Raw genomic sequence first — 72,089 nt, forward strand, 5'->3', positions numbered from 1 at the left:
CTGTAGAATGGTATTTTTTACAAATGGCGCAAACTTGAACTGCATCTAATGGACACTCTTTGTGACTGTGTTTCTTTCTGCATCTAGGACAGAAGATTTCCAAATTCTGTTCTGCCTCTTCTTGTTTCTTCTTGGCCTGCATAATATCAAGTTGCGTTGTCAGAGTCCCTAATATGTCAATTTTGAAATTTTCTAATAAATTTCCAATTTCTGTGCGAGTTACTCCTTCTACAGAGATCTTGTTTTCTCTTGGAAACCTGTCATGTTTTGCTGGTTTTAGTCTTGTGCTGCCTCTTGAACTCCTGATACATAAATCAATAATGTTAGCAAAATTTTCCTGATGAATATCTCCTTTTCCCATAATATTTAGTGTTTCAATCCATTGTTCTTTCATTCCTCTAATTAATGTTGTTTTTAATACATTATCAGGTAAGGGTAATGATGTAGAAGGATATCTTTGAAGATTATACCGAAAACGTTCAACATACTCTTCTATTGTTTCATTCAGTCTAGCTACCATCTGAAATATTTCATCTTTTAACTCTCTAAACCTACAATAGTCTTGATATTCTTTTAGAAGAGCATCTTTCATTTGATCCCAGTTATTTATAACACCACCACCCAACCCCATAAACCATCTTAAAGTAGCCCCTTTTAATGTAGAGGGAAATAATTTTAGTTTCTGGGGATCGGTGGTATAGTCATATCCTCTACACAACACATCAAATTCAAACAAGAATGCATCCATATCCTCTGATGTAAGGCCATGAAATGTAGGGATATGCTGGAGAGGAATTGCTTTCATAGGTGCATTAGCTGCAGTATCCACAATGGGATATTGCAATGTAGAGGTTTGGGTGTTTGGCTGGTTCTGGGCCATTTGGTCAAATATGTGCCAATAATCTTCTGGGATGTCTAGGAGGGTATTCCTAGGCTGACGAGAAGGAATGGCTTTAACAGGAATGGCCTTAACAACACTTCCTTTATCTGGGATGATGAGAGTTCCTAATGTCTAGGGGGATTTTGATTCTTGAGGTTCTTCGACTTCGTTATGAATGATTTTTGTAGCACTTCCCTTATCTGGGCTGCTTAATGGCTGAATTATCCCAAGGGGATATCTTGGTTCTTTAGTTTCCCCTATTTCTCCTCCTCCTTCACAGAGGTTGCTAAGGTTCCCTTTTTGCAATGATTTTGGGCTAGAATTCTCAATTTCTTGAAAATCTTGCTCTTTGGTTTGACTATGCACTTCAGCAAAGGCTATAGATGGTGATCCTGTGGCCTGAAGGGAACTAGTAGGTTGTCTACAAGCAACCTTTCTAGGTCCTAGTGAAGGTTGAGATTCTGCTTTTTTAAGGATTTCGTCTGTAAAGGTCGATCAACCAAGGGTCACTGGCCCCTTAGCTTTATCAGACTTGGGTAGTGGTTTAGGATTCTTTTCAGGATTTTTATGCTTAGTCATGCACACAAATCAAATGCTAATTTCTACCCAAAAACAACAACAAATATGTAGGAAAGCGGGCAGGGGATCAAGGCTATTACATGCACCGTATGCAGGTTCTTACCTTCCATTTTTAAAACCCAATTCTCTCCCCTAGCAGGCTCTTACACTACTCTGGAAAAGAAACAAATGGCTACACTCTTCGTTGGCAACGGCGCCAAAATGTCGAGCAGTAAAAAGGGTCTTTTTCACCTCTATTTACCCTACATTAATTGTCAATCCAGAAACGATTTGTTATCTCAAAGAGTGTACTCAGTTTGAGGTGGTCATTTGTCAGCGTAATGCTAGTAGTATAGTGCTCCAAATACAAGAGTAAATGGATGCTTGGAATACAATCTACTTACAAAAAGGAACTTAAAACTCAAATCATTCATTCAAAAAGCTACTACAATTTATTAGTCAAGGGTACAGTAATGGTAACTATTCACTCTGTAAACTGATGCAATTAAAAAGAAATCAAGGAAAAGATCATCAATCTAGGAACTAGACAACATATGCCAATGTCCACTACAGTCTCAGATCATTCTGCACACTAAAGCAATGAGAACTCAAATGATAGGAAATGGAATAGCAACTAATCTTATTAACAGGATTGAACAACAAAACATTAACCTACATAAATGAATTCAATAGTAATTATATCCTACAGGAATTAAGTAACAATCCTTACTTTAAAGATGAATTAAACAGCAAATGGGAGTAGGACAACAACTAACAGAAATGAAATATAGAATAACAACTTAAATCAAATATAAATGTACAACAAACCAAATCAAATATTACACACAACACTCTTAATATTGAAAGGAACAGTAATCTGAGATTAGATACAATGAGTATGAATCATAGTTATAAAGAAACCGCAATTGTGATCATGATGGAACAACAATCCCAATGAACAACAATCACGTTTAAGAGTAAACCATAGATAAATACAGTGATACTAATTTATGAATATACAACACTGTTACTCTGTAATCGAACAACAATGGAAATCTGTAAGGAACAACAATGTTATATCAATTATTAAAGGAACAATGATGCGATACAAGGATAGAATGAATAGCATGGCATTCTTGATGCAGAGAATAACATTACTTAGCCAAGTATAAACGAAATATAACAGAATTGATATGTAAAACAACAAGGCATGTCAGATTACTGAACAGAGTGAATAGAAGAGATCAAACCACACATGAATCAGAAATAATGGTACAGGAGCAAGTGATCCACCAGGGCCGGGCCCTTAGCCTCTAGGGACACACTGCTAAAGATTACTCCAGAATCAAAGATAGAACGACAATCAGATTTATATATTAAAACATCAAAAAAGAGTTATAGTGAATCACTCTTCAAAGAGAGTCAATGATCAAAGTTTTCAATACAAAGGAGAATTTCATAAAAACAACAATAGTGCGTTTCCCCGGGCTAGCAATGCTGCCCCTTCTTACAACAGCCGAGCAGAGATGTCAACGTTACAAAAAATAATTAAGGTAGCAATCCCTCAGGATCAAAGGATCCTGAGGGATTCGCCAAACTATTAATTCTTAGTTATCCTCTTGTTCTCTTGCACTGATTTGGTATCTCCTTTTCCTTTTCCTGGCTGATACGCTCCAATTTGGATCGCCTTGTTTGCATGTGGTTCCTTGTCAAAGGGACAATAGTTAACTTTGTCTTGTCTTTTCCTTTGGGATGGCAATCTTCTGTTTTCTCCTTTTTCTGCATAAGAAAAGGGAAATTATTAGTTATTTCACGTTGCATACAAATCTTCTATATTTTATGATAATTTCTTGTCATCTACCTACTTCATGATGTAAAGAGGTTATGAGTTCTAAAGAAAAGATGACAAAATAAATGATAATAACATACCTTCTCCAGTGCTCAACATATGCATTGAGACTGTCTATAGGATTGGCCAAGAAGAGTTTCAGAAGGGATAACATGGGAGTTGGCAACTGCAAACAATCTAAAGAGGTAGGATCTGTAATTACATCCATCTTTACAAAGTAATTGAACCAGAAATCCTCTAAGTTTGAGTGAATTTAGCAACTTTATAAGGGAATTACATACACAGTTATTTATGTTTTGGTTTTGCACTTGAAAATTGTCTCAACTCTCTCATCTCCTTAAACTTCACCAACCAAGATGACAAGAGGGTTTAATAGGAGGGAGCCCATCAACACTGTGAGAATCCAACAACACCCACAAGTGCTTGAAATCTTCACAAGACATAATTGGATGGGGTTTTTCAAAAAATTCAAAGGGTATGATGATGAGGTGGCTCGATAATTTTCTCTCTCCCTCACTCCACTCACTAGAATCCATGCCACTGTTATGATAAGGGGCCTCTCTATAGAATTCACCCCTGAGCTCATCAGCAGAGTCACCATATTTCCCCTAGGAATACCATGGAGGAAATAAGACAAAGGAGATAGCTAGGTTGCCAAAAGGAAATTCTTTTTAGAAGGTGAGTAACCCACCAAGGTCAAAAATGGAGTAAGGAGGGAAAGTCTACCATATCCATGGAATGAGGTAAGCTACCAACTGATCAAATACATTTCATGTGAGGGCAGGTATAGTGTGGTCTATGGCTATCATTTCAGGATTCTTGAAGAATTGATATTTGGAGCAGAAACACCCCCTCACCAAAGGCTCAGAATACCATACTTCCTGTTGCAATCACTAATAGACTCAAGCATCAAAGTGCAGGATGGAAATTCCCAACAGTTAGCTCACCATGGGTTAATTAGGATCCTTATAGATGATGCCCTCCAAAACCTTAGAATTCCTTTAACATGGTCAGTTTTCAGAGACATGCCAGCAGAGGATGACATCAAAACTCTCAGATACGATGTTATACCTAGTATTAGTGAAGAGGGAGAGATATATACTGAAGTAGAGGAAGAATAAGTAAAGCAAGAAGAGGAAGAAATAGAAGGGGATGATGAATAAACAAAGGAGGATGTTAAGAAGGAAACTAATAAAGATGTTGAAGATCTACAAGAGGAAGAAGACAGGAAGGATATAGGTGAAGAAGGTAATGGAAAAAATGGGACAGAAAACAAGGAGGATTCACCTAGGGTGCCTCCATAAGCCACTGAGAGAGAGGCATCAGCTTCCCTCACTTCTCTTAGCACCCCCATCGAGCAAAAAGGCAAAAGACAGAGGCAGACCCAATTATATTTCAGGACAAGAAAAAGCACAAGAATAAGACAGGGGAAACCCCAAAAATTGACCAAAATTCCTATTGTGATTGAATAATCCCCTACTGAAAAAGAAAATTCCTTCCCCTAAGTCTCCTATCACACATGTGAGAAGGCCTAGTACTAGATCAACCTCCTCCAAGGGAAAGGCAGTCCTACAGGATACACAGCAGAATCTACAGGAAGTAGAATCAATCCTACAGGATACTCTATTGAACCTACAAGAAGCACAAATGTTGGAAAAGGAGGTAGGGGAGCAACAACAAACTAAAGAAGAGGACCTAGAGACAAAAGAACCCAGCAACCAATCTAACCTGGACTCCTACTACCAATTTTTTGAAGGAGGCAGGGTCATATCTCAAACATTTGTTATCCCACTGTTCTTCAAGCTTGAGAAGAAGAGGGCCAAGACTCACTGATGGATGCTGATCACCAAATCAAATGGGGTGGAAGACATTCAGCACATGGAAGAGAAACTCAAGGAGATGGGAAGATAGCTAAGTGGCTTGAGAGACAGAGAAGCCATAATGAGAAATCAACTAGAGACAAAAAATGCATGGTTGATGGGACAACTGCAGGAAAGAGAGAATCGATTGGCATGTATGGCCAGCTTCTCTTTGGAAGCAATCCAATTTAGGATGCCAGTTAAATCCTATGCTCTATACCTCAAAGAACAGTTGTTACAGTTCTAGATCAAGACCCTATCACAGAGTGGCACCATGTCATTTCAGGACTACAAGAAGTTCATTGATCTTTGTGATCAAAGCACACTAGAAGATAGGGCCAACATGTTTGAGTTCTATTTGCACAACATGGCCCTAACATACATGAATGTATGGGACCCTAATGCCAAGCTAGGAGATTTAGAATTAATGGCTTTGGTATCATGGATGAACCATGAGGAGTCAAGGGCTGCATAGATGAAAAGGATATTGGCAAGAGAGAAAATTAAACCTCTTGTGATTAGAGCTGAATAATCAAATCCCATGGCCCTCATCAATACCCATAATTTGATTACAAATGATCCTCATCTAGAACCAAGATATCTTGCTACCCAATAGCAAGCAATTTCAGATTTTGAGGACATGTTTAGGTTGCTAGTAGATGATAGCATACATGCTTGCCTGAGGAGATGGAACACACTGCCATACAACTTAAAGATAAGAGAGTATCACTCTCCTCAAAGGTTGAGAGAGGCACTAAACAAGACACCTATGTATATGCAATCTATGCAAAGGTTGAAAGTTAGCTGGATTGGCCTAAAAATCAGTTCACCACTGCTCTTAGGGATGCTAGAAGGGAGAAAGGAAGAATAAGAAAAGAGGTAGTGGGAGGAGGTAGAAAAGAAAGTAGGCTTCTATGAACAAGAGGAGGAGACCACAACAGAGGCATGGGATGTCAAAGAGGCCACTAGATCCATGAAGGATATGGATATTGATTAAGTTACTCAAAGGATGAGCAACACTTTCAGTAGGGGGTTGATGATGAGCCTCACCACTGGGTAATTATATGGACCTTAATTCACCTCTTATCTTAGTCAAACCAACTTTTCTCATAACTTATTACATGTTTTTTATTATATTTTGTTTATGAGGTGAGTTAGAGTTGGATATTATGCTTAGTGGACTAAAATGCATTGAATGTAGGATTAAAGGAGAAAATCAAGGAATTTTGGCAAAGCTTAAGGTGAAAACTCGAATGGGACAAGGGAGAGGGATTGCAGGAGGTAAATCCTCCTCATTTACTACTCCTCCATTTGAATATTCCTCCATTCATCATATCAGCTCGGAGTGAAAACAACCAAATCATGAGGATTAGAATGCAGTCGAGCAAGTGAGAGACAAAGCACCAGTTTATCTCAAGTTTGGGAGCCGAGCCTCCCTAATTTTAAGTAAGTCATTGGGGACTTTAGTTGTATAAGTAGAGAGGCTTAAGACCCCAATAGAATTTGGACTTTTATTGAAAATATCTAAGCTATTTTTGAGCTGCAATACTTGTGAAAGTTCTATTGATGTAATTTGTTGTTTTGGTAATAAGAATGAGTTTTATTTTGAGCCAGAATTGAGTTAACTTAGAGGGCTAAAGCTCTTGGGTTAGGGCCCAACCCTAGCAGCTAAGGCTCCTCTTTCTTGTACATGTATGTTTAGTGTAGTTTCATAGCTTCATTGTTAATTTGCTTTCTAGATGCATTTCCATTACAAGTAGTGTAGATTAGATTGGTTGTTTATTAATTTGCTTCCATTTGTGCCTTACTTCAAGTAGCAGGTTAGCAAAGATAAAAAGGATCACTATAAGGTTTTCAGCAGGTGTCTTGGCCTCACTTCCTCCCTCTGGGATCATGACTTGAGGAAGGGACCCTTAAGCAACCCCAAAAACAAAGATTTCTAGTTCTTTTATGAGCTTTGGAGTTTGCTATCTTTAAATTAATATTTGGTTAGTTTTGCAAGGTAGATTTCCACTGTCATATTTTTCATATCCATTTATGCAAGTAGATATCATCCATGCTTTCATTCCTTTCAGCAATTTTCCTCATGCATAGTATAGGCAGTTAATTCATTAATTCTGCTCTTCTAGTTTATGAAAATGGTTCTTGTTTTCATAGTTTTTTAGAATATATACATGTTTTATGCAGAGAAGGTGCTTCAGGAGGAGACTAAGACTTCATATCCAGTAGCCACCTTCCACTCCATCCACCTTAGCCATCCCTTGTTTTCACCATCACCTTCACTAGTTTTTCATCATTTTTCATAGAAATCCTTCCAAGCACATTTAGCGAATCCAGCCATATACTATCTTAGAGATTGAATTCTGAGTGATCCTAGACCTTCTCCCTCTCCATTCCACCCACCACACACCTTTCCTAGGCCTCCCATCACCTCCAACACCTCACATTTTTCTCTCAGCTGTATCCTGTAGGTTCACTGTAATTCCTACAGGATCATCCTATAGGTTTCTAGTACATCCTGTAGGTTTTCCTGAAATGGCCTGTTTTAAGGCCAAGTTGATGGAAAACATCTAGGAAGTCACCAAAATCATCCCAAGGGACTTCCACACCATACAACCATCTCATAACCCTTCCATCCAACCTCAAACATCCTTAATTCACCTCTCACATCCACAAAAACAATTAGTTTGCATACTTGATTTTGCATAAAAAGACAAAAAAGAAAAAACAGATTTAGTTTAGACTCATTACTTGCACATTAGTGATGTTTGATGCTTATTACTTCTATGACTTAGATAGTAGCATTTATTTCATGTTGATTTAGCATTTCTACCAAGCATAGTTTCTTAGTGGTTAATTAGGAAATGGTGTGATTTAGCATTACATGTTGACCTTCTCCATTATTGTAGTAGAGTAACTCTCTCTTAGAGTAGATTTACCTTTCTTCCATCAAAGAATCAAGCTTCTTTTGACTTCATAGAATTTTGGCTTGGAACCTCCAGTGGTCTCTCGCCAGCTGAACAATGACAATAGGCAGAACCATCACTTTTACTTGTGTATACAACACTGTCACCTCCAAGTTTGTACGAACCCCGAGTTGATAAAGTAAAGCTGGTAGCCCAGGAGTTGCAGCATCCTTGCTGCAATACTGCCGCTCTTCACAATGGTATTTTGTAAACTTTCAATCAGTGTCCATTAGAAAGTAAATGAATGGCCTCTTCACTTGTGGTTCTGATATGCACTGAACAATTATCATGACATTTTTCTATAACATAAGGTCCTAGCCCTCTTTTCCTCAACTTGCCCTTAAAGTATTTATATCTGGAATCATATAACAAGGCCGAATCACCTTCTTGAAATTTCTTATCCTTGATGTCCTTATCATGCGATATCTTCCTCTGAAGTTGGGTTATCTCAGTGTGTAGGAGGGCCTGCATTCTTAACTCATCTAAACCATTCAACTGAAGCAATCTCTCTTTTTGTGCACTGCTGAGATCTAGATCTAGATGTGCTACCATCCTTAATGTCTTATACTCAAACTCAATGGGAAAAAAGGCCTTTTTCCCATAGACCAAATCATAGGGTGTGAATCCAGTGGTGGTCTTCCAAGTGGTATTATAGGCCCAAGTGGCCTCAACTAGTCTATCTGCCCAATCTTTCCTATTTTTGTTAACCACTTTGGTCAAGATGCCCTCCAATGCTCTGTTGGTAACCTCCACCTGCCCATTAGCTTTTGGGTGATAGCGAGTAGAGGTCCTATGCTTGATCTTGTGTTCGCTGAGAAATTATTTAATCATGTTGGAGGTAAACTGGCTACCTTGATTAGTGACCAACTCTTTAGGGTATCCAAATTTGTAAAATACATGCTCCCTTAAGAACTCAGCTACCCTCTCCTCTATTGCTGCCTTAATTGCCTTGGTTTCAGCCCACTTAGTCAGATAGTCAGTGCACACAATGATGTATTGTTTTTGCTTGGAAGAAGGGTCAATAGGTCTAATGAAGTCCATGCCCCACTTGTCAAATGGCTCAAAAGTCACTTCAGGCTGCAAAGGCATTTCATCCCTTGGAGTAGGCTTCCCCATCCTTTGGAACTGATAACATTGACTAGTATATCTTTTGACATCTTGATGAAGAGTGGGCCAATAACAGCCTGCTTGTAACACTTTGAATGTTGTCCTCTTTGCTACAGAGTGACCTCCATAAGGCCCATCATGACAGGTCAGAAGGATGTCAAAGACTTCCTCCTCCCTAACACACCTTCTCAAGATTTGATTTGGGCCAAGTTTGAAGAGATTACCCCCAATCCAAGTGAAAGGGGCTCTCTTCCTTATAATCTTGCTTTTCTCTTTGGAGGACAAGTTCAGTGGGAATTATGTAGATACCAAATAGTTTTCTATGTTAGAAAACCATGAAGAGAGAATTGAAATGGAGAAAATGTGCTCATCCAATAACTGGTCATCAACCATTCCCTCTTCACTTGTAGGAAAATTTAATCTGGACAAAAATTCTACAACAATAGTGTCCTTACCAGGCTTACCAACAATAGTTAGATCAAACTGCTATAATAGAGGCAACCATCTTATAATACGACCATTCACATCAGGTTTATTCATTAAATATTTGATTGCAACATGGTTAGTATGGACAAATGTTTGATAGCTTGTAATATAATGCCTAAATTTGTTCAATGAATGCACAACATCTAGGAGCTCCTTTTCGATCACAGTGTAGTTCAGTTCAGCCTTTGACAGATTCTTACTGATAAAGTAAATGGCATCGGGCAAATTTTCATCTATTTGACCTAGGGATCCTCCTATGGATTTGTGTAAGGAATCAACATGAATGTGAAAAGGAAGGGCCCAATTTGGGCCTCGAAGAATTGGGGCAGTGGTTAACTTTTTCTTCATGATGTCCAAGGCCTCTTGATAGATTTTTTATGATGTAAACTCAAATTCCTTGGCCACCAACCCAAATAAAGGAGAGACCAACTTGCTGAAGTCCTTTATGAACCTTCGGTAGTATCCAGCCAATCCTAGGAAACATCTGACATCTCTCTGCTTTTGAGGAGGTGGGACCCTTTGGATGATAGCTATTTTGTTGGGGTCCACCTACAGTCCTTGTTGAGATATTGAATTACCCAGCACGGTCCCTGCAGTAATCAAGAATTCACATTTTTTAGGACTGAGAGACAGGTTCATTTCAATTGATTTGTGCAGTACCTTACCTAAGTTAGACAAAGCCTCCTTGAAATCAGCCCCATAAGGTGTGAAATCATCCATGTAGATTTCTACAGCATCATGGAACAACTCAGCCAAGATACTCAGGACTTCTCTATGAAAAGTGGCAGGAGCATTGCATAGGCCAAAAGGAAGGACCCTATATGAAAAAGTGCCCCAAAAACAAGTGAAGGTGGTTTTATCCTAGTCTTCTGGGCTAATCTGGATTTGGTTGTACCTATTGAATCCAACTAGGAAAGAGAAATTTTTTTTCCCTGCCAGGCCATCTAGCACTTGGTCGATGAAAGATAAAGGGAAATGGCCCTTCTTTGTGGCTTTGTTCAACTCTCTGTAATTGACACAAATCCTCCACTTACCATTTTTCTTGGTAACTAATACCAAAGGGGAGAGCCACTCACCGTAGGAGATAGGATAAATGAATCCTGCATCTAGAAAATTTTGCAGTTCTTCTTTGACTATAACTTTAAGAGCTGGATTCATCCTCCTTTGGGGTTGTTGGACTAGCTTGCAACCTTCCTTGATATAAATATGGTGAGTACACACTAAGGGGTGCACTCCCTTCATTTCTTTGTAACTCCAAGCGAAGGCATTCAGATGTTCCTTTAGCATGTTGTACAACTTCTCCTCCTGGAGAACAGAAAGAGATGGATTGATTTTCAAAGTTTTCTCAGGGCCGAATTCTATAGTTTTGACACGGAGAGTGTTGGTATCAGCCAAGTACAGATCAATTGGATGGTTTTTCTAGTTTTCCTTTACTACTTCTATAGACAATGTACTGGGAGTTGGACTTTGGAGCAGGTGTTCAATCAAATCGTCTTCATCCTGTTGTCCTCCTCCCATGGTTGTTTCTAAGGTATATAGTTGGGTTGTATAAACTTCATCTTCTTCCTCCTCTTCCATCCATAAAGTTAAATCATGGTCTAGAGATGGTTGAGCAGGAGGGTATAGGACTAATAGCTTGTACATATGCCCATTCTTGAAGGTCATATTCCCAGCTCTGCAGTTGATGTAAGCATTGACAGTGTCCAACTAGGGCCTCCCAAGGATGAGAGGGTACCTAGTAAGCTTAGCCTTAGGCTGGAGAACTAGGAAATCTGTAGGGTACTCCCAAGAGTCAATGGATACCATCACATCCTCCACAATCCCCTCTGGGGTCACTGTGGAGAAGTTTGCAAGTTGCAGGACTATTGTGGTCTTTCCCAATGAACCTTGGAGGTTGAGCTTGAACATGGTGTCCTTTGTCATCACATTAATGGTAGCCCCAAGATCGATCAAAGTGTGTGGGACAATGGTGCCATTGATGTTCACATCTACTACAGGGATTTCAGGGTCCAAATACTTTAGACATATTACCTACCCCGGGATTAAGTCAAACAATTGTCCAATGACATTAATGGTAGGGGCATCTCCTTTTCGCCTCTCTGAAAGCTTGAAACAGTTCTCATTAATCAAATTTTTGTAAATAGGTACATCCTTGATGGCTTGGAGAAGTGGAATCATGAGACCTAGGTTTTTCAATTCTCCTAGAAGTTTAGTCTCTTCTGGGGTACGCTGGAGTGGTTGAGTTAATCTTTCAGGAAAGGGTTCATTGAATTTAAGAATGCTTTCCTCTCTTTCTTCCTCAACCTACTTTGGTGGAGGTGGAGGTGGGTTATCCGGGATAAATCTCCCAGAAATCAGGTTAATTTCCTGGATCTCCACAACATAAGCTAGATATGATGTCTCTCCACTGTATACTTGTTGTGCCTGTCTATTGTTTGGGTTCAGGTTTGGCTGGGCAAGCATCTAGGCTTGTTTAGGTGGAGCAGAGTGTAACGGCTATGGTTAGGTACGTGGTGAAGGAAATAAAGTTGGGACATTGTTGTATTGGAGCCTCCACCCCTAGGGCGGTGCATTCCACTGAGGTTGTGGCAGAGCATATGGTTGAAATGACTGGCTGGCTGGCTGGGAATGATACTAAGATGTAAAGGACTAAGGAGGAGGTGTAGACCAAGAAGGATGAGTAAGGGGTTCCCAAGAAGGTATGGATGTGGTATGGTTGGGGTTTTAATATGCATGGGATGATCGTTGCGTGCCTTGATGGTATGGCCTAGGCACATGAGGTCTCCTTTGGTTTATGTGGCATAGCTGCTCAGTGACCCCTTCAGCTCCTTGATATACATATTTGAGTCCAAGAAAAGAAGGGAACTTGTCTGTGGAGTGGTTTTCTTCATAGACTGAGCATATTTCAATGGAATTCAATGGACATTCATTCCTAGGGTGCCTCCTAGTGCATCTAGGATAGAAAATGGCCAAGGCTCTGTTATAGACATTTTTGTGCCTTACAGCATGAAGCATGAAATGTTGATAATCTGAGGGATCCAAAGTCCCTAAACATGTTGTTCCTACCCCTAGAGGAACAAGGTCAGCAAACCACAACACTTCAGATCAGTTCTCCACTGAAAAACACTCAAAAACAGGTCAATTTTGGATCAAAGCAACTGCTCCACTGAGCATCTGCGCTGAATGTCAACTGCTCCATGGTGTACCTGCGTTGAATGTCAACTTCATGAAAGGCTACCTGCGTTGAGCGAGTTTGGACATGTGGAGGAATCTTTCCTCAATGTGTCAGTGCCCAGGAAGCTTCCAAAATGACACTTAGATCAAAAGATTCGCCTAAGTGAAGAGTAAGAGGTTCTAAAACTCCGAGTGGAAGGTAGAATCTCCAAGTGGACTCAAGAACTGAAGAACAACTGGGGTTGAAGAGGACAACAGTCACACATCAAGCTGACTTATCTTCACTCCAAAACTCTATATAAGGATCTCATCCCATGGGATCTGAAGGCCGGAATTTTGTGCAAAGAATTGTTGTTGGTTTACAGTTGAGAGTATTGGGTGATTGCTTGAGGGAGGTGAAGAGGAGATTTCTTTCCTTCGGGAAGGTGATGCTGGATTGGGCCTCTTATGGTTGTATCACCACCTGAACCTTACTTTCTTCCATTAATAAAGCATTTGAGGTTCTTCTATTCGCATGTGTTTCAATGATGTATTGTCTTACTTGCGTATTTGATTTATGCTAATCCTTGAATCAATTATGAATGCATGCTTCTTGTAGTTTCCTTTTCTCGTCTTGTTTGCAGGATCTTGTGTAGCTAGGCCCGCGAGAAGAGAAGGAGCTGGGAGCAAGCAGCAAAGAGAGAAGATTGGATCGACCATTTGCGCAAGACATCGGTAAGTGGATCTCTTCCTTTCCTCTTTTGCATGTCATAAAGAAGTAACCTTAGATAGCTTTGCTTTGACTGTTGCTAAGGAACTATCACCCTTAGAGTGGGATAGGGTCATTCCGTGTTGGATACTTTTCCCCACAACAGACTGGCGACTCTGCTGGGGATCGTGTCTTGTTGGTAGCTTGTGTTTCTTGCTATTCATTTCCTAAACAAAGGGAGTACCGAATCGAACTGCGTTCGAATCCTTCGAAGGCAAAGTAGAGGGCAGCTACTCTAGCTCAGTTCTGGGCGTGTTTATGATTTGAAGAGCTGATCCACAAGGACTCTTATTAGCTCTTTGTGATAGTGTTCATCTTCCTTTAATCATCCTCTAGTGTATACCTGGTTGATAGCCTCTGATTTGGCCTAAAACAGTCGATTTTTGAGCAATCTGTGACCCGGAACCAAAGAGAAACGAGAGTTTTCTCTTTAGTGCAGCTGCAGTGAAGGCTACCTGTGCTGCAACGCAGGTCCCGAAGGGGCTACCTGCGCTGAATGTCAAACTGACAGTGTCTTACCTGCGCTGAACTAGTTTTGCATTGTGCAACTGGGGTTCCCTGCCTTCTGTTGCCCGGTTTTCAGTATTGTTTTTGCAGCCTGTTGTCAACCTGTATACCCATCTGAAACTATCTTTCTTCGCCATCATTCTGCCTCAGTTGTGTGAAGAAACCGTGATTGTTCTTATTGTATTTCTTACTTTCATTCACAGTTTCCCGTAGCGAAAGTGAACTAGTCTTGCTGTGGCCTCTTGGATCTAGACCTGTGATAAAGTGTCGTTGTGATTCTAAGAGCTAGTTTATTGCTGTTCATAGCTGCTTGAGCATTTGCTTTCGTTATATGGTTCGGATTTCAATATTTCTTGTGTTGAAACGAGTGAATCTTAAGGTGTTCTTTTGATTATTGGACAAAAGCTTGTTTGCTTTCGCTTGAAATTGAATTTGAAATCATACAACAGCTTTCTTTTTGTAATACATCAACATTAAGGAAGAGGAAAAGAAATACTTGCATTGTGCATGTGCATTTTGACAGTTTGCATGTCGATTTAGGAAAGTGCATCAGTGTGTGCTCTATGATCTGTTTGAAAAGATGATGTCTTTCTTTTCCCTCAGTAGTTAAGATTTTCATAAGTTGAAAGAATTGAAAAAGCTTGCTTATCATTCTTAGACTGCATTTAGGAGTTGTATCATACATCACGTGGTGATCCATAAAGGCAAACTGCTAAGCAAGATCAACCTAAAACGAACTGAATTTACATAACAACGCTTTGAAACATAACGAAACACAGTGGAGGTCTAGGTAGAGACGTGTTCCGGCATCGTTAAACATAGTGACTGTCGATCTCTACGAAGGTGGGTGATTCCTCCTGAGGGACGATAGCACTAATACGGACTTGTGCTCCCGCGTACCGTCGCGTATATTGGGAGACCCCTATAGGAACAAAGCCTTTATCCATAGGAAGCCGTGTCGGCCACCCTACTGATCGTGATGTAGTGAACACAGCATTCACGAAGATCGACCACTCGTACCGTAAAACGTATTCTGTGGTTTCGCGAAAGGTTTGGCACACCCTCTGCCTAGAACTCCAGAGTAGTTTCTTTTGGCCTTTTTCAAACTCTATAACTGAAAAAGTCCATCCGAGCATTTGTCACTTCGGGCTCGTTAATACATCGAAGGAGACTAGAGTCATCTTTAGCTTTTTCTCGACTCTTAAAAAGTGAAAAAGCAAGTTGTGTCTTTAAAAAGCGTCTAAAATTAATTCAATTCGAAAACACATTTTACCCTGTGTATTGTTGGTTGATCAAGTAATCCGCAATCGTGGAAGAAAGTCAATCGATGACCCGTCGTTCGCGGAAGCTTACGAGTCAACCGTCTTTGTCTCCGGAATCGAAAACAACCCGGGCAAAGCGAACTCGTTCAACCGGTTCCAAATCTCCTGTCAAAGTTAGAACAAGTGTTCCAACGACATCTGAGGTTCCGGTTATTCCAAACATTTCTGGAAACCCTGCCCATATTGAAGAAGTTCAATAGCCCCAGAAGGACGGTAACACTAATCCTAGTCTGAGAGAAAATACTTGTGTTACTGAATCAGTTCCATCGGTGATCGGTTCAGAGAGTCTTGCTCCTCAAACAACTGTCGCTGTCGAAACAACCCCTTCTTTGGCACCAGAAATATTTTACTGACCTGACGGTCTTCCTCTTCCACCTGGTCTGATCGCAATAGAGGAAATTGTAGAAGATCCGCAAGCAACTACTCCAACCCATTTTGGAGCAGGGATCACTCTATTTCCTTCTGCATCAGAAGCTAGCCTATCACCCAGGGAGGTTCCTGAAGAATCACTAGGAAATCTACTGGATAGACTCAAAATGTCTGAACAACCGTCAACATCTAGGACTGTGCCAAATGACACAGCGACAGCAGAACCCCCTGCAGTCACTCCGACAATGTTCGCCGGCATACCATCTGTCCCCAGCTCTCAACAGCTGGAGGGAGCCCCTTCGGGGGCCATGACGACAATATGGTCTGTTCCTGTTTGTTCTCCCGGGATAATACCCGGTAACTCCTATGTTGGAACTCAACAAATTGATCCTTTCGGAAATCAGTATGGGCAATCCGGTCCTCAAGGTTTGATAAATCCTTTCAGTTCCGGACCACCACCGTATGGGGGGCAATATGCTTTTTCGTTACCCCCTTCAGGAGGTTACCCATACGGGAGTTCACAACCGTATTCAGGTTATACTGGAATAACTACAAGTGGTTGGATACCTATGCTACCCCAGCAACCAAGAGTTGTGTATTCTATGCAACAACAAATGCCTGTGACGAACATCTCGACGACACCAGCGATTGTAACCGTGTCGCAGGTTCAAACGATGCCTGTTGTATGTCAACCTCAGTTTCCTCAGGTTGTAATGCAACAGCCCTTTGACCCTGCAACTCAACCACAATCGCCAACTGGCGGGGTGGCACAAGCACAAACGGGTACCATTACCCCTCATCTTGGTCCAATGGTTAGTATAGCACAACAACCCATGGCGTCACAACCATGGTTGGTGCAGTATCAACAACCGCAATTCCAGCAAGTGTACCAAGGTACCGAGCAGCAGATTTTTGCGAACAGTGGGCAACTGTACATACAAAACGGTCCAAACCAACCACTTTACAGTGGGGTAGTCCACCAACCGTATCAACCATACCAGCACCAAGTACATTATGCCGGTATGCAAAGACCAACTGCTCAGGCGATCCCATCGTATCCTGGGTACGCTTCGCCTAATCTGAGTCAACAGCTGCCATTCGTAGCAACTCTAGAGTTACCCGATTTACATCGGTTGACGAATGATCCGATTGCTTATGCTCCTTGGTGGCCAGCGATTCCCCACAAACTCCCTTCGGACATTCCTAAATTCAATGGAAATCCAGGTGAAGACCCGTCGAATCACGTCATGACTTTTCATCTGTGGTGTTCGTCGAACACTCTGAACGATGATTCGATAAGACTTCGCCTCTTCCAGAGGACATTGACAGGTTCGGCGGCCAAATGGTATATAGAATTGCCAAGAGCCTCTTTCGACAATTTCAGCTCCTTAGCCACGACTTTCTTAACCCATTTTCAATTACCAATCAGGTATGAAACAGGAACCGAGATACTGACCAACTTCAAACAGACGACAGCTACTCACATATCGGATCATATACATGAGTGGCGTCGCCGTCGTAGGATGGTGAAAACATACGTTCCTGATCAGCTATTAGCTGAATGGTTTATAAAGTCATTACTTCCGGCTATAACGGAAGATGTGGCCAAGGGGGGAGTCGTAACAGAGGAGCAAGTCATCGCTCGTGCTCAATATTTAGACTTAGTATATACTCAGTCTGGCACGCTCTACGACAAAATACCTGAGGCCCCTAGACCTGAATTTTCAATTTCTCCACCTCCTAAATCGAATATTGACTCTCATGCCGGAGATGGCGTGATTGGCACTGCAAGCACGAAATCGAAAAAGGCTTCATCCCAGAAAGCCCGTAAGACTTCATATCAAAATGCCCATGAAGAGATTCTTGCTTCGGAAGTAAATGCCATATCAGCAGATAAAGGCAAAGAAACCAATCAACCAGGAAGCAAGAAGAAGCAAAACAAAGGGAAGAAGAAGCAACAGGACGATCAGTCACCTGAAAAAACTTCTTCAAACCCTCCTGAGATAGGGAAAAAGAAATGGCCTTGTATGATATGTGACGAAGATCACAAGACAACAGATTGTCCATACAAAGCTGAGCTCAAGAGATTCTTTAAAAGTCCAAAGAACCCAGCTGTGTTGACAGATCCATTTCCCAATCCAGGTCAAAATATGTTTGATAGTGGAAATGCTTCCCCGTCACAAGTGCTAATGTTATTGATCTCCAAGCAGCAGAATGATGCTTTGATTTCGACAAGGAACAAAGATTACGGGAATCCGCAACTGTCAAACGAAAAAGGTAAAGATCAACCTAGTAGTTCGACAACGACTTCGACAGAAGTTGTCCCACCCATAATGCCAGAGTTAACAATAAAACCGCCTAAGGGTGTAGTACACAAGTTGACCTTTAATCCTCGCGCCAGAGCGGCGCAGCATTATAACATAGTAGAAGATTTGGCCCAATCGCCATCTGCTATGTCGACTCTAGAGGTACTACAAAATTGTCCATCCCAAAGGCAAGCGTTGTTATCGGCAATAGGGGGGGTTGATCCTAAGGATTCCAATCTTGTGTCCTTTGATCACAAAGGGTATGACCCTCAGTTACCAGCTCAACTAGCTTTCCTTATTCAAGTGAAAGCCCTCAACAAAACTGTTCATCGAACAATTATTGATGAGGGGGCATCTACATGTATTATGTCGATGAGTTGCTGGAAAACATTAGGGTCGCCAACCTTGTCAAGATCTTCGACAACACTAAAAGCATTCGACGGTAGGACATATACCCCTTACGGTATCCTAAGTAACTTGAAGGTTGAACTAGGTGGAAAAACAGTAGAGATTGATGTTGAAGTCATAGATGGAAATCTGGATTACAACATCCTACTGGGAAGACCATGGATTTATGTTATGGCAGCTGTCGTGTCGACTTATTTTAGGAAGATCGCATTCCCGTTTGAAGGAGGGATTACGGTCATCGACCAACAGAACTTCCTCTTTAATGGTTCACAAGTTACGGGAAGCATTCCCATGATCCATGAGAACGACCATTCAATCCAAGATATTGGAGTAGGCCTGCTGAAAGACCCCACGATGATGGGGACTTTCTCGCTACCGAATCCTATGTACATAGGGAATGTACCGTTGGTAGCAACCTGCAACATGATATCTTCCACGAAAGTCACAAAAGACAAAGTCATCATGGATCGTGCAATGGTGTTGCACCCGAGCCCAATCGAAATATTGTAGCAATCAATGTTTCAGGCATGGGAGGCGAGCCCAAATCAACGCTCGTCAAGCGTTTGGGTAGACAGGTCAGGAAAATGTGGTACCCCTTTGGATCCTTGGTCACGAGTGCATGCAAGTGATGAAGGAATCTTGCAGTCAATGATGATTGAGGGGGCACCATGGGATGATAACCACCATCGTTCCCTTCCTCAGGAAGATACTCAAGGCGACCTGTATCACCCTTCAGTATTTGAATTCCTAACAAATACTGTAAATACGGTGGATTCCGAGAGAAACCTATCCAATACAGAAGAGACTATAGCCATAAATATCTCGACCAAAACAGACATTGTAGAGAATATTTATGTCGGCAAAGGTTGTTCCCCTTCAGAACAGGAAATATATAAAGCTCTTTTCCGTGAATTTAGAGATGTCTTTGCTTGGTCATATGATGAAATGCCAGGCATTGACTCGAGTATCGTCGAACATGAAATTAAGATGTATCCTGATGTCAAACCAGTAAGACAACGGCTTCGGTAGGTGCACCCCAAGAAGGCCGCTGCCATTAAGGCAGAAGTTGAGAAACTCCTCCATGCTGGTTTCGTCTATCCAGTTCCTCTGACCGATTGGGTATCGAATGTTGTCCCTGTGATGAAAAAACAGGGAACAATACGAGTGTGCGTCGACTATAGGGATGTGAATCAAGCTTGTCCAAAGGACAACTACCCTACACCCTTCATCGACCAGATAATTGATGAATGCGCCGGATGTGAAATCTTTTCTTTTATGGACAGATTTTCCGGGTATAATCAGATAAATATCCGCCCACAGGACCAGTCAAAGACTGCATTTATTTGTCCGTGGGGCACGTTCGCTTATCGAAAATTACCCTTTGGTTTAAAGAACGCAGGGGCGACGTTTCAGAGAGCAATGAATTATGCTTTCCATGACATCAAGAACATCGTTCAACCTTATCTCGACGATCTTCCAGCTCATTCGCAAAAGCGGACTGATCATCCACAACATTTAAGAGCGATATTTCTGCGTTGCCGACACTACAAAATTAGACTCAATCCACACAAATGTGTGTTTTGCGTTGGTTCTGGTCGTTTACTCGGCTTTATAGTCTCCAAGGATGGGATTCGTCTCGACCCTTGCAAGGTGCAGGCAATCATTAATTTGCCTCCACCTTCGAACTTGCTTCAGATTCAGAAACTCCAAGGGAAAGCAAACTTTCTGAGGAGGTTCATTCCAAATTACGCAGAACTTGCTAAAGGTTATACCCGTCTCTTGAAAAATGATGTACCTTTTGTCTGGGACCAGGTTGCGCAAGCTTCCTTTGATACTTTGAAAGAAGCGCTAGTAAAAGCATCATTAATGTATGCCTCGGACTATCAAAGAGACTTTAACCTGTATCTGGCTGCAGCGGATACGACCATTGCAATGGTTTTAGTTCAAGAAGTCATCGGAATTGAACACCCTATATATTATTTAAGTAAAAACTTAAATGATACAGAAAGTAAATATTCTCATGTTGAAAAGCTAGCACTTGCTGATGTTCAAGCGATACAAAGATTTCGCCATTATGTCCTCTTCAGGAAGACCACCGTATTGTCAGATTGCAACCCCATGACTTATATACTATCACGACAGTTGCTTGGGGGCAAATATTCAAAATGGATAGCTATCCTTCAAGAGTTTGATCTAGAATTTGTGAAATCCAAATCAAAGAAAGCTTTAGTTTTCGCAGAATTATTATGTGATCTCCCATCATCGTCCAATGATGAAACGTCCAAAGAATCGATCGTGGACGAAAGTTTGTTTCTGATATCAGCAAGAGATGAGTGGTATGGAGATATAATAGTTTATCTCCAAACCCAAAAGTTTCGGCCAAAAACCTCTCACTCAGAACAAAAATGCATTCGATACCAAGCAAAAGACTACATGATCGTCGGTGATACGCTTTACCGTCGTGGTGTCGATACAGTTCTGAGAAGGTGTCTCACCCATGAGGAGGCCGAAAAAGCCCTGAATGAATGTCATTCAGGCACCTGTGGGGGGCATCAATCTGGATATGCTACAACACAAAAAATCTTACAAGCAGGATACTTCTGGCCAACCATGTTCAAAGATTGCATAACCGCAGTCAGAAGTTGCCATGCTTGTCAGATTTTTGATAGCAAAACCAGAAGACCCCCCGCTCCTTTACAGCCAATAATAGCTGTAGGGCCTTTCGCCAAATGGGGCATCGATTTCATGCAATGTAACCCCACCTCGACCGGGGGGCATGGGTATAATATAGTCGCAGTTGACTATTTTACCAAATGGGCCGAGGCGATGCCTACATTGGATAATACTGGTGAAACAGCAGCCCTATTCTTTTTCAATCATGTAGTCGCCAGATTCGCCGTACCACAGGCCATAGTAACAGATCATGGATCGCATTTTCGCAATCACATGATGGTTGAATTAACTGCCAAACTAGGATTGTCCCACGACAGCTCTACCCCGTACTATCCGCAAGCTAACGGACAAGTTGAAGCAATCAACAAGGTCCTGAAGCGCATGCTACAAAGGATGGTGGGAATTCACAAAAGAAGATGGCATTTGATCCTGTACTCGGCTTTGTGGGCCTACCGAACATCGGTAAGGAATGCCACTGGGTTCACACCGTTTCAACTGGTGTATGGCCTGGAGGCGATCCTACCAATCCAGTGTGAAATTTCGTCCCTTAAACTCGCAATTGATCTCCTCCCCGGAACTTCGGAAGAAGAGGCTCGTTTCTTGGAATTAATCCAGTTGGATGAAACCCGTCGTGATGCCACTTTGGCTAACGAAGCCCATGAGAAACGAGTCAAGGCGCAGTTCGACAAAAATGTCAAACCTCGCGTCTTCTCAGAAGGTGATTTGGTCTTACTTTATGACCAAGAATCCGACAAATTGGGAGCTGGGAAATTTAAGTCCTTATGGATGGGCCCTTATATTGTTAAGAGAGTATTATCAAAAGGAGCCTACGAGTTGGTAGATTATGACGGGATTCCACTGGCGCAACCCCGCAACGGGTTGTACCTTAAGCGTTACTATGCCTAGTAACCCGTATGCTTTTGTTACATTTTTGTTTTCGCTAAAGCGTTTGTTTCGGTTTAAGTAATCCGCTTTTTACACTTATTGCAGATGTCAAATCCATTGGAACCGTGGGTTGGATATGCTGACGGAGCGAGTCGTAGTTCGAGGAACCTATCCTCTGCAGCATGGGCCATTTTTGACCCAAGCGGCGACTTAGTGAGTTTCAGGGGGGTATGTATTGGTCAATCAACGAATAACATCGCTGAGTATAGCGCGTTGATAGAGCTCCTCTCTGATGCCATCACCCATGGCATACGCCAGCTAGTCATCAGGTTAGACTCACAGCTCGTGGTACTACAACTCAATGGTACCTACTCTGTCCGAAATCTAGCTATTTATCACAAGTTCCTAAGGGTTAAAATCTTGGAAAGACAGTTTGATTTTATCCAATATCAACACATTTCCAGAAACTTAAACACATTAACCGACTCATTAGCAAACTATGTGTTAGATAGACATTTGCAAAATTGATAAAAAGAGAAGCATCATCGATGTTTCATACATGGATCACATAAAAACTGGAATAAACACCGAAAATCAAAAATATATATAACTGTTTAAGGTTTACATATAATGTTCTGTAACCAAGACAAAATCGGTCATATGACCCCAAAACTCAAAAATGGCTGGGGGGCACCCTAGCCTAGTGATGCTCATGATAACATGCCACGGCCTGTGCAATCATGCGCAGAAGACGAGTCCATCATCTAGGAACACCAGCAGTATGTCGCTGCAATCGTAAAGGCAACTCGTCGATCCGTACATCCGGAATCCCAAGGGTAAGACCCTCGACCTGTTCCTGCACAACTGCTAGAGTCTCGGCCAAGTCAAGGTCGTGGAGAATACCTCTCCCATGAGCCTCCCCTACTGGGGCAGCGGCCGGAGCTCTCGGACGAACTGCTGGACGGACAGGACCAACATCTGCATGCACACATGAGTTTGATTAGAGTCTTGATAGAGTAAAGCACAAGGACATTATAAATAAAGAAACAGTAAACAGTGATAAGGTCAAGATTTTACCAAGATCGCCCCACTGCTCGCCATCCAGTAGCACCAAATCCGGATCACCTCGGAAATCCATGCCAATATATGGATACTCGGAAAAGGCCATATCCTGCCGCTCGAACCACCTAAAGAAGGTGTCAGTAAAGGTAATCTGAGATTGACCTGCATGTCTGGACATGTGGTCAACCCACCTCTGCATGCGTGGCTCAGTGGGAGAAGGCAAGTCGAGTGCAATGTACTGAGGTTGCATCAGTGGTATCTTCTCCAAAGCGAAGGCAGTCAGAACTGAACCAAAACCAAAATTCTTCAGCTTCCCGTCCTTTACTTTGGTCAACTGGCTTTTCATCTGAACCAGTACTGCATCACACCAGTTAAAAACTTTCGGCTGAAGACACTCCAGGGCATGCTGCACATAAGACCTGTTGGCAACATGAGGGGATGCACTACCGGCCATCCTACAAATCATGTACAGAATAGACCTGAGAGACCTGTCAGTGATCTCACGGATAGTAACCTTGCCATCTCTGCTCGGCTGGGATCCTTCCCTACAATACTGACGGACATAGTCTCTCACGGAATCACTCCCTCGGGCCGAACCGGACAAGGAAATGGGGGCACCCCGCCTTGACAACCCAGTCAAGAAGTAAATGTCCACTATGGTCAAGGGGATGGACTTGCCCCTAATCTGGAACACTTGGTTAACAGGATCCCAAGCATCAAGCAGATACTGCAGTAAAATTATCTGTGCCCTCATGCTAGAAATGCGGAAGAATTTTAGCAAGCCACAGTTCCGCAGCACGTTCACCGTGACAGGATCATGGAGGGCAATCATGTCCTCCTCTTCATGCTCTCGTTCTTGCCATGTAAGAGTCATTCTGCTCCAATAAACTCTGCAAAACAAACAAGAGGAGGAGTAAGATCCCTGACTTGGTGAGAAAATGGCAAAATTTCCATAAAAAATTATGCAACAAAGAAGCTTTTCTACGCCCAACGCAGGTAGAGAAGGGTCCCACCTGCGTTGAGGGACAAAATGCCCTTAAACAGCTTGAACCCCAACGCAGGTTTCGAATGAGGCACCTGCGCTGATGGCAGAGCGCCCTAATGAAACCCCAGGGGCTCATGGGGGCAAGAAAACAGGCACAAAACTGGAAAATGAAACCATGAAAAGAGAGAGCTAAGGTTTAGCTCCTACCTGGTCCAGACGGCGCTGAGAATCGTCCACAGAATCTCCCGAAATCAGCTGGTGAAAAATCAAAAGGAAGAGGCACCTCCAAAGCTCCAACAAGCCAAATGCAAATGAAATGGTAAGATTAGAGGTAAAAACATCTTTTAATTGATTTTTACGTAGTTCAAAGTGAAATATTAGCATTTTTACCTGATGATATCTATTTCTAACTAAGTTTGTTCCAGCAATTGATGATACAGTACTATCTCTGAAAAAGAAAAGACTAGTCATGGTAAAATATGAATTTGATCTTATAAAACGAGCAGTTTTGGCAAAGTTCATGCTCGTTAAAAAATAAACGCAAAACCGAGCAGTTTTAACGCGGAATTAATGCTCATTAAGAAATAAACATAAGCATGTGAGCAAGCTTCCTCCAGAGTTCAAGCTCATCCAGAAAAAATGAACCGGTAAATAACCATTTGAGACCGTAAATTCATCAGCCATAAAAAGCCTTGGTCGTGTTTGCACCGTCACCTCCACTTTTCATTTGGCCGATCATTCACATCCCCTTGATTGTTTACCTATTTTGAGGAACAGCTGCGAAGAGTGATTTCACCTAGCCATCCTTGTGACACTGCCGTGATTGGAAAATTCCAACCTGTACCTGGAATCTGCTGCTATCCCTGTTTATCACTCGTTCCTCAAAATACGAGTCTTCTTTGAGCTCTTTTCACTGACTCGTAAAAAATGAAAAGTTTGCCGAGTTTTGGCCTTCCATCTCGTTAAAGGGACCGGAAGAGCATCCCTCCTCTAGATTTTAATCTTTTTGGACCTGAGGGATTATTGCACAAAAAGATCGAGCGCTTGTCTAGTTCAGCTCGATAAAGATATCGAACATTCATCCCTTCTGTACTGTTTTATACTTTTTCGGACTTAAGGGATTAGATGACGAAAAAGGACCTTTGGAGTTAACTTTATGTACCCTTTTTAGACTCTCTAAAAATGAAAAGGACCAAGTTGTCTTTGTCGATAGGCTCATTAAAAATACTGAATAGCGACAAACTTGTCTTTAGACGAGAACGAGTTTCCCTATCGCTAGGCTCGTTAAAATATAGTGATGGGCTTGCCCGAAGGGCAGGTTATAGAACAAGCATATGTTATCCTCCTCAAGCTTGACAAAAATAAAGAGGTACTGGTCAGAAATGACTGGGGAAAAATTGGGAGAACCTCAAAGCTTAATGGTAGCAAGTCGCTCTTGAACATGACACTTTTGCCTCCGTAAAAACATCGGGTTGGGTTGTTTTCATTCACCGGTCCCTTCACCATGGTCTCGCCATACCATCCACATTTGGGGTAATGCTACCGATCCATCACATCAGTGTCATTATATGTTCAAGAGATGTCATTAAGAGAGTGTCAACCGGGTCCCATCCACTGCCATACATCATATTTCATCCTTTCATGGCCGCCACCCTGAATCATATTTCACAGATCATTTTCACCATCATCACAATTACTAGCTCCGTTCCGTGTCACTGATGTGGGATTCATTAAGGCCCTCCTTTGACAGATCGCTTCTTGTCGACATCAGCTCATTATCCAAGAAGTTGATCTAGGAAAACCCCCTCAGTACTTTGAAGCTTGCATGCCTCAATGGCACGTTTCTCACTTCCGGCGACAGGTATACATTAATGACCTTCGACCGGGAGACTTTGCGTGGTGTTCGACACCAAATCCTATATTCATGCCACGTGAATTGTGCTGCAGTACCTTGAGGGTCATCATCATTATCGGTGATTCCTCTCGCGCTTGTTAACAGTTTACATCATTGACTGGTAATCAAGCGATGTCTTTCCATGTTCGACTCCAAGAAATTCTCACATGGATCGACCTGTACTTAGAGTGAAGATCGGACAAGTTTGAAGACCCCGGATCTAGTTTCATCCATCCGGGCTGCGACATATATTCAGGAGATAAAGACATAGACATGTGCAACAGATGATCATCCTACTAAAAGGATGATAATTTAAGCAGAGAATTATCAGTCTACTATCAGACGATCGTCTGTTTATGTACAGAAAATGTATTTATAAAGCTGAGCATGGGAAATTCCTGCATCAGCTAGATCATGAAAGCAGTATGAAAAATAATGTATTGTATTGTATTTTGTTACAGGTCACCTCCCGACAATTGAATGAACTTCGGATCCTCCTAATAAAGCATTTCACCTGATAAACGACCTCATACTTTAGGGGGCAACTGTTATAGACATTTTTGTGCCTTACAGCATGAAGCATGAAATGTCAATAATCTGAGGGATCCAAAGTCCCTAAAGATGTTGTTCCTACCCCTAGAGGAACAAGGTTAGCAAACCACAGCACTTCAGATCAGTTCTCCACTGAAAAACACTCAAAAACAGGTCAATTTTGGATCAAAGCAACTGCTCCACTGAGCATCTGCGCTGAATGTCAACTGCTCCATGGTGTACCTGCGCTGAATGTCAACTTCATCAAAGGCTACCTGCACTGAGCGAGTTTGGACATGTGGAGGAATCTTTCCTCAATGTGTCAGTGCCCAGGAAGCTTCCAAAATGACACTTGGATCAAAAGATTCGCCTAAGTGAAGAGTAAGAGGTTCTAAAACTCCGAGTGGAAGGTAGAATCTCCAAGTGGACTTAAGAACTGAAGAATAACTGGGGTTGAAGAGGACAACAGTCACACATCAAGCTGACTTATCTTCACTCCAAAACTCTATATAAGGATCTCATCCCATGGGATCTGAAGGCCGGAATTTTGTGCAAAGAATTACTGTTGGTTTACAGTTGAGAGTATTGGGTGATTGCTTGAGGGAGGTGAAGAGGAGATTTCTTTCCGTCGGGAAGGTGATGCTGGATTGGGCCTCTTATGGTTGTATCACCGCCTGAACCTTACCTTCTTCCATTAATAAAGCATTTGAGGTTCTTCTATTCGCATGTGTTTCAATGATGTATTGTCTTACTTGCGTATTTGATTTATGCTAATCCTTGAATCAATTATGAATTCATGCTTCTCGTAGTTTCCTTTTCTCGTCTTGTTTGCAGGATCTTGTGTAGCTGGGCCCTCGAGAAGACAAGGAGCTGGGAGCAAGCAGCAAAGAGAGAAGATTGGATCGACCATTTGCGCAAGACATCGGTAAGTGGATCTCTTCCTTTCCTCTTTTGCATGTCATAAAGAAGTAACCTTAGATAGCTTTGCTTTGACTGTTGTTAAGGAACTATCACCCTTAGAGTGGGATAGGGTCATTCCGTGTTGGATACTTTTCCCCACAACAGGCTCTCTCCACTTCTTCCTACTTTCTCCTAATGTGCATAGTGTCCATATGTAAGGCAAGGGTTTACAACATCTCACTCTTGAAATCTTCCAGCATGTTTCCAATTTCACCCTTGATGGATGAATTAGAAGAGGATGTACTAACCATAGGTTGACTTCCCCTACCCTTTTTCCTAGTTGCCCTAGAACGGTTTCTAAAGACAGTCTTGATATCCTCATAGGGTAACTGGTATATATCTCCTCCTGCTAATAAGTGTAGGGTATCCAGAATGTCTTCGGTTACTCTTCTAAGTAGGACCAGCTTTAGTGACTTAGGGTCAATTGTGCACCTAGCCCTTTTGTAACTAAGCTGGAATCTTTCTTCATAATCCTCTAGGGATTCATCATTACATATGGTCATCCTAAAAATTTCTTCTTTAGTATCCTTAGACCTACATTAGTCTCGGTACTTGTTGTTGCAGGCTTGCTGCATCTGAACCCAAGTTGTGATGCTATCCTTAAGTAAACCCATGAACCAGCACAAAGCTACATCCTTGAGGGTAGATGGAAATAGTTTCAACTTTTTCTCATCATTTGTATAGTCATAGGTTTGGCATATAACACAAAACTCAAATAGGAAAGTGTGGGGATCTTCTTTGGTTAGACCATGGAAATGAGGAAGGCCAGAGGGTCTTATATTATTCATCTTATTATCCCCATTGGTTTCCCTAATGGGGAAGGCACCCTAAACTCTCTCTTTATTCCCTCTTTCATTTCTGTCTTCAGCCATTGGCTCGGTAGGAATGGGTTCTTCTTCTTCCCCTGTAGGTTCTTCAAATATGTTTGGTTGCTCACCTAAGGGTTCCTCCAGTTCACAGCCACTGAAGAAGAGGGAAGGTTGGTTGTTGGATGCAGTGGTGGTATTTGGAAAAAATTTCCCTAAGTTGTCCCTATTCCTACAAGGCATGAAAGGAAATTTTTTTGATTTGGTTTTGTGATTTTTTCAAACTTTGAAAGTGCTTTTGTAGAACTGAAATTGGAGATTGAATGAAAACTACTGACTAGATGAAAAACTAATTGTTGAATTGAAATCTAACTTGCATAATTGAAATTGCAGAGTGAATGAGAACTACTGACTAAATGAAAAGATTAACTAGTTGCTTGAAATCTAACTTACATAATGGAAAGGCAAGCAAAGAATGCAGAATGAAAAGGAAGCAACTAAATTACTTTTACAGAAATGAAACTAGTGGCAGAATAGTAGAAACAAGAAATAGAAGAAAGAAAGCAGTAATCACATATTACTTAGACACCTCCCCGACAACAGCGCCAAAAAGTGATGAGCACCAATATTGCAACAATAATGTTGCAACTCTTGGGATACCAACTTTATTTTATCAACCCGGGGTTCATACAAACTTGGAGGTGACAGTGTTGTATACACAAGTAAAAGTGATGGTTCTACCTTTTGTCACTCTTCAGCTGGTGAGAGACAACTAGGGTTTGCAAGACATACTTCTATGGACTCAGAAGAAGCTTGGTTCCTTGATGAAACGAATAGAAATCTACCCTAAGAGAGAGTTGATCTACTGTAATAATGAATGAGACTCAAATTCAATTCTAGGGCACACCGTTTCCTAATTAACTGCTAAGAGCTATGTTTTGCGATGATGCTAAATTAACATGAACAAAATGCTACTATCCTCAGAATGGAAGTTAAAAACATCAAACACAATTTTTATGCATGTAAAGGACTATAAGAAATATGTTTTGTCTTTTTTATGCTTTTCATGAAAAATCAAGTGTGCAAACTAATCTCTTTTGGTGATGTGGCAGGTGGTTTAGCGATGTTGATGGATGGTTGGAAGGTTCGGGAAATGGTTGGATGGTTTGGGGGACCCTTTGGTGACCTTGGGAGGCTTCCTAGAGGTTTTCCCTCAATTCGGCCCCAAAATAGGCAACTACAGGAAAACCTAGAGGATGTACTAAAAACCTATGTGATTCCCTGTATTTCTACAATATGCAACCGTGAGAAAAATGATGGGTGTTAGAGGTTATGGAAAGCTTAGGGAGGGTGGTTGATGGGTGGAATGGAGTGAGAAGAGGCCTAAGATCACTAAAAACCCAAAGCCAAGTTTATGAGATGGTTGGATTCACTCAAAATGCTTGAGGAAATTTCTATGTAAAATGATGAAATTGGTGAAGGTTTTGATGAAAACAAGGAATGCTTATGGGTGGATGAAGTTGGAAGGTGGTTGTTGGCTATGAGATTTTTTTCTACTTCTGAAGTACCTCCTCTGCATCAAACATGTGTAATTTCCAAAAAGTCATGTAAACAAGAAGAATTCTCATGAACTAGAAAAGAAGAATTTAATGAACTAACTATATACCTTATGCATGAAGAAATTGTTGAATAACATGGAATCATGGATGAGATCTACTGCAAGAATGAATATAGAAGAAATGGCAATGAAATCCTACTTTGTAAAACTGATCAAATTCTAGTTTAAGTAGCGCAACCTCTAAATATCATGAGAGAAATGGAAATCTGTCTTTTTGGGCTGCATAAGGGTCTTTTCCTCAAATCATGATGCCAGAAGGAAGAAGTGAGGCAAAGACACCCACTGACAGCATTTTGATGCTTCTTTTATCCCTTCTAACCTGGTACTAAAGTAAGGCGCAAATGGAAGAAAACTAATAAACAATTAATCAAATCTACACTACTTGCAATGAAAGACTTCTAAAGACAGTTTAACCATGAATATATGAAACTAAGCTAAGCATAAAGATACAAGAAGAGGAGCCTTTGTTGCTAGGGTTGGGCCCTAACCCAAGAGATTCAAACCTCTGAGTTAACTTAGTACTGAATCAAGAAAAAACTCATTCTTATTAGCAAAATAGGAAATTACATCAAAGAGTCTTCCATAAGTCTTTAGCTCGAAAATAGCTAGAGTTTTACAACAAAAATTTGAATACTAATGAGGCTCTAGGCCTCTATACTTATACAACTGAAGTATCCAATGACTTCCTTAAATTTAGGGAGGCCCAGCTCCCAAACTTGATATGAACTACTCTTTGTCTATCACTTGCTCAGTTGCCTTCTAATCTCCATGGCTTGGCGGCTTGCACTCCAAGCTAGTGGGATTAATGAAGGAATATTCAAATGGGGAAGGAGTAAATGAGGAGGATTTACCTCCTACAATCTCTCTCCCTTGTCCCATTTGAGTTTCAAACCTTAGTCTTTGCCAAAATTTCTTGATTTTCTCTTCTAAACCTGCATTCATTGCATATTAGTCCACTAGGCATAATATCTCACTTTAACTCATCTCTCTAAACAAAATATAATCAAAACATGTAATAAGTTGTGAGAAAAGTTGGTTTGAATAAGCTAGGAGGTGAATTAAGGCCCATATAACTACCCAATAATGAGGCTCATCAGCGAAAATTATGGCAGAATCAAACCTTCACGCTCTAGATATCAACCTTGTAGCAGCATTGTCCGACAATAAAGAAGAAGTGGATCTCATTTAGGTATCTAAAATCTTTCTATCATCCCCTCGATATTCTGATATTATTTATGTGCTTCAACATATAAATCCCCCTCCATGCACGTCTAAGGCTAATAGGAGGTCATTGAAGTTGAAATCTTCCAAATATTGTATCATGGACAACACACTTTATTGGAAAGATCCTGGAGGTGTGTTGCTGAACTGTTTGACTGAAGATTAGTCTAAAGAGGTAATAAATGACTTCCACAAAGGAGATTTTTGGGACCACCTGTACTAGAATACCACGGCCAACAAAGTACTGAGAGTAAGTTACCATTGGCCTACACTTTTTGCAGATATCTATAAGGCAGTGATGAGTTGTCACGAGTGTTAAGTTTTCCAAGGTAAAAGAAAGCTTCTTCCTTTGCCTCTACAACCTATATCAGTTAATGCACCTTTTCAGCTGCGGGGCCTAGATTTCATAGGTGATATCAATCCATCAACCTCTGCACAACACAAGTGGATATTGACAGCTACATACTAATTTACTAAGTGGATCAAAGTGATCCCAACCAGGCAAGGAACAAATTCAGTAATCATTCAATTTTTAGAAAATAATATCTTGTCCCTTTTTGGTTGTCCTAATAAGATTGTCATAGACAACATGGAAGCATTCAAGTCCAAAAATATGACTAAGTTTTGTGACAAATAAAACATTAAGTTGGTACATTATAAAACATACTATCCACAAGGAAATGGTTTGGTAGAGTACTCCAGTAAATCCTTAATCAACATCGTCAAGAAACTGTTGGAGGCCAACAAAAAGAATTGGCACAAAAAGTTGATCAATGCATTGCAGGAATACTGGGTGAGTAGTAAGAAATCTCTTGGGATTTCTCCTTTTCAGATTGTGTATGGAGTAGATATTATTTTCCCTTCATCATTAGTAGTACCGGTCATGAAATTGTTACAAGAAGAAGGAAGTGAAGAGAATGATATTCAGTGCTAGATCAATCAAATGATTCACTTAGAGCAAACACGGGATGAGGTATTTCAGAACACCTCTAAGCTTCATGAGAGGATAAAGAGAATCTATGACCAGAAAACAAAGGAAGATGACTTCAAAATTGGAGATGTGGTGCTTTGTTGGGATGCCAGAAATGAAGACAAGGGTAAGCATGGTAAATTTGAAAACCTATGGAAAGGCCCTTATCAGATTTCAGCTTTCTGAGGAAAAAATGATTTCTTGTTGGATGAGATGAATGGAGAACCATGCTTAGGAGGACCAATCAATGGTAGGCTCCTTAAGCACTATCTTTTCTGAATTGTCCTGGTTTCATTGTACATACAGTTTAATTTTCTGCAAGTGTGAAGTAGAGAATCACTGGAGTTCGGAGCCCGAAGTGAAGGCCATGGAGCTTCACTGATTTTCTACCATTTTCAGTATTCAGTTGTCAGTTAAAAAAGTCAGTTTTGAGTCATTTTGAGTTTTTTGAGTTGTCAGCATTTACTCATGCATTTCAGTTTAAGTTTTTGACTGTATTGGCCCATATGGTTAGGCACTTGGTCTACGGTGTTCTTGACACCTCCAAGGAGCTGCCATCCCCAAATAAGGCCAATGTTAGAGTTAGTATTTGCATACTGCCATAAGTGATCAAAACTCCTCTTTTATATCATATTAGTGTCCCATGTTGAAATTTTTATCATTCCACCTAGGTCCTCATGCAAAAATTTACTCACTGATGGTAGCCCAAGTTAAAAACCCATTCCCTCTCAAAAATCAATATTTGTTGGCCCACCTTCATGTGTCTTGCTGAGCATACATTGAATATAAAGGCTCATTTCATCATGTTTTGTGCCAGTCAAGTCCACCTGGAGTCTGGTCATTCAAAGTCCCATTAGGTTATTAGGTTTCATTTTCCAAGGTCCAATAAAACACCATTTCACTGCATAAGGCCAAAAAAGTATGAGAGTGAACAAAATAATATCCCTTTTTCAGTTAAATAAGGATTTACAAGCATGTAACCATGGTTTCTAAAGTTCTAATTCTAAATTTAGCAATTTCATTCTAGTTTGTAATTTTAATCCAAAAACAGAGATGTGATCCTATTTTTTTAATATATTTATGTAATTTTATGTCATTATATGTAATACGTGACCTTTCTCAAGCTGTCAACTCAGTTCCAAAATGCTAATGGACCAAAAGTCAAAGGTCAAAGTATGCCAACGTATATCAAGTGATCAAGTTGTACAAGAAAAGGTTAAATGTAAATATATAGTTTCCAAGAGTAAATTGAATGACAAAAGGAAGAAAGTGGGAGCCAAGGCCCAAAACACCAATTTCATGAAGTATAAAAGCCATGAAGATATCAAAAGCAAATCTATTTGCACTCTCAAAAGTTGAGCTCACACTCCCTTGGCTCAAAAAGTCAGTTTTGGAGGTTCAGAGGAGAAAAATTTCTTGGCATTGCACTTAGGAAGAAGGCGCTGTGTTTAGAAGCTAGGCGCTACGCTTAGAGATTTGGGTGCTATGTTTTTTAACACTGGCGCTACACCTCTAGGTTAGGCACTGTGATTTTTCTCAGTGTACTACGCTTTTGCCCAGTAAGCCTCCAAAGCACCAAAACAACCTCCAAATCATCTCAAAGCTCAACCAGACTGGGTTTTCATTCTCTACCAAGTAACCCTATTTTCCACTCATTTCCTCTTCCAAACAACACTTCTTCTTAGTGTTTGATTCCTAAGAAAAATTGTTTCCTAGGCAAGGGACAAAACCCTAAATCCATTCCTATCTTAAAAATCGTTTCCCACAAACCCTACAACACCTTCCCACATCACTGTTGAAACCATCCCTACCCTTACACTATATTTCCTTAGTCCCTAAACACTTTTCCTACAAAACCCTAAGACCTAGGTTTCTAAAAATCCATAGGCAGCCTCTACCATAAACCTGTAAATTAATTTTCATTTCCAACTCCCTTCACATTTTCACCCCCCATCACCTCCCATAGTTCCATAACCCACCACTGCATCTCTCCAAATTTCTGTAGTCCTATCCCCATTCCCTAGACCTATTCCCACTTCCCATTCTCACCTACCTTATCACTTGGGTATCTTGAACAAACACTATGGAGGAAGACAGAGATTATATGGAAGAAGAGGACACACAAGAAGAAGAAGAAGAAGATAGAGAACAAAGGAGGACACACAAGAAGAAGATGAAGAAGACAGAGAATAGAGGAGGCCACACAAAGGAGGTATAATCCTAAGGCTGGATCCCACTAGCATAAATGAAGTTATGGCTTCACCAATGGTAGCCTCATGTTTTCAATATGTGGGTTGCCTTGACTTTTGAAAATTGATTGAAAGAGTTTAGCATCACCCAGTTTTGAGCAGACTTTTTGCATCACACCTTAAATACAATCAAGTAACCATAGCAGGAGTGACCTTCACATTTTCTACTTCTATCATTGTTGCTGCCACATGGATTCCAAACATGGGTGAGAGGTGGTTTAAATCAAAGGATTTTGAGGATCAGTATTATGAACGATTTATCAAACCACTATACAAGACTGAAAGGAGGAGGTTGTTCCCTTTCACCTACCTTCTTAATCGGTATGCCCCCATGATGAAAATCATCATGGGGTACTTCTCTTGTGAAGGTAGGTTCTCTAGGATCTATACCTACCATATCAGACTTCTTATGCACTTCACAAGGGTCAAATTCCTCAATATCCCATACTATCTATTTAGAAGCATAGATAAAATGGCCTCCATTGTGCAAAAAAGAGATTATGACCAGCAAATGAACAACCTTTTCCATCACTCATTGATCAAGATCATTGTCCTTCATCACCTTGATCAGTTGCATATTTCATGGGACAATTTCATTGCCAATGACATTTTCACTGCTCCACCAGCTCCACATGCTGAAAGTATGCCTTCTTCATCTCATCCCACTGATCATCATGCTAAAGCCATACCCCCTTCATCTCAGCCCACTACTTCTATTCCTCCATCTGATCAGCCACCCTCATTATCACCACCATCATCACCATTTCATGATCATGCAGGGTCACCTAGCAGAGTTGAGGTCATCAGGCCTAAGAGGACAGATGTGAGCACATTGGCACATACTTATCAGAGAGGCCACAAGTAGGTGTTTGCCCCACATATTGTGGGAGGGGCCTTGCCTTCTTCATCAACAAAGCAAGTACAAAAGGGCAAGGAGAATATGACAAAGGTAGAGATCCAGCAGGGGGAGGAGGACCTCCATGAGACAGAGCAAGATTTTGACTTAGTTTACCTAAGTGAGCATGATGATAGTGAAAGCACAAGAATTGTCATCAAAGAAAAAGATGCACTCATAGGGGAGCTCCAGGTCAACTTGCAGAGGGAAAAATACATCATTTCATACTATGAGCAGGAAAACAAGTAGTTTGAGACCAAACAAGAGCTCATGGAGATTCAGCTCATCAAGGCAAAGAGGGAGGCTGAAAAGGCTAAGGATTTACTTGATGAAGCATATGGAGAATATGGTGAATAGCTGGAGGAATAGGTGCCAAGAAGAAGGCCAAGGACTAGAGGCCTAAAAAGAGCATTGGAGCTAGAAAAATAGAAAGAGGTTAAACTAGTTAATCAGCTCACCCTAAATGAATAGTTTTCTGAAACGATCAATGAGAACTGGGAGAATTGGCTCGAGAGGGTAAATAGACATCTTGAAAATCTCCTAGATAAGGCCAAAAGGGATAATGAAATTTATAAGAAGATGGAAAAACAATATGCCTACAGAGAAAGGATTTCCAGGGCAAAACTCAAAGCTGCAAATGAGAAAATTGAAACCCTAACCACAAAAATGGAGGAAGATAAACTTGAAATCCTTGCTGAGGAATCACTCATGACTTGACACACATCATCAGTATTCCTCAGGCCAAATTTTGGAAAATTTTAAGCAATTTTGGGAAATTTTGAAGTTTTGTGCGTTTTTAGCAATTTGTGCACCAGTTTCTTAGGGACCTCCTGTTGGGCAGCGAATCCCCCCCATAACGGGTTTTTGGGGCTTGTAGCCTGAATTTTGGTCAAATGTAAGGTAAAGACCTTGCAAAATGCAGGCGTGGAGTGTGAGAGTCTAGGGCTATACACCCTCAAATATTGTAATTTAATATAGAATGTGTAGGCCTACCCATGGTCCACGGACAATGGGAATGTATAAATAGAGCGAGGCTCTAAGTGTAGAAGGCCATTTTTGAGTCTTGATCTTAAGTAGTATGGGTTTTGAATAAGGAATTTACACTGAGTCTGTAAAATCTGAGTCGTGGGTTGTAGGAATAGGAAGAGGCTCTGCAGCTATATGCGCAGAGGCCTGGTAGAGTCTACAGCTGTGTGCACAGACCCCTGTAGCTGAGTGCACAGGGCGAAGCTGGGATTGTATCTGAACAGATGTTTAATATTGGTAGTTTTAGGATTTGTTTGGCTAAATCACTTTTGAACCTGGGTCAGGCCCCAACAAGCCAACAAATGGTTCCATTGCCGGGACTGGGATCTGCCTAAGGGATGTCTGATGTCAGAACACTGAAATCCTACAAAGAAGGAAATTGAGGAGTGGTTGGATCAGAAGCTTCATGAGTTCATGACAGAGGAGAACAAAACTCTACAGATATCCGAGAAGAGGTGGTTGGGTCACTACGTGTATACAGAAATCCACGAGATATTCTTCGCGTCCTTCTCTTCTGAACTGTATGAGTGGATCGCGAGGTTAGTTGACATCCAGGGAAGGTACAAGCTCAATCAACTGATAGTGTGGACTCCAGTGTTAGTGCGTAGACTAGAGGCATCAGAAAATAAGATCGTGTGGGCTATGGAGCATTGGCTCAACTAGATAATAGGGGGATTTATCACTGAGTTTTCAGTAGACACAACTGTGAGCTATAGCGAAGGAGAACGATGTTTTCTCAAGGGACCACGAGGTAGGTACATTAAATCCCTGAATACTTGTATTAAGATGCTACTATGTGAAAAATGGGTGATGCGAATAAATTAATGTTTGGAACGACGCGGAGCGGAAATATCTACAAAGGTACCGAGGGATTAGGGAACAGTCCCTTAATTTCACCTTCGTGAGAGAGTGAGGAAGAGCTCTCTTGGGTCTCTCTGAGGAGTGCGATTAGTTTGATAAGGTAGCATATTCCGCAGCTACCACCTCCACCTACGCCACCACCCACTTCACCTCCTTCACCTCCATCTTCACCCACCCCACCTCCACCATGTTAAAGACATTTTTGGGCACTATAACCCCAATCAAACATGTCCATAAACCAAGGGCTCCTAAGTCCCTAAAATTGTTGTTCCATACCCTAAAAGAACAAGGTCATCTGATTACATCATCTCCCAGAAGTTCTCCATGAAAAACTGCTCAGAACTGGTCAAAACTGGACCATCTCACCTGCTCCATGGTCAAAGTGCGATGCATCCCACCTAATGCACACGGGAGGTGCGATGCATACTGAAAATCCCTTCTATGGGGTGCGATGGGTGAGAGTGGACAAATGGCAGAGACAATTTGTGAGGTGGATGACCATGGAATCTTCCAGAAACTTCTTCTGTGACACTTGCCTCTTTGAATTTGCCCAGGGATGAGTAAGAGATCATCAATGTCCAAGTGGAATTAAGAACTATCAGAGAGAGGACACTAATCAAAATCCCAGAAGCTGACTCACCCCCCTACAATCATCTATATATGGATCCCTCATCCCAGAGATCCAGAGGCTGGAATTTTGTATCTTGTAAGGAAGTGTTGTTGGTTTCTTATTGGAATATCATAGTGTTGGGTGATCTAAGCTTTTCATGAGGTGAAAGAAGGGCTTTCATGCTGGAGGGTGACGCTGGGTCAGAACAATTGGGTGTAATCCTCTTTTCTTATTCTTGATATTAGTAAAGCTATTCAAGTTTTCCTCCACATTCTTGTATGTTTGATGATATATGCATTTGTGTGGTCAACATACATCTGGTCCTATGTTGTTTATGATTGTAGATCTCTATTCTTTGATAGTATTATGCTGCTTTGATTCCACAGGTGCTCCTTGAAGCTGGGTAGATGAAGGAGAAGCAGCAAGGATCTGTCAGAAGGGAGAGGAACTGAGCAAGGAACCAAACGCGAGACTGAGGTTGGTGTCCTTCATTCCACTCTTATCTACTTCTCATAAAGGAAAACGAAAGTAGTTTTAGTTTGTTTGTTTTTAAGATAGCTACCAGTCTTAGTGGGACTACCAGCTTGGAGTGGACACTAGATTTCCCGATAACAAAATGGCGACTCCGCTGGGGAGCGAATAGATTGTTTGTTTGTCTATATTTGTTTGTTTTATAAACTTACAGACGGAGCCTGAAGTCAATCCAGCTAGCCTTCGAACTGCATTTGCTATGCAAGTGCAAAGTAGATCAATGTTGCTTCAGTCTATCTCCGAGTTTTGTTTATAAACTGAAAAATCGATTTGAAAACTTTCTAATTGCCCTAGTGGTGGCTCTAGTAACCTCATTAGATCAGCCCCTGTGATTTCTATTTACTGTACATCATTTGATTGGCCTAAATCCCTGAACTGAGCTGCAAACTGTGACCAAGAGCCAAGTAAAGTCTTGTCCTGGTACCATTCCACCCTCTCTTCAAAGAAACCAGTATGCATCGCACCTCCCATGTGCAGTAGGTTAGATGCATCCCTGTTTCCCTGTGTTACAGGTGTGATGATCAGAAAAGGCTAATTTTGCCTCCAAGTTTTGGTTTTTCTTCACTCTTTTCAGCTCTATTCAGGAGTTTTGCTGTCTGTGATCAATATACCACTGTCGAAACCCCCTTCCTTTCTGTCATTCCGCCTCCATTGTGCAAAGAAATATGAATGATTTTTATGTATTTTCCGCCATTTTCAGTTCTCTTTTACAAAGTAGTAGCATAGTCAAACTGTCATCTTTTGATTTGAAAGTGTCGCAAGTGTCGTTTTCAGTCAAAGAAAGAATTCTATTGTTCCTGATGGTAGATTATACAGTTACTGTTGTATTTGATTTGAATTAGTAGTTTTTTCAAGTGTCAAAAGCAGTTTTCAATTCAAAAAAGTAAAGTGTCATCATTATCTTCCTTTCATTTTTGAAGAGAAATTTTTAGTATTGTCGCTTTGAAAAGATAATTCAGATTTTTACTTAGCATTCTTCTTGTCATTTACACATTAAGAAAGTTGAAAACAAATACATGCATGTGAATTTGCATTTAGACTGCTTTTTGGTTTGATTTAGGACAGTGCATCTAGTGTGTGCTCTCTGCTCTATGTTGAAAGAATATCGTCTCTCTTTCTTTAGTAGCTAGGATTTTCATTGCAAAAAGAAGATTAAACGATTGTTTATCATCTTAGATTGCATTTTAGGAATTGTACATCTACATCACGCGGTGAACCTGAAAGGAAAATTTCTTAAGAAAGATCAACTGTAAAATAAATTTAATGAACCTAAAAATGCTTTGGAACCTAACGCACAACATCTAGAAGTCTAGGCTAGAGACGTATTCCAGCGTCGTAAAGCCTGGTAACTGTCGCTTTCACTGTTGGTTGGGTGATTCCTCCTCTTTGAGATGACAAGTGCCAGTACGGACTTGTGCTCCCACGTACCGTTGAGTATATATTGGGAGACCACAATAGGCTATATCCTTTATCCATAAGAAGCCGTGTCTGCCGCCCTATCGATCGCAATGCACTGAACACAACATTTGGGAAGATTGATTGTTGTACCGTAAAACGTATTATGCAGTTTTTCTATTGGTTTGGTAATCCCTCTGTCTAGATTTCCAAAGTAGTCTCTTTCATTCCTTTCAAACTCCTTAAAGGAAAAGGTCCATCTGAGCACTTGTCACTTCAGGCTCATTAAAAATCGAAGGAAACTAGAGTCATCTTTTGTTTTTTCTTGACTCTTAAAAATTGAAAAAACAAGTTGTGTCAAAGCATCTAAAATTCATTTAATTCAAAAACATTTTACCATTTATTTTTAGTTGATCGAGTAATCCGCAATCGTGGAAGAAAGTCAATCGAAACCCCGTCATTCGTGGAGACTTACGAGTCGACCATCTTTGTCCCCAGAATCAAAACTATTCCGGACAAAGAAAACTCGTTTAACCGGCTCAAAGTCCCCTGGTCGGGTTGGAACAAGTGTTCCAACACCCTAGGAGACTCCGGTTACTCCAAACATTTCTAGTACCCCTGCCTTTATAGAAGAATCTCCGTAGCCACAAGAGGACAGTAGAACTGATCCTAGTGTGAAGGTAAACACTTATATACCTAAACCGGCTCCATCCATAGCTAATTCGGAAGGTGTTGTTCCCCAAACATCAGTCGTTGTAGAATCTATACCTTCTTCGGCACCAGAAATATTTTACGGACCTGATGGTCTACCTCTTCCACCCGGTTTGATTGCTATATAAGAGATTGTAGAGGATCCACCATCTAGTACTCCATCGCAATTTGGAGTAGGGGTCACTCTATATCCTTCTTCATCAAAAATTAGTCTACCATTATCGGAAGTTCTTGTAGAATTGCTAGGAAATCTTTTGGATAGACTAGATATGTCTGAACAACTGTCGACATCTAGGACTGTGTCATCTGACACAGTAGCGACAGAACTTCCTGCTGCTACTCCAACAATGTTCGTCGGCGTACCATCTGTCGCAACTAGCTCTCAATCACTGGATGGGATCCATCTAGGGGTTGTTTCGACGGTATGGTCTGTTCCCGTTTGTTCGTCCGGAATAATATCTGGAATCTCTTATGTTGAGTCTCAGCAAATTGATCCTTCGCAATGTCAATTTGGGTAGTCTGGTCCTCAAAGGAAAATAATTCCCTTAAGTACCGGATTACCGCCATATGGGGGGCAATATGCCCTTTCATTGTCTCCTCTGGGAGGTCAAACATACGAGAGTTCACAACATAATTTAGGATATGCTGGAATTACATCTAGTAGTTGGATACCAATACTGCCTCAACAACCAAGAGTTGTATACTCAATGCAAAAAAGTATGCCTATGTCAAATATCCCCACTACACCGGCTATTGTGACGGTGTCGCAAGTACAAGCGTTACCTGTTGTATGCCAACCTCAAGTCTCTCAGGTCGCAATCCAACAGCCCCTTGTCCCTGCGACGCCACCACAATCATCGGTTAGTGGCTCCTTAACTGGAGTGACCCAGGCTCAAACGGGTACCATTACCCCTCATCTCGGTCAAATAGCTAGTATTGGGCAATAACACATGGTCTCACAACCATGGCTGGTGCAATATCAACAACCACAATTCCAACAAGTTTACCAAGGATCTGAACACCAAGTCTTTGCAAGTAATGGGTAGCCGTACATTCAAAACGGACAATATCAACCATTTCATAATGGTTATGCCCATCAACCTTATCAGAGTTATTAGCATCAAATGCACTATGCTGGTATGCAAAGACCCACTGCTAAGGCAATCCCGTCATATCCTGGGTATGCTCCACCAAACCTGAATCAACAGTTTCCATTCGTGGAAACTTTAGAGTTGCCAGATCTAAATCGGCTAACAAACGATCGAATCGCTTACATCCCTTAGTGGCCAGCGATTCCTCATAAACTTCCATTAGATATTCCTAATTTTAATGGAAATACGGGTGAAGACCCGTCGATTCATGTGATGACCTTTCACCTGTGGTGTTCATCTAACACTCTAAATGATGATTCGATCAAGCTTCGCCTTTTTTAGTGAACGTTAACTGGTCCGGCAGCAAAATGGCACATCGAATTGCCTAGAACTTCGTTTGATAACTTCAGCACCCTAGCCACAACCTTTTTAACCCATTTTCAGTTACCTATAAGGTATGAAATGGGAACAGAGCTTCTTACCAATTTCAAGAAAACGACGGCCACTCACATATCCGATCATATTCATGAGTGGCGATGTCATCGTAGAATGGTAAAAACATATGTTCCTGATCAGCTATTGGCTGAATGGTTTATTAAGTCGTTGTTACCTTCTATTACGGAAGATGTGGCAAAGGGAGGATTTGTCACTGAAAAGCAAGTAATTGCTCATGCGCAATATCTAGACTTGATCTATACTCAGTCTGGAACACTCTATGATAAAATCCCTGATGCTCCTAGACCGGAGTTTTCCATTCCTCCATCTCCTAAATCAAACAAAGACTCTCATGCCGGGGACGGCGTGATAGGAACGACCAGCACAAAAACCGTAAAGGCTAAGTCGAAGAAAGGCCGTATGGTTTTAGGTCAAAATGCAAATGAAGAACTTCTCACCTCAGAAGTAAATGTCGTATCGACTGACAAAGGAAAATAAACCAACCAACCAGGAGGCAAGAAGAGAAAGAAAGGGAAGAATAAAAAATAGGAGGAGTCGTCCCCTGAAAAATATTCTGCAAACCCTTCTGGAGAAAGGAAACCAAATCGTCCATGCCTAATATGTGATGAGGATCATTGGACAAGAGAGTGTCCGTATAAAGCTGAGCTTAGAAAATTATTCAAGAATTCAAAAACCTCGGCAGTATTAACTGATCCATTTCGAAATCCAGGAACAAATCTGGTTGCTAGTGACAATGCTTCCCCATCCCAAGTGCTAATGTTGTCGGTTTCAAAACAACAAAACGATGCTTTGATATCGACAAGGAATAAAGATTACAGGAATCCACAGCTGTCGAACAACAAGGCCAATGATCAACCCAGTAATTCGACAACAACTTCGACCGAAGTTGTGCCACCCATCATTCTTGAACTAATGATAAAGCCGCCAAAGGGAGTAGTACACAAATTGACATTTGATCCTTGTGCCAGAGCAGCACAACATTATAATATAGTGGAGGATATGGCCCAATCACCATCCGCTATGTCGACACTTGAGGTACTGCAAAATTGCCCCTCCCAAAAGCAGGCTTTATTATCAACAATAGGTGGGATTGACCCAATGGATTCCAATCTTGTGTCCTTTAATCACAAAGGATATGACCCTCAGTTACCATCTGAACTAGCTTTCCTCATTCAAGTGAAAGCCCTCAACAAAACTGTTCATCGAACAATTATTGATGAGGGGGAATCTACATGTATTATGTCGATGAGTTGTTGGAAAAATTTAGGATCTCCACCGTTGTCGCGATCTTCGAAAACATTAAAAGCATTTGATGGATGAACATACACCCCTTATGAGATTTTAAGTAACTTGCAAGTCGAACTGGGGGGAAAAACAGTAGAAATAGATGTTGAATTAATTGATGGAAACCTCGATTACAACATCCTCCTGGGGAGGTCCTCGATATATGCTATGGCAGCCGTTGTGTCAACCTATTTCAGGAAGATTTCATTTCCCTTTCAAGGAGGAATTACAATCGTCGACCAATAGACAATTCTCCACAACAGTTCGCAAGTTATGGGAAGCATTCCGATGATCCATGGAAGCCCTCACTCGCTTCAAAATATCGGAGTAGGCCTTCTAAAAGACCCTATATTAATGGGGACTTTTGCCCTACCACCTCCAATAAATCTGGCGGAAGTGGCAACAGTGGGAACCTGCAATATGATATCTTCTATTCAAAAGATCTCTAAAAATGATATTAAAACGGATCATCTACAGGTATTGCCTCCAAACCCAATAGAAATCTTGTATCAATCAATGTTTTCGGCATGAGAGGCAAACCCAAATCAACACACATCAAGTGTTTGGATAGATAGGTCTAAGGAATATGGCACCCCTTAAGAGCCTTGGTCGCAAGTACATTATATAGACGAAGGAATTGTTCAGTCAATGATGATTGACGGGGCACCATGGGAAGATTACCACCATCGTTCCCATCTTCTGGATTACAAAGAAGATAATCCTAGTGACCTTCATCATCCCTTAGTTTTTGATTTTCTATCAAATACTGTAAACACAGTGGATTCCAAGTGAAACTTGTCCAATATTGAAGAGCCTATCGCCATAAATATCTCGACCAAAATAGATGTTGTAGAGAATATTCATGTCGGCAAATCTTGTTCTCCTTCAGAACTGGAAATATATAACACTCTTTTTCGCGAATTCATAGATGTCTTTGCTTGGTCGTACGATGAAATGCCAGGCATTGACTCGAGCATAGTTGAACACGAAATTAAGATGTATCCAGATGTCAAACCAGTATGACAACGGCTACGGCATGTGCACCCCAAGAAGGCTATTGCCATCAAGGCAGAAGTTGAAAAACTTCTCCATGCTGGTTTTATTTACCCGGTTCCTCTAACCGATTGGGTATCGAATATTGTTCCTGTAATGAAAAACAAGGAACAATTAGAGTGTGCATCGATTATAGGGATGTAAATCAATCTTGTCTGAAAGACAACTACCCTACACCCTTCATTGACTAGATAATTGATGAATGCGCCGGATGTGAAATCTTCTCATTTATGGATGGATTTTCTGGGTATAATCAAATAAATATCCGCCCACAGGACCAGTCAAAGACTACATTTATTTGTCCGTGGGGCACATTTGCATATCGCAAGCTACCCTTTGGTTTAAAGAACGCAGGGGCAACATTTCAGAGGGCAATGAATTATGCCTTCCATGACATCAAAAACATCGTTCAACCATATCTCGACGATCTTCCAGCTCATTCGTGAAAGCGGACCGATCATCTGCAACATTTGAGAGTGATATTTCTACGTTGCCGACACTACAAGATACGACTCAATCCACACAAATGTGTATTCTGTGTCAGTTTTGGTCGTTTACTTGGCTTTGTGGTTTCAAAGGACGGGATTCGTCTCGACCCATGTAAGCTTCAGGCAATCATTAATTTTCCTCCACCTTCAAATTTTCTTCAGATTCAGAAACTCCAAGGGAAAGAAAAATTTCTGAGGAGGTTCATTCCAAATTACGCCAAACTTGCTAAAGGTTATACTCGTCTATTGAAAAAAGAAGTACCCTTCATCTGGGATCAGGTCGCACAAGCTTCCTTTGATGCTTTAAAAGAATCCATAATAAAATCATTAATGTACGCTCCTGATTATCAAAAAGACTTTAACCTGTATCTAGCTGCAGCAAATACAACCATCACAATGGTTTTAGTTCAAGAAGACAATAGAATTGAACATCCTATATATTATTTAAGTAGAAACTTAAATGATATAGAAAGCAAGTACTCCTACGTTGAAAAGCTAGCTCTCATAGCTGTTCAAGTGATACAGAGATTTCGACACTATATCCTCTTTCGAAAAACTACCATTTTGTCAGATTGCAACCCCATGACTTATATATTGTCACGACAGTTGCTGGGGGGAAAATATTCAAAATGGATAGCAATTCTACAAGAGTTTGATCTGGAATTTATAAAATCCAAATCAAAGAAATCCCTGGTTTTCGTGGAGTTACTATGTGATCTCCCATCGTCATCCAACGATGTAACATCGGAAGAAGAAATCATGGACGAATCTTTGTTTTTGATATCTTCAAGCAATCTATGGTATGGAGACATAATAATCTATCTCCATACCCAAACATATATGTCTAATACCTCCCACTCGGAACAACGACGCATTTGATACCAAGCAAAAGACTACATGATCGTCAGTGATACACTTTACCGTCATGGTGTCGATACAGTTCTGAGGAGGTGCCTCACCCACGGGGAGGCCAAAAAAGTCTTGAATGATTGCCATTCAGGCGCGTGTGGGGGGCATCAATCTGGTTATGCTACGACGCAAAAGATTTTATGAGTAGGATACTTCTGGCCAACAATGTTAAAGATTGCATAAACGCAGTCAGAAGTTGCCATGCATGTCAAATCTTTGATAGAAGAAACCAGAATACCACCCGCACCTCGGCAACCAGTAGTTGTTGTTGGGCCATTTGCTAAATGGGGCATAGATTTCATGACCTGTAACCCCACCTCGGTCGGGGGGCATGGGTATATCATAGTCGCAGTAGACTATTTTACCAAATGGGCCAAGGCGATGCCTACATTAAACAACAGCGGCGAAACGGCTGCCCTCTTCTTTTTCAATCATGTAGTCTCCAGATTCGGCGTTCCATAGGCCATAGTCATAGATCATGGATCACATTTTCACAATCACATGATGGTTGAGTTAGCTGCCAGGTTAGGGCTATCCCACGACAGCTTTACTCTGTATTATCCGCAGGCTAACGGGCAAGTTGAGGCAATCAACAAGGTCCTGAAGCGGATGCTGCAAAGGATGATTGGAGTCCACAAAAGGAGTTGGCACCTGATCCTGTACTTAGCCTTGTGGGCATACCGGACATCGGTGAGGAATGCAACTGGGTTTACACCCTTTCAATTGGTGTATGGCCTAGAAGCAATCTTACCGGTTCAGTGTGAAATCTTGTCCCTCAAACTCACAGTTGACCTTCTCCTCGGAACTTCAGAAGAAGAGGCTCATTTCTTGAAACCTGTCGTGATGCCACTTTGGCTAACGAAGCCCATAATAGATGATTCAAGGCGCAGTTCGACAAGAATGTCAAACCCCGTGTCTTCTTAGAAGGTGACCTGGTCTTACTTTACGACCAGGAATCCGACAAATTGGGAGCAGGTAAGTTCAAATCCTTATGGATGGGCCCCTATATTGTTAAACATGTATTAGCAAAAGCAGCCAATGAGTTAGTAGATTATGATGGGATTCCACTGGCGCAACCTCGCAATGGGTTGTACCTTAAGCATTACTATGCTTGACTCAAGATAGTAACCCCTATGCTTTTGTTACATTTTTGTTTTCGCTAAGGGTAATTGTTTTGGTTAAGTGATCTACTTTTACATTTGTTGCAAATGTCGGACCTATTGGAATCATTTGTTCGATATGCCGACAGAGCAAGTCGTAGTTCATGGAACCTATCTTCTACAGCTTGGGCCATCTACGATCCAAGCGGCGGGTTAGTAAGTTTCAGAGGGGTATGTATTGGTCGGTCAACAAACAATATTGCTGAATACAGTGTGTTGATAGAGCTCCTCTCTGATGCCATTACGCATGGCATACGCCGACTAGTCATCAAGCTAGACTCACAACTCGTCATCCTACAACTCACTAGTATCTACTCCGTACAGAATCCAGCTATCTATCGCATGTTCCTAAGGGTCAAGATTTTGTAAAGGTAGTTTGATTCTATTCAATATCAACATATTTCCAGAAACTTAAACACACTAACAGACTCATTGGAAAACTATGTGTTAGATATACATTTGCAACATTTATAAAAAAATCATTTCATCAAATATTTGCATCAATATCACGTAATTCAACCAAAATAAAGCTCAGAAAATCAAGTATATATATATAACTGTTTATGGTTCATACATAATGTTCTGTAACTAGGAAAAAATCGATCAAATGACCCAAAAGTCAAAATACTAGGGGGCACCCTAGTCTAATGATGCTGGTGATAACAAGTCACCGCCTGTTCAATCATGTGTAAAAGCCTAGTCCATCGACTCGGCACGCCAATAGTATGTCGCTGCAACCTCAAGGGCAGCTCGTCGGTCCTCACATCCAAAATACCGAGAGTGAGACCGTCGACCTGATCCTGCAATGCTGAAAGAGTCTCAGCCACATCAAGGTCGCGAAGGATAGCCCTCCCCACAGCCTCTCCTGCTGGAGTGGTAGCTGGTACTCTCAGATGTACTACTAGCCGAACTGGTCCAATATTTGCATGAGCACATGAGTTTTGATTAGTCCTGATAGAAGAAAGCACAAGAACATTATAAAAAGAAACAATGAACAGGGATATGGTCAGAGAATTTACCGATAACACCCAACTGCTCACTAGTCGGCAACAAAAAATCCGGGTCACCCCGGAAATCCATACCTGCAATGAGCAAATGTTCCCCTAGAGTTTAAGCTCATTAAAAAATTAACCAATTTCTGGTAAATAACCATTATGAATGCATTATCATCAGCTTTTGAGCCCTGGTCGTGTTCTCATCATCACCTGCACTCTGTTTTAGCTGATCATTCACCTCCATTTAATTGTTTACCCCCTTTTGAGGAACAGCTGCGAAGAGTGATCCTGTTAGCCATCCTTGTGACACTACCATGACTGGAAAATTCCAAATCATATCTGGAATCAGCTGCTACCGGAAATTATCACTCATTCCTCAAAAGTGAGTCTCGTTTAAGCTCTTTTCACCTGACTTGTAAAATATGAAAAGATTGCCGAGCAATTGGCCTCTCCAGCTCGTTAAAGCAACCAAAAGTGCTATCCCTCCTCTAGATTTTAATCTTTTTAGACATGACGGATTATTACACAAAAAGATTGAGCGCTTGTCTTGTTTGGCTCATTAAAATTACCGAAAATTCATCCCTTTTGTATTATTTTATACTTTTTTGGACTTAAGGGATTATATGACAAAAAAGGATTATTGGAGTTCCCTTTATGTCCCTTTCAGACTCTCTAAAATTGAAAAGGACTGAGTTATCTTTGTCGTTAAACTCGTTAAAACCGAATAGCAACAAACTTGTCCATACAGACAAGAACGAGTTTCACTGTCGCTAGGCTTGTTAAAATATAGCGACGGGTTTACCCGAAGGGAAAATTATAGAAAAAGCATATGTTATCCTCCTCAAGCTTGAAAAAAATAAAGAGGTACTGGTCAGCAATGACTGGGGAAAATTGGGAAGAAAACTTGAAGAAACTTTATTGGTAGCAAGTCGCTTTTGAACATGACACTTTCGCTCCGCATCCAAGTCGGGTTGGGTTGTTCCGTTCACTGGTCATATCACCATTGGTCCATCACACCATCCATATTTGGGGTTAACACTACCAATCCATGTCAGTGTCACCGGTATGTTCAAGAAAAGTCGCTCAGAGAATTCACCTGTGTCTCATCCGCTGCAATACATTCATGCTCCATACTTTCATGACCGCTACCCTGAACCCTGTATCATCAGATCGTTTTCACCTCCAAAATCATTTACTCCATTCCATGTCGTAGATGTTGGATTCATTAAGGCCCTCCTACAGCGGGTGGATTCTTGTCAAAATCAGCTCATTATCCAAGAAGTCGACTTAGGAACAACCCTTTCAGTACTTTGAAGCTTGCATGCCTCAATGGCAAGTTTCTCACTTCCGACGATAGGTTTACATCAATGGCCTTCGACCGAAAGATTTTGTGTGGTGTTCAATGCCAAGTCCCTTATTCACACCACACGAATTGTACTGTAGTACCTTGAGGGTCATCATCATTATCGGTGATTCCTCTCGTGCATGTTAACAGCTTACATCATTGGCTGGTAATCAGGTGATGTCTTTCCATGTTCGACTCCAGAACATCTTTCACATGGATCGACTTGTACTCTGAGTGAAGATTGAATGAGTTTGAAGACCCCGGATCTAGTTTCATCCATCTAGGCTATGATATATTCAGGAAAATAAAGACATCAAATGTACATTGTCACTGCACAGGTAATTATCCGAATCAAAGGATGATGATTCTATTAGAATCATTAGTCTCCCGCACAGACGGTTATCTATCTTATGTACATGAAAATGAATTTATAAAGCTGAGCATGGGAATGCCTGCCTCAGCTAGATCATGAAAAATATTATGAAGATGATGTATTGTATTGTATCTTATTATAGGTTGCCTTCCAGCTCAAAAAAAATTTGGATCCTCATGATAAAGCATTTCACCCGACATCAAAAGATTAACAACCTCATGCTTTAGGGGGCAACTGTTATAGACATTTTTGGGCATTGCAACACCAATCAAACATGTCCATAAACCAAGGGCTCCTAAGTACCTAAAATTTTTGTTCCATACCCTAAAAGAACAAGGCCAGCTGATTACATCGTCTCCCAGAAGTTCTCCATGAAAAACTGCTCAAAACTGGTCAAAACTGGATCATCTCACCTGCTCCATGGTCAAAGTGTGATGCATCCCATCTAATGCACATGGGAGGTGTGATTCATACTGAAAATCCCTTCTATGGGGTGCGATGGGCGAGAGTGGACAAATGGCAGAGACAGTTTGCGAGGTGGATGACCATGGAATCTTCCATAAACTTCTCTTGTGACACTTGCCTCTTTGAATTTGCCCAGGGATGAGTAAGAGATCATCAATCTCCAAGTGGAATCAAGAAATACCAGAGAGACGACACTAATAAAAATCCCAGAAGCTGACTCACTCCCCTACAATCATTTATATATGGATCCCTCATCCCAGAGATCCAGAGGCTGGAATTTTGTATCTTGTAAGGAAGTGTTGTTGGTTTCTTATAGGAATATCATAGTGTTGGGTGATATAAGCTTTTCATGAGGTGAAATAAGGGCTTTCATGCTGGAGGGTGATGCTGGGTCAGAACAATTGGTTGTAATCCTCTTTGCTTATTCTTGATATTAATAAAGCTATTCAAGTTTTCCTCCACATTCTTGTATGTTTGATGATATATGCATTTGTGTGGTCAATATACATCTGGTCCTATGTTGTTTATGATTGTAGATCTCTGTTCTTCGATAGTATTACGCTGCTTTGATTCCACAGGTGCTCTCTGAAGTTGGGTAGATGAAGGAGAAGCAGCAAGGATCTATTAGAAGGGAGAGGAACTGAGCAAGGAACCAAGCGCGAGACTGAGGTTGGTGTCCTTCATTCCACTCTTATCTACTTCTCATAAAGGAAAACAAAAGTAGTTTTAGTTTGTTTGTTTCTAAGATAGCTACCAGTCTTAGTGGGACTAGCAGCTCCGAGTGGACACTAGATTTCCTGATAACACACCACCCCCACAATTCAGCATGACAAGCGTGATCAAGCTACCCATATTCACCGGCGTAGGGAATGAGGATCCAGACTAGTTCTAGTTCGTGGTAAGAGTAGTGTGGGAAGCACAAGGGGTTAGGGACAACAACATTAAGAAGGCCACATTGGTGAGCGCACTGCAGGATCACACCCTAACATGGTATATCAAGCACTCTAATGATCACTCAAATGCAAGAATCACAGAGATCCAGAATGTGTTGAACAAAGAATTTAGCCAGCCAAAATCGGAGACACAGTCAATCATCGGATTTAAAGAAATTGCGATGCCTCTAGGTGAGACCCCTTGGGATCTGGATCAAAGGAAAAAAAGCACGATATGCAAGGCTAATATGACGCTAACAGATGCGCAGCACTATGCGTGGTTTGTGGCATCTTTGACACCTCACCTAAGGATGGCGTTGTCACAGTAGAAGCTTTCAACCCAGGCCGAAGCATTGGAAATGGCGATGAGGTTGCATGAAACAAAGATATAGGATCCAAGATTGGGAGTCCAACAAATCCACGTGCAACTATAGAATCTATGCTTGGAGATGTAGAGTTTGAAGCAGGATAGGGCGTCATGGCTAGAGGCATGCAAAGAAGTGTGGTGCATAAAATGTAAAGGCCAGGGCCATGACAAATACCATTGTCCAGTATTCACGAACTACTTGGCAGGAGGGGGACCCATGCCATTGAGACCAGAGGCATAGGTAGGGCCAAGTACGACACCTATGCTATGGTGCACGATCTATTAGATAGGAGGAAATGACACAACGGATAACTGTCATTTGTTGCAGAAATATACACAAACTCCCCAACAACTTTTTTGTAATTTTTGTAGATAAGTGGGCCACAATGAGCGTACTTGTCATAGCTACGAGTTAATGATGCATCGGACCCCACCCTATCGGATGCAAATAGAAATGCGAGCCCTCAACCCAACAGCGGGAATGGCGTGCGATGGATTTCAAGGGCGAGGTCAAGGACGAGGAGGGATGGTACCAAGAAGGGGTCGCAGATAGTTATTTTGTTACAATTGCGGAGGACCATGGCACTATGCTCGTGATTGTACCAACCCAACAAGAATATCTTGTTCATACTGTTCTCAGTTTGATCATGAAATGGTAGATTGTCCTACGTCGATCGCACAGATGCATGAGAAAGGGGTACTACAGTCCACTCTGACTCAGAATATCCAAATGATGAGGTCTGAACTGCACGAAGAAGACCCCAACGTGAACATGATGCTCAAAAGTGGCACGACCATAGGGGAAGATAAGGGGAAGCAGCCCAAGGAAGATACATGGGTTCGCAAGGTGCCTATAAAGGAACCTAAGTTTGACTTAAAGGAGACGTTTATGGAAGCTAAGAAGAGCTTCGCAGAGACTTCTACTTCAGGTAGTAAGGATCAACCAGACCCAGGAATGGATCCTTCTATGCTTACTACCTTTTTAGAGACATGCATAAAACTGTTGTGCAATAATAAGGTAGTTAAAGGACTACAAGAGTTGATAACTAGGTGCGTAGGGTCAGGTGAACCGCGCATAGTCCAGAAACTAGGAAAGTATACATTGCACACTGGGAGGGAAATGAGATTAACGGCACAGATTGGCGAATATGAAATGGATCAGGTAATCCTAGACCTGGGCTCGGATGCAAATGTGTTACCAAAGTAGACATGGGAATGCATGGGTAGGCCTGCATTACAGTGGTCCCCTATTCAATTACAAATGACGAACCAACAGAAATTTTTTCCCATGGGGAGATCGCAAGGGGTAACAATGGATATCGAAGGTGCGAGCACGCAGATGGACTTTGAAGTGATAGAGATTGTTGATGACAATAATCCTTATCTTACATTGCTACGAATAGAATGGGCCACCAATATGAATGGAGTCATCAATCTGAAGAAGTGGAAGATGATATTTGAGAAAAAGTCCCTACGCGTAGTAATTCTGCTAGATCTAGCCGAAGGAGTGCACGACGATGAGCTGGATTATATCTACAAGATAACTACGAGAGATCAGGATTGGGTGAATCCAACTATGGATGGAAGGATCTCGTGGGAACGCGCAGGTTCCTGCACCTTGGATTCAGATGAAGAAGACGAACGCTGGCACAATCGATTGAACGAAGTGACAACGCTGAATTGCAACATGATGACTAGATCACTGTGTTGCGTAACAGCCCAGGCCTGAGATCTACTGACATATGATGGATTGACAGCGGTGGATGAATTCTTGAGCAAGTTTGAGAGCACAGTGCCAGAGCATCAACGGTTCAATGCGTTGAAGTGGGCACTGTGTGCAACACCTGCGCGTTGGTGGGGAACACATCAAGGAAATTTTGAAAACTGGCGCAGCTATAGGAGGACGATGTGGCTACGATTTGGGAAACTAGAACTATGGATAGCAGATAAATATGATGGACATGATGACCCGTGCACTCACCTTGCAAAATGGACCAAGGCCTATGGGGAAGAACCTCAGCCTGAATGGGTACACTTATTTGACCATACCCTGGATGTCATACCCATGAATTGGTATACCGAGATGGAACTCCGACATGGTATAGGAGAATGGGATGTCTTGCGCGAGGGATTTTTGTTAACATTCACATTTGAAGACCGATGGTTGGATACTGTTGATGATGCGTTGCAAGCCGTAAAAGCCGACATCTTCAAAATACCACAAGAACCACGGGAAGTAGTTCAACTAGCATGGGCAACCCAGTTAAGTCATGCCGTAGAATTTTATAGCATCCAAGTAGAGGAGGATGATGACGACCCCTAAAATATTAATATTCCAGAAATGGAAGGGTGTCGTGAAGTTTGAGGACCATCAATTGAGGACCATCAATTGAGGACAAAGTAGGTAAACATTGGTACAGACACGGAGCCAAAGTACGCAATGCTTGGGGACTATTGGGACGGTGCTATGGTAGATAAGGTTGCTGAGTTAGTCCGCGAATATCAAGATTTGTTCCCGACAAAAATCATGGACTTAAAGGGGATCATTGGCGACTTAGGGATGATGAAGATCACTCTGAAACCAGACGCGAAGCTAGTTAAGCAGTGACCTTACCGTTTGAACCCAAATCATAAGGAAAAGGTCCACAAAGAATTGGACAAAATGATTACAGCCGGAATTATTCAACCAGTGGAAGAATCTGACTGTGTGAGTCCTATGGTAGTACAGGAGAAAAAATAGAAGGGTGAAACAAGAATCTGTGTGGACCTCAGAAAGCTTAACGATGCCTCTGTTCATGATCCATTCCCGACATCTTTTACAGATGAAGTATTGGAGAATGTTGGTGGACAAGAACCTTACTCATTCATGGATGGCTTCTCAGGGTGCCATCAGATCAAGATCGCGCTGGAAGATAGGAGCAAGACAACCTTCACAACCAAATGGGGCTGTTTTCGATACACCATTATGCCCTTTGGACTCAAGAATGCACCAGCGATATTTTCACGCGTAGTGGTGGCCGCATTCAAGGAATACATCCACAAGTTTTTGGAGGTCTATCTGGAAGATTGGACTGTATTTGGGTTAGTTAAAAACCATATAGCGAGCTTACAGTTGATGTTGGATACTTGCCGACGACACCAGATTGCATTGAATCTTAAAAATTCCACCTTCCTCGTCCCCTTTGGAAATATGCTCGGCCATGTGGTCTGCAAACAAGGTCTGATGGTGGACCCTGTGAAGATTGTCATTATTCTCAATCTGGAAGCACCGTGAAGTGTCAAACAACTACGTGCCACGTTGGGGCACACTGGTTACTATAGAAAGTTTATTAAGAGCTATGCACAAATAACAACACCAATGGAATAGTTATTGAAAAAGGACGCTACATATTGTTGGAATGATGATTGTAAGAAAAGTTTGGATGCTCTAAAGGAAAAAATGGCATCCGAACCCATCTTGGTCTTCCCAGAATGGGACATCGAATTTCATGTACATGTTGATGCATCGTGTATTGCGTTGGGCATTGTACTTACACAGGAAGGCACAGAAGGCGCAGATCACCCGATCATGTTTGCGAGTAGGCAGCTGTCCAAAGCTGAAAAGAACTATTCTACTACTGAGCACGAATGATTGGCAATGGTATACACGCTCCATAAATACCACCACTATTTACTTGGTGGGCACTTCAAGATGTATATCGATCATTCCGCGTTGAAATACCTGGTGAGCAAGCCTGTGTTGGGGGGTGCATATGTAGATGGTTGTTACTGTTTCGAGAATATGACTTCAAGGTCATTGCAAATTCGAGACACCTAAATGCAAGACCATATCACCTATCACGAATTGAGACTGACGAGGAGCCAACAAATTTGGAGGAAGTGCTACCTGATGCACAACTATTTGCAGTTCACGTCGTGGATGGCCATTTCGAAGATATAATCCATTTCTTAACCACAAGGGTTGCGCCACAGGAATATTTAGTCTAGCAGAAGAAGGAATTGATGGTATGCGTGGCAAACTTTTCTGTCATTGCGGGGCACCTCTACAAAATGGGAACTGATGAGATATTACGAAGATATGTACCTGAATTTGAACGAGGACAGATCCTCATAGAAGCACATGGGGGGGCTGCAGGAGGACACTATGCAGGATGGGTGACAACACAGAAGATTCTTTGCATTGGGCTATGGTGGCCAACCCTACATTAAGATTCGAAAGCATATTGTTGGGCCTGTGACATCTATCAAGGTCTGGGAAACCATCACGAAGGGATGAGATACCACTCAATCCACAGATGATGCTACAGCCATTCGAAAAATGGGAAATAGACTTTGTGGGGCCAATCAAACCTCATGGGAAGATGGGTGTGTGCTACATCATCACCACGACAGAGTACCTGACCCGATGGGCAGAAGCACAGCCAGTTAAGGACTACACAGTGGCCACAACTGTGAAATTTTTATTCGACAATGTGTTGACACTATTTAGATACTCGGAAATTTTAATGAGTGATTGCGGAACGCACTTCCTAAATGAAACTATTAGTGCACTCACCAAGGAGTTATAGGTGTATCATCAACAAAGTATGTTGTACCATCCACAAGCAAATGGGATAGTAGAAGCATTCAATAAGATTCTGGGGACTGCAAATATGTAATGCGTAGTGAAATGACTGGGATTTCACATACCTATTGTATTATGGGCATACAGAACCACATGCAAGAAATTGATGGGTCAGACACCTTTTGGGTTAGTCTATGGCACCGAAGCAGTCATGCCTATGGAATACATCATACCCAGTTTGCGGATAGCAGCGATGACAGGCATGTCAAACTGCTAAGCCTTGGAAGAGAGGCTCGCACAATTGGAAGAACTTGAGGAAGAATAGTTTCTAGTGGGATTCCATCCGCAAGTACAGAAACAGCATGAGAAAGCTAGGCATGATCACCATATCAAGTTGTGCACATTCAAAGTAAATGATTTAGTGTTGTTGTATGACAGCAAGTTCGAAAAATTTCCTGGAAAATTCAGAATGCATTGGTTGGAACCATATGTGGTAAAGGAGGTCACAGATGGAGGTGTGGTCCAGCTAGTCAAACTTAATGACGAGCCCTTCCCAGGAAGAGTAAATGGTAGTCACCTGAAGCCCTACATGGGTGAGCTGGCTGTCTGACTAACCGACCAAAGCACAGCCTTCACAACCCGACAAGCTGGACAGAGGTGTGGGACTATAAACACAGGTACTAGAAGCTGACATCCAAGTAGAGAATCCAGTCAGACGCAGATGATTCTAAAGTGGAAAGGGAGCAGATCTAGACAATGACAGCATGGGTAGTTGTGGACCTTCTTGACACACAGGTATAGTTGGATGGACTTCGCACAAGGATCACCACAGTAGTCAAGGGACTTAGGATGAGTCATGATGATTGTGTTGGCGGCATGTTGGGCAATGGATCCCCCCATAATGGGTTTTTGAGGCTTGTAGCCCGAATTTTGGTCAAATGTAAGGAAAGACCGTGCAAAATGTGGGCACAGAGCACGAGAGTCTAGGGTTGTCCACCCTAAAATATTGTAATTTAATATAGAATGTGTCGGCCTGCCCATGGTCCGTGGACCATGGGAATGCATAGATAGAGTGAGGCTCTAAGTGTAGAAGGCAGTTTTTGAGTCTTGATCTTAAGTAGTATGGGTTTTGAATAAGGAATTTGCACCGAGTCTGTAAATCCAAGTCGTGGTTTGTAGGAATAAGAAGAGGCTCTGCAGCTGTGTGCACAGAGGCTTGGTATAGTCTGTAGTTGTGTGCACAGACCCTTGTAGCTGAGTGCACAGGGTAGAGCTAGGATTGTATATGAACAGAGGTTTAGTAAAATATAAGTTGAATCTGAAATATTGTGCATCTTCTCGTAGATCTGTAATTAAGTTAAGATCTATAATAATAAAATAGTAAGGTTAAAGGATCTAGACAGTGCCTATTCACGCTCTTTATATAGCTACGCGAAGGTGAGATAGTTGCGCGGAGCAGCGTAGGGGTGCAGGATCAGTTCGCGAACTTCCCAGACTTCATCAAGACATCCCTAGGGTGCGGAAACCTAGTTCCAGCACCCTTGCATACTACCTTGGGTGAGACCTCAGTCCGTGCACCACGGACTGTTGCCGAAAGGGTCGGTAGTTTCGTGATTTGTTTGGGTAAATCACTTCTGAACTTGGGTCAGGCCCCAACAAGCCAATACCTCCAAATGAAAAATGGCCACCACCATTGGATTCAGATGGCCAATTACAATTAGTAAAACCACTTTGATAAGTTTTTTTGGGTTAACTAGGCAATCAAAAGGTCAATAAACACCCAAAAAGTCATGTTTCTACCCTGTTTTAGACGTTGGTGCTACGCTTTTGTCTAGTCTTGGGAGAATCAACTTTTGGACGATTAGCGCTTCACCATTTTCGAAACTAAGGGTATATATTTAAACTATATAGAACAAGCTTTCCAATGAGCTATCCTGGGCTCACTTTTGACACTGAAAAACCCCTCAAAAGTGGAGCTAAAGTTGGTGCTGCACTTAGGACAATGGCACTGCACTTTTGACACAAATTTTCTGAGTTTCTCAGTTTTGTAAATTTTCTCATTTTTTACAGTTTCTTCTTGAAAAATCATGTTTTACCAATGTAATTGATGGATGTAAATGTAATATTGATGTTTTTACTGTTACCTAGGGTAAATACATTAGGTGAAAGCTCCTTTTATGATGTAATGAATCAGTTTCCTAAAGTGAAGGATGAGTCACTTTGACCACCCTACACTCTAGCTATCAGTTTAGTTTTTGGTGGAACTGCTCCTCCTCTCATGGATTCGACCCTTGAGGTTGGGAGGAGTTTATTTTGAGGTCTATATATTCCCTTTCTTCACTCTTTTCAAGGGTTGGACTCCATTGGATATTGTATTAGTGTTTCAGACTTTGGCATGGAATATATTGGATGACTTGTAGCCATTTTGGTGGGATTCCTATGGCATTGTATTTTGATATTGTTTCTTCTTTAGTTACATTTTTGTGAATGTTTTGTATCTTCCATGATCCACTTCATTTCCAAATATGTTTTATTTTAAAGGTGTGATAAGAAGAATACATCTCCTATGCTCTGTTTTGGGAAAATCATCATAATTTGTTTAATTTCTCTAGTTTAAAAGGAATTCATGATATTCATGCTCTTCTTAGCACCTCACTAGTCTAAACCATCTCATCAATATACTACCAAGTGTTAAAGTAACTTGCCTACCTTGCCCCATCAGATGTCTACAATTTTGATTCTCTTTTTCCCTTACCTAGTTCACTCTCTGACCTAATTCACTCATCTAGTGACTACCCCAACCAAATCAAATCAAACAAACCCTAATATATCCAGCCCTCCTGGTTGTGATCCTTTGGAGAGAGCCCTCTCTGACTTGGTAGGGCTAGCTACCAAGTCAAAATGTTGGTCTGTGGTTACCTCAGGTGGACTCCTTCTCAGCCTTGGAGATCTGGAGGAGTGATAACATGCCTAACTCAGGACATGATTTTAGTTGTTTTATATATATGTGGTGTCAGGTTTCTCATACCACCTGAACCTCTGATCCTCTCTCTCATTTTTCCAAAGAAAAGGACAATTAAATATAAATTATTTCAGCCATCACTGCAACCTGTAATCCCACACTTTAGGGGCAATATGTTGTACATGAAAATGACCTCCTCACCAGCTCGAAGGAGAAAGACATGATGAATGAAGGACTGACCAAGTTCACAGGCCCGATTGTCAAGCTAACATTGTCAAGGCACTAACAACCTACTTTATAAACCTTCTGTTATCGAGAAAAATTGTGTCTATATAGAGCTGCTAGTCCCACTGAGGCTGGTAGCTACCTTAGAAACAAACACACTAAAAACTACTTTCATTTTCCTTTATGAGAAATAGATAAGAGAAGAATAAGGAGACCAACCTCTGTCTTGCGCTTGGTTCCTTTCTCGATTCCTCTCTCTTCTGGTAGGTCTTTGCCACTTGCTTCCTTGTCTACCCAGCTTCAAAGAGTACCTGTAGAGTCAAAGCAGCATAACACTATCCAAGAACATAGATCTATTATCATAAACAATATAGGATCAGATGTACATTAACCACACAAATGCATAAATCATCAATCATACAAGAATGTGGAGGAAAACTTGAATAGCTTTATTGATAATCAATAAAGAGCAAAGAGGATTATAACCAATTGTTCTGACCCAGCATCATCCTCTCAGCAAGAAAGCCCTTCTTCACCTCATGAAAAGCTTAGATCACCCAACACTATGATATTGCACCAAGAAACCAACAACACTTCCTTACAAGATACAAAATTCCAACGTCTGGATCTCTGGGATGAGGGATCCATATATATATGTCTGAAAGGGAGGTGAGTCAGCTTTTGAGATTTGATTAGTGTCTTCTCTCTGATAGTTCTTGATTCCACTTGGAGATTGATGATCTCTTACTCATCCCTGGTCGAATTCAGAGAGGCAAGTGTCACAAGAGAGGTTTCTGGAAGATTCCATGCTCCTCCACCTTGCGGATTGACCCTGCCATTTGTCCCTTCTCGCCCATCGCACCCCATAGAAGGGTTTTTTGACATGCATTGCACCTACTGTGTGTACTCAGGTGGGATGCAACGCACTTTGCCTATGGAGCAGGTGAAATGGTCCAGTTTTGACCAGTTCTGAGTAGTTTTTCATGGAGAACTTCTAGGAGATGCTGTAATCAGTTGACCTTGTTCTTTTAGGGGTTGGAACAACACCTTTAGGGACTTATGAGCCCTTGGTTTATGGACATTTATGCTTGGGGTTGTAGTGCCCAAAAATGTCTATAATAGTTGCCCCCTAAAGCATGAGGTCGTTCATCTTTTGATGTCGGGTGAAATGCTTTATCATGAGTATCCTAAGTTATTTCAAGCTGGAAGGTGACTTGTAATAAGATACAATACAATACATTATCTTCATATTATTTTCATGATCTAGCTGATGCGGGCATTCCCATGCTCAGCTTTATAAATTCATTTTCATGTACATAGGACAGACAATCGTCTGAGTGTAGACTGATGATTCTGGTAGAGCCATCATCCCTTATGTTGGATGATTATCTGTGCAGCAATGATGTACATTTGATGTCTTTATTTTCCTGAATATATATTGCAGCCTGGATGGATGAAACTAGATCCGGGGTCTTCAATCTCGTTCAATCTTCACTCAAAGTACAAGTCGATCGATGTGAGAGATGTTATGGAGTTGAACATGGAAAGACATCGCCTGATTACTAGCCAATGATGTAAGTTGTTAACAGGCGCGAGAGAAATCACCGATAATGATGATGACCCTCAAGGTACTACAGTACAATTCACGTGGTGTGAATAAGGGACTTGGCGTCAAACACCACGCAAAATCTTTCGGTCGAAGGCCATTGATGAAAAATGTCGCCGGAAGTGAGAAACTTGCCATTGAGGCATGCAAGCTTCAAAGTACTGAAAGGGTTGTTCCTAGATCGACTTCTTGGATAATGAGCTGATGTCGACAAGAAGCGATCCGTCATAGGAGGGCCTTATTGAATCCCACATCAATGACACGGAACAGAGCAAATGATTTTAATAGAGGTGAAAACGATCTGGTGATATACCGTTCAAGGTGGCGGTCATGAAAAAATGGAGCGAAAATGTATTATAGTGGGTGAGACACAGGTGAATTTTTTGAGCAACTTCTCTTGAACATATCGGTGACACTGACATGATGGATTGGTAGCATTAACCCCAAATGTGGATGGTGTGATGGAACCATGGTGATGTGACCAATGAATGGAACAACCCAACCCGACTTGGATGCGGAGTGAAAGTGTCATGTTCAAGAGAGACTTGCTACCAACAAAGTTTCTTCAAGTTTTCTTCCCAATTTTTCCCCAGTCATTGCTGACCAGTACCGCTTTATTTCTGTCAAGCTTGAGGAGGATAACATATGCTTGTTCTATAATTTTCCCTTCGGGAAAACCCATCGCTATGTTTTAATGAGCCTAGCGATAGTGAAACTCGTTCTTGTCTGTTATGGACAAGTTTGTCGCTATTAGGTTTTAACGAGTTTAACGACAAAGATAACTCGGTCCTTTTCAATTTTAGAGAGTCTGAAAAGGGACATAAAGGAAACTCCAAAAATCCTTTTTCGTCATCTAATCCCTTAAGTCTGAAAAAGTATAAAATAATACAAAAGGGATGAATTTTCGGTAATTTTAACGAGCCGAACAAAACAAGTGCTCGATCTTTTTGTGTAATAATCCCTCAGGTCCAAAAAGATTAAAATCTAAAGGAGGGATAACACTTACGGTCACTTTAACGAGCTGGAGAGGCCAATGGCTCGGAAATCTTTTCATATTTTACGAGTCAGTTGAAAAGAGCTTAAAGGAAACTCATTTTTTGAGGAACGAGTGATAGATTCAGGTAGCAGCTGATTCCAGGTAAGGTTTGGAATTTTCCAATAACGACAGTGTCACAAGGATGGCTAACAAGATCACTCTTCGCAGCTGTTCCTCAAAAGGGGTAAACAATCAAGTGGAGGTGAATGATCGGCCAATACAGAGTGGAGGTGATGATGAGAACACGACCAAGGCTTCAAAGGCTGAAGTAATATATTCAGGATGGTTATTTACCGGAAATTGGTTCATTTTTTAATGAGCTTAAATGCTGGGGGAAACACTTGCTCATTTCTTATGTTTATTTTTTAATGAGCTTGAATTCCACGTTAAAACTGCTCGATCGAGTCATATAATAAGAATGTCTCATCTAAAAAGGGCATTTTTTCAAAGCTTTTCCCCACATTCTTTCTTTATGCAATTTAGGAAACGACCAATCTTACGAGTTTAAAGGGTTAGAGGTCCTATAAATTTAAAAAATAAATGGTCGCTCTTCGCTTCCATGCCAAAAGGTTTGCATGCCCCCAGGTATAGTGAAATAGAGTTTCGAGGTTACCCCTCAATTTGCAGACAAAACGTTTGTTTTATTGAGAAAGGCCTACCTTTTTCAGGTTACCAAAGATTGTTCTATTTGTACCATGAACAAAACACTTCTTCGGTGATTTCTATCGAAATAGACAAAGGTGAGTGGCGCAGACGCCTCCACTCACATAACTTTGATGAGGGAATCTTATTCTAACCTAATCCCATTTTCCTAAACGGACGGGTGTGTTAGACTAGTCATATATCCTTCGCAGAAACCTACCCTATACTTGAAGTTTTCCTACCGAGGCAGACCAGGGTGCATGCCCCCTGGGTTTCAGTCATGCCCTCCAAATCACTCGTGCTCATCAGGAGGACGGACTGGGGATTGATGAGACATTCCTTGCGTGAAAAGACCATTCAAGGTTGGTATATGACTATTTGCTATGTGTGAACCGGGGAATGAAAGCTGGTCTACGAGCTTGACCACTCTTACTTCGTGCGTAAAATACATTACTCTAAAGAGTGAGTAGACGACGGCTCCCATGCAATAAATATAGTCTCGTCCAAGGAGTAGATTATAATCTAGGGGTCCTTGGACTACCATAACATTCATGTGAATAGTTTTCCTTCTCAATGTTATCGGCACATCGGGAAGTATCCCTAATGGTCGACTGGTTCCTTTGTCAAAGCCTGTTAGATTTCTCATCTCAGGCAAAAGCGATGGCAAACCAAGCGCTTTCCAAGCAGTTGAGGAAAGGATACTCACAGAAGCCCCTTCATCTATGATGATACTGGCCATGACCATTCTATATATTTGAGCAATGATTCAGAACGGTACACTAGCCGGTAATCGGGGTCTGCCTAGTAGATTCCAGTCAAAGGAAGCAACCAGGTGCTTGGAGGTGGGACCGAATAGATGGCCAGATATGACTCTGACAAACTTCCTTCCTGCGGTAAAGGAACGGGTAGACTGCCCCCATGTTCATCAAAGTCTGTGCTTACGAAGAGAATTTGAACAGTGTTGTTCTTGTTCTCTTCGGTGACTGTATCATCAGAAGATGGACCTTCTGAAGGCAAGACCGGGTCAACTGCCACCTCAACCTTTTGACTTTCTTCGGTATGGATTCAGACGGTTTATCTTCAATGATAGATGCTTCAGCTAACCACAAGGGTGTGTCAGCCAGATTTTCAACTAGTGACGGACTCGACAAGAGTTTCTTGTATCTAGGAGGAAGCCGTAATGGTGAAACCGGATGGTCGTCCAAAACTCTTTTAGCTTCGTCTAAGAAGGGACAATGGTGGACGGCATGATCACCTTCACACAATTTACAAGGAAATTTATATTCTCCTTTTTGTCTAGGGGCTTCACTTTCACTAGTTGACGGTGTATGCTCAACATGATCGTCAGAGGTTGATGACACCGTATTGTGCAAAAGAGGAGACCAGTCCCTTAAGATCTGAGGGATGCAAGGACAATCTCGATGATAGTGGTCTCCTTTGCAAATGACACATGGTGATTTAGGCCTGGTCGGTGCAGTGTGTGGATTTTCGCTAGACGATGCTTGGTTGCCCCTTTTCGCCTTTGGCTCCTTCTTCTTCTTCTCTTTCTTCTTCTTCTCCTTCTTCTTCTGAGTTACTTGATTTTGGGCTTTACCAGCTTCATCAAGTGAAGAGGAAGGAGGAGAGGAAGAATTGGACGAAGTAGAGGGTTGGGGGGTAACTCTAATATCATTTAGTTGCTGACTTGATTGTTCAGGAATCACGGTGTTCTGAACGACAGAAGTTGAGAAGAGCCATACGGGCAAGCCGATTGTCAATCCTGGAAGAGACAATGTGGCCATATGGGGTGCACCAACATCTCCCCAAGGGGAGAAGGGACTAGGATTTCCTCCAAGGGGAACTCCTTGGTTGGTGGACTCCATTTTTCTCAACTTAATATCAACGTAGGAAAGGTGATGATTATTCCATTTAAAATAAATTTTAGACGCTTTGACACAACTTTTTTTTAAATTTTTAAGAGTCGAGAAAAAACAAAAGATGACTCTAGTCGCCTTCGATTTTTAATGAGCCTGAAGTGACAAGTGCTCAGATGGACCTTTTCCGTTAAGGAGTCTGAAAAGGAACAAAAGGGACTGCTCTGGAAATCTAGACAGAGGGATTACCAAACCAATCGCAAAACTACAGAATACTTTTTACGGTACGGCAGTCAATCTTCTCGAATGCTGTGTTCAGTGCATTGCAATCGATAGGGCGGCAGACATGGCTTCCTATGGATAAAGGATAAATCTTATTATGGTCTCCCAAAATATACTCGACAGTACATGGGAGCACAAGTCGGTACTGGCACTTATCATCTCAAAGTGGAGGAATCACCCAACCAACAGTGAAACAACAGTTACCAGGCTTTACGACGCCAGAATACGTCTCTAGCCTAGACTTCTAGATGTTGTGCGTTAGTTGCAAAGCGTTTTTAGATTCATTAAATTTATTTTATGGTTGATCTTGCTTAAGAAATTTTCCTTTTAGGTTCACCGCGTGATGTAGATGTACAATTCCTAAAATGCAATCTAAGATGATAAACAGTCGTTTAATATTCTTTTTGCAATGAAAATCCTACCTATTAAGGAAAGAGAGATGGCGTTCTTTCAACAAAGAACAGAGAGCACACACTATATGCACTGTCCTAAATCAAACGAACAAATAATCTAAATGCAAATGCACATGCATGTATTTGTTTTCAGCCTTCTTAATGTGTGAATGATAGAAAGAAAGCTAAGTGCAAATCTGAATTATTTTCCAAAGCGACAATTACTAACAAGTTTCTTTTCAAAACAAAATGAGGACAATGACGACACTTTGTTATTTGAAATTGAAAACTTGCTTTCGACACTTGAAAAACTACTAACTCAAATCAAATACAAAAGTAACAATGTAATCAACTATCAAGAACAATCAAATTCTCTTCTGTGACTGAAAACGACACTTGTGACACTTTCAAATCAAGAAACGACAATACAATTACGCTACTTGTTTGTAAAGGAGAACTGAAAATGACTCAAAAATACATAAAAACATTTACAGTTCTTTGCACAATGGAGGTGGAATAATAGCAAGGAAAGGGGTTTCAACAGAGGTGTACTGACTACAGGCATCAAAACTCCTAAATAGAGCTAAAAAGAGTGAACACAGAAACCAAAATTTAGGAACAAGGCCTTGTCTGATCAGCGCACCTGTAACACAGTGAAACTGAAATGCAATGCACCTACTACACTCAGGAAATGCGATGCATTTGAAGTTCACAGAACAGACAGTGCGCTGGACCAGGGACGAGACTTTGATTGGATTCCGGGTCACAGTTTACAGTTCAGTTCAGGTATTTAGGCCGAGCAAGTGATAATCAGTAAATTAATCACAGGGGTAGATATAAGGAGGTTACTAGAGCCACCACGAGGGCAATTCGAGAGCTTGTAAATGAATCATTTAATTCATAAACAAAACCCAGAGATATACTGAAGTAGCGTTGATCTACTTTGCACTTACATAGCAAATGCAGTTCGAGGCTAGCTGGCTTGACTTCAGGCTCTGTCTATAAGTTTATAAAGTAAAAAAATGTAGATGAACAAACAATCTATTCGCTCCCCAGTGGAGTCACCATTATGTTATTGGGAAAACTAGTGTCTATACAGAGCTGCTAGTCCCACTAAGGCTGGTAGCTACCTTGGAAACAAACACACTAAAAACTACTTTCATTTTCCTTTATGAGAAATAGATAAGAGAAGAATAAGGAGTCCAACCTCTGTCTTGCGCTCGGTTCCTTGCTCAATTCCTCTCTCTTCTAGTAGGTCTTTGCCACTTGCTTCCTTGTCTACCCAGCTTCAAAGAGTACCTATAGAGTCAAAGCAGCATAACACTATCCAAGAACATAGATCTATTATCATAAACAATATAGGATCAGATGTACATTGACCACATAAATGCATAAATCATCAATCATACAAGAATGTGGAGGAAAGCTTGAATAGCTTTATTGATAATCAAGAAAGAGCAAAGAGGATTACAACCAATTGTTCTGACCCAGCATCATCCTCTCAGCAAGGAAGCCCTTCTTCACCTCATGAAAAGCTTAGATCACCCAACACTATGATATTGCACCAAGAAACCAACAACACTTCCTTAAAAGATACAAAATTCCAGCCTCTGGATCTCTAGGATGAGGGATCCATATATAGATGTCTGCAAGGGAGGTGAGTCAGCTTTTGAGATTTGATTAGTGTCTTCTCTCTGATAGTTCTTGATTCCACTTGGAGATTGATGATATCTTACTCATCCCTAGTCGAATTCAGAGAGGCAAGTGTCACAAGAGAGGTTTCTGGAAGATTCCATGCTCCTCCACCTTGCGGATTGACCCTGCCATTTGTCCCTTCTCACCCATCGCACCCCATAGAAGGGTTTTTTGACATGCATCGCACCTACTGTGTGTATTCAGGTGGGATGTAATGCACTTTGCCTATGGAGCAGGTGAAATGGTCCAGTTTTGACCAGTTCTGAGTAGTTTTTCATGGAGAACTTCTGGGAGATGTTGTAATCAGTTGACCTTGTTCTTTTAGGGGTTGGAACAAAACCTTTAGGGACTTAGGAGCCCTTGGTTTATGGAAATTTATGCTTGGGTTTGTTGTGCCCAAAAATGTCTATAAAAACTTCCTAGCAAGGATAAGGCCGCATTAGTGCCATGGTTAACTCTGTCTATTACCTCAGGAAGAGATTTAGTGAACCTAAATGAGTTTCTATGGGCCAAGGGAACAAGTTGACTGAGAAATATGCTGAGATTCTCTCCTATGTCAGCTCACAAAAGAAGGGAAACATCAGAACTCGACCTGTTTGGAGGAATTACTAATTCCTAATGGAGTCTACAAATGGGAAAGAGCACAAAGACATGGAAACATCACTGCTTTTGCCTAATTGAACTCATGAAGGACTTGGAAACCCTATCCTCACATGCTATATATGCAAGGATAGGGCCATTGTGAAAGGGTCAAACCATTTGAAAGGATTTCCTATTTGGCTATTGAGCATAGTCTCATACTAAGGCATTAGAAGAGGTTAAGAAGGGAGAGAGAGAGAGAGAGAGGAGTTGGAGGGGTAAGGGAAGGCTGATACAACTGATGGTTGTAATCACTCTTTTCTACATCAATATAGAACTGCAATTGTGTTTTCCACTTCGTGATGTTGGTAGTATAACTTGTTTATATGCTTATGAAATGTCATTATTACGAGTGGCTTAGATACATGCAACTAGATATCTTTATATGTTCATGCATTGTTTATCAAGGTTTTATGTTGTGATATTATGCATGTCTTATCTATGTGCAGGTTTTGATCTGGAGCTAGCTCAGAGGTCTTCTACCTAGCTACATTGCACTTTCTAGCAACACCACACTTAGACTCGAGGTAATAAGTCCTTATTCTTTCTTTGATATTCATTTGTTAAGCATAGATATGCATGCATCTTTGTGATAGTTGCAGCTAATATGATTGTCTGCCAAGGATCCCAGGAAGATCCTTGAGGGTTTCTACATCACCAAACACCCATGTATTAATCCCTATAGGATGGTGCTCCATATATAATGATGTTGTCCCTTCCTAGATTGACCATTGGTCTGCTAGTTTGGTTATTTTCAACCTTTGTGGTTCCGAGTGTCCAAACGTCTTTTCAACCAAATTATCCTCCACCTGAACAACATTAACATCATGATGACCCTAAATTTGACCCCTCACCTTCTTTGCCTATTTCTTCACCCTGTTATTCCCCTTCACCTTATTATATATGAAAATGACCTCCTCATCAACTCAGAGGACAAAGACATGATGACTGAAGGACTAACCAAGTTCAGAGGCCTAGTTGTTAAGCTAACGATGTCTAGACACTAGCAACCTACTTTATAAATCTTCTCAGCAAGCTTAGGGGTGTGTTAGTGCCTATGGTAACTCTAGTTGCTACCTCGAGAACAACGTTAGTGAACCTACATCAAGTTCTATGGGTAAAAGGAGTTAATTGACTAAGAAAATGTCCCTATATTCTCTCCTATGTCAGCTCATAAAAGTAGGGAAACATCAGAACTTGACTTGTTTGAGGGAATTACTAATTCCTGATGGAGTATGCAAATGGGAAAGAGAACTAAAGCAAGAAACATCACTAATTTTCCCTAATGGAAATCATGAAGGACTTGGCAACCCTAAACCTACATACTATATATGCAAGGCTTGGGCCATTGTGAAAGGGGTCAAAAATTTTGAAAGGATTTCCTATTTGATTGTCAAATAGAGTCTTAGACTAAGGCATAGGAAGAGGTTAAGAAGGGAGGTAGAGAGAGGAGAAGGAGGGGTAAGGGAAGGATGATGCAACTGATGGTTGTAATCACTCTTTCTACATTAATATAGAACTACAGTTGTTTTGTCCACTCCGTGATGTTGGTAGTATAAACTTGTTTATATGTTTATCTAATATCTTCTAGCATGAGTGTCTTAGTTATATGCAACTAGATATCTTTTATATGTTCATGCATTTGTCTATCAAGGTTTTATGCTGTGATATTACACTTATCTTTGCTTTGTTTAGGTTTTGATCAGGAGCCAGCTCAGGGGTCTTCCGCCTAGCTGCATTGCGCTCTCCAACAACACCACACTAAGACTCGAGGTAATAATTCCTTCTAACTTTGATATTCATTTGTTAAACATAGATATTCATGTATCTTTGTGGCAGATGCAGCTAATTTTATTGTATGTCGAGGATCCCCGGAAGATCCTTAAGGGTTTTCTACATCACTAAACACCTGTGCATTAATCCCTATAGCAGAATTGATGACTCCACTGGGGACTACACTTAGTTCCCAGTTTTTCCCAGAAATTTCCTAGATCTATCTTTCTTCCAGGTCCTCATGTACTTCTTCATTTCCTTTCCAACCACTCAAGACCATACAACACCCTTCTTTGAGTGCTTAGCCCTAGATTTGATTCCAATAGCCTATTGTTTTGAATGTTTTTCCTCACTAATGTAGGTTACTATTGAAAATAGTGCTTTATAAAGCACTGTGCCCTCACAAACAGAGAGTTAGTGATGAAACTAACTCTTTGTAGCCTCTAGTACAAAGTGTTAGTCAGGCATTTCTTGATAAACAACTTACCCTGTGAACTCATGGGTGGGGAAATCTGCTTACAAACTGATCAGAGATCTGCAGCTACACTTGTTTGACTGATCTGTGTCCTGAACAATTTTTTTTTAAAGAAAATATATTTAGTTCTTAAGGTTTTTGTTTTCATTAAAAGAAAAAATACAAAATTTTTACTTTTTTCTACTTAGCTAGTTAAGTTTTGCATTATTTGGTTTCAATAATTGTTAGTGAGCATTGAAGTTCTATTGGTTATGCTAGTGTTGTAATGAATAGGATGCATGGAATGAATATTGATATATGAATGACTCTCCCTTTGTAGAAGCATCTTATTCATCGAAAGTGAAAAGTTACAAGCATTGTTTTTGCATGGTTTGAGTTAGAGTCCCATATAATTTCATACATCAACACCCCTACCGAAGACTCTAACGAAGTATATTTGAAATCTACCTAATAAAATCAATCAACAAGTCCTTTTAGAGTAAATACACTTTAGTTTAGGCTATGATCTTGGGATAAGCAGTGTGAGTTAACTGCCCGAGATCATACACCAAAACTAGTGTCATTAAAAGAGAGAAATCCTTTTGCACTCATACTATCCGAGACCACTCCAGTAAAAGTGGAGCTAAATATGATACAACATAGGACTATAAGTGAAGGTAGCTTGCCTTTTCTTACATCTCGTTTGGGTATTTTGTGTATCGGGGATCCCTTCTGGGATATTAGAGCTGAGTCAGGGACTCAGTTATCCTGCCCACACAGCATAATGTCTGCTACTATGTCCTACCTCGTAGTGTCTGTGATCTGAGGTATCCTTAGTGGCCATACTTTTAGGGACTAACATAATGTGACTGGGGAGGGCTACCCTGGTACCTAACACAGATAGACCCACTCTGTCTTCAGTTTTTGGGAGGGTGCTTGTCTTCACAAGAGTACTTGACCCCTCAATCTAAGGTTCGAGTGAAGCTCTAAAGTAACCGTAAATATACATTTGGCCAACTCTCTCTATTATTCATTGTCATACTGGGTTTTATCTCCAGTGATCAGTGCTTATCAAACAAGGTCATTTCCCTTTGCTTGTTGATTGATTTACTTAGTGTATTTTTTATTTTTTAGGTGCCAGAGTGTTATCATTGAGACTTTAATAAACATCACTGTAAAATTTACTGATAAAAATTATCGGCCACCATGGATACAGCCATCCGTCGTCATCAATCTAGATGGTTGTTAGGACTTCCCCCACTCACTGTGTAGGATCCACTGAGCTCCCGTGAAACGGATTCCCTATCTTGGGGAAATCAGTCTCCCAGATCTCACACATAATCAGTTTGGACATCCCATGATTCACGCTTACCAGAGGATTTGTTTACTGAAGGATTTCTTCCTCCATACAATCCTCCGATCACAAATCTGTTGACCCCACTGTTGGGTAGCAGAGGGCCGCGTAACAGTTTTGGGGCTCAAAGCCCGCAATCTTGGGAAGGGTATGGTAAAGACTACGTGAAGTGCATGGAGCGCAAATTGTAAATAAGTCAACTCAAAGGGTTGTCTGCCCAAGAAATAATATACAATAATAGGAAGTAAGTTGGCTTACGCATGGTCTGTAGACCATGGGAGTGCATAAATAGAGTGAGGCTCTATGGGTAGAAGGTAGCTTTGGATATGTACTTTTGGATCTGAATTGTAATGGGTTTTTGAGGAGCGAAGTCTTGAAGTGTTTGTAAGTCCGAGTCAAGAGTAGGTAGATAGAGGCTTTGTAGCTATGTGCATGGACCCCTTCAGCTAAGTGCACAGGGTGGATCTGGATGTATGGGTGAGAGAAGTGAATAAAGATAAGTTGATTCTGAAATTCTGTGTAAAATCTGAATTATTGTGGATCTGGCTAAGTTATATAACTATTTGATCTATGCATGTATGCTTATGTTATGAGTTTATGCAAATCTGTATCCTTCTTGGGTGCACGAACTCGTTAGTTCTATTAAATTTTTTCTTAAAGACCATAAAAAGAAAATCTAATCTATAACAACACATTAATAAGTATTAAGGAGTTTCCTAGGTCCGGATCTATGTGGGGAAGAGTGGCGCAAAGCCGCAGAATGGTGCATGAACCTTCCAAACCACATCAAGACATCCCAAGGGTGCAGAAACCTGGTTCCAACACCCTCCCCTACTACCTCGGGTGAGACCTCAGTCCGCGCTCTACAGGTTGTTGCCGAAAGGGCCGGTAGCTGCGGTATTGGTTTGGCTAAATAACTCTTCCGAACCTGGATCAAGCCCATATAAGCCAACAAATGGTTCCACTGTTGAGACCAGGATCTACTTGAGGGATGTCTGATGTCAGAACACTAGAATCCTACAAAGAAAGAGCTTGAATATTGGCTGGATCAAAAGCTTCACGAGTTCACGATTCAGGAAAACAGAAACTCACGGATGTCAGAGGAAGGGTGGTTGGATCGTTACATATACACAGATATCCACGAAATCTTCTTCATAACATTCCCAACAGAGTTGTACGAGTGGATCGCGAGGTTAGCCAAGAGTGTGGGAAGGTGTAGAATAGATCAACCTATTGTGTGGACTCTAGAATTGGTGTGCAAAATCTTTCGAA

This window comes from Pinus tabuliformis, chromosome 6, assembly GCF_031772625.1.
Source record: "Pinus tabuliformis cultivar Carrire ecotype Pingquan chromosome 6, CPIR1, whole genome shotgun sequence".
Lineage (NCBI taxonomy): Eukaryota > Viridiplantae > Streptophyta > Pinopsida > Pinales > Pinaceae > Pinus > Pinus tabuliformis.